The sequence below is a fragment of the Phallusia mammillata genome, chromosome 6 (assembly GCF_965637545.1).
Source record: "Phallusia mammillata chromosome 6, kaPhaMamm4.hap1.1, whole genome shotgun sequence".
Lineage (NCBI taxonomy): Eukaryota > Metazoa > Chordata > Ascidiacea > Phlebobranchia > Ascidiidae > Phallusia > Phallusia mammillata.
The window spans coordinates 23,245,664-23,306,611 of NC_137257.1; the positions used below are offsets into that span (position 1 = coordinate 23,245,664).

At 40.6% G+C, this 60,948-nt stretch overlaps 5 protein-coding genes, 1 long non-coding RNA gene and 1 pseudogene across 6 annotated transcripts; 4 read left to right on the forward strand and 3 right to left on the reverse strand.

Annotated features, from left to right (window-relative positions):
* The first annotated feature begins 8,674 nt into the window (after positions 1-8,674).
* Positions 8,675-10,498, forward strand: LOC145234515 (general transcription factor II-I repeat domain-containing protein 2A-like). The gene has a single exon (XM_080099234.1). The coding sequence runs from the start codon at positions 8,675-8,677 to the stop codon at positions 10,496-10,498; it is 1,824 nt and encodes a 607-aa protein (XP_079955360.1).
* A 1,737-nt stretch (positions 10,499-12,235) lies between these two features.
* Positions 12,236-19,218, forward strand: LOC145234516 (uncharacterized). Its single transcript, XM_080099236.1, has 2 exons — positions 12,236-12,681; positions 12,744-19,218. Exon 2 carries the CDS (start codon positions 13,354-13,356, stop codon positions 19,216-19,218), a length of 5,865 nt encoding a protein of 1,954 aa, XP_079955362.1. The 5' UTR covers positions 12,236-12,681; positions 12,744-13,353.
* A 6,938-nt stretch (positions 19,219-26,156) lies between these two features.
* Positions 26,157-26,803, forward strand: LOC145233201 (uncharacterized). The gene is made up of 2 exons (XM_080097879.1): positions 26,157-26,634; positions 26,726-26,803. The coding sequence occupies exons 1-2, from the start codon at positions 26,301-26,303 to the stop codon at positions 26,788-26,790; spliced, it is 399 nt and encodes a 132-aa protein (XP_079954005.1). The 5' UTR covers positions 26,157-26,300; the 3' UTR covers positions 26,791-26,803.
* An 8,388-nt stretch (positions 26,804-35,191) lies between these two features.
* Positions 35,192-37,282, reverse strand: LOC145234517 (uncharacterized; annotated as a pseudogene).
* Positions 37,283-39,444: 2,162 nt separating this feature from the next.
* Positions 39,445-40,869, reverse strand: LOC145234671 (uncharacterized). The gene is made up of 4 exons (XR_013861315.1): positions 40,484-40,869; positions 39,981-40,132; positions 39,773-39,864; positions 39,445-39,685 (listed from the first exon to the last, which is right to left on the reverse strand). It is a non-coding gene; the product is annotated as an uncharacterized LOC145234671 (long non-coding RNA).
* Positions 40,870-42,636: 1,767 nt separating this feature from the next.
* LOC145232899 (uncharacterized) lies at positions 42,637-43,923 on the reverse strand. The gene is made up of 4 exons (XM_080097576.1): positions 43,605-43,923; positions 43,470-43,525; positions 43,309-43,400; positions 42,637-43,252 (listed from the first exon to the last, which is right to left on the reverse strand). The coding sequence occupies exons 1-4, from the start codon at positions 43,639-43,641 to the stop codon at positions 43,126-43,128; spliced, it is 312 nt and encodes a 103-aa protein (XP_079953702.1). The 5' UTR covers positions 43,642-43,923; the 3' UTR covers positions 42,637-43,125.
* A 13,594-nt stretch (positions 43,924-57,517) lies between these two features.
* Positions 57,518-58,584, forward strand: LOC145233396 (uncharacterized). The gene has a single exon (XM_080098121.1). The coding sequence runs from the start codon at positions 57,705-57,707 to the stop codon at positions 58,335-58,337; it is 633 nt and encodes a 210-aa protein (XP_079954247.1). The 5' UTR covers positions 57,518-57,704; the 3' UTR covers positions 58,338-58,584.
* Positions 58,585-60,948: the final 2,364 nt, after the last annotated feature.

Below are 60,948 nucleotides of genomic sequence, written 5' to 3' on the forward strand. Positions count from 1 at the left end.
CTGCTGAATGCAACAAATCTCTCTCGTACATGTCTATAATATCGCTAAAGTGACTCTTCGCGTCTCCTGGGCAAGTGATGTTAGATTTGTTAATATCAACAGGAATAAGATCTGATATTTTCGCCACTTTTTGAAAATGTAAACTGAATCTCCTAGATCAGTGGTTCTTAACCTTTTTATAACTGCCGAACCCCTACGATATTCTTCTGGCTTTGGTCGAACCCCGACAGTTACTGAAGCATTGTATTACCATCTAATAGCGCCCAAAAAGCCAAGATTAATTTCTAGCTTGGTGCCCAGATTGAACTGCTCAGCGTGAAGATCAATCTTAAGTGTTTATGATGTCATAATGTATATTGTGATGCTTGTGGTACCTGTTTTGTTCGCACACAATAGACGTATAAAAAGTCTGACGCATATGGCTATTAGGCTGGTAATACTCTTTTTATAATCACAAAAACTTTTTAAAGCAGTTTAGAAATCAAAATATTTAGCAAAAGAGTTTTTCCACGTCACGGCCGCCAGTACATACGGTATATATTTCGACTATGTACCGGTGGCTCTCGACTCTGCGGCGGCCGTACCTAAGTGTAACCTTCCAGTGTTTTGATATTTGGCAAACACAAATTGCCATTTTTAGTGACTATAGATCCTAAATTTTGAAGAAAACGAGTATTTGTAATGTACTTCACAAAGACCTTCGTCGAACCCCTGATTCAGCGTTGCCGAACCCCTGGGGTTCGATCGAACCCCGGTTAAGAACCACTGTCCTAGATAATTCAGAAATGACAGATAAAAGGCTGGAATACATTATCATAAAAAAAAACTTTCGACTTCTTCATCAGTAGGATTTGAGCGGAGGTTTCTACACGATCGCAAAATAAAATTTTCGTTGGTTGTCTTTTGTAGTTTTTGTGAAAGCATTAGCATAGCTCTAGACACAAATTTAATAATTACTGCAGATACAATGAAGTCAAAAGATTTTACCCTGTAGCTTAATAGTGCGGCTTTATCAGAAGTGTTAGTGTCATGGTCGTCCTCCAACAAGTGCAAACACTGCAATATTGCAGGAAAAAAAAAAAAAAACGAACCGCAGCGTCATGTCTTTCGACCCACCTGACTGTGCAAAGAGCAACTAGAGTGGTCTTGTTGTAATTGGGAAAAATTGCTTGAATGACGTTGCGTAGTGCAGCTGTACGATACGTAGAAAAGTAATGCATTCCTGAATTGTTTTCATTGAACGTCTTATTGCAGAAATACTACTTGAAGACGACAAGGTCAGGTTTATACAATGAAATGCACAATGCACATAGATAGCCAACGGATACTGCCTTGATATTACAGCTTGAACACCATTGAATTTACCGGCCATTGATGCTGCACCATCATATCCTTGCCCTCTTAGGTTATCCAATTCCAATCCACATTGTGTGAGCAACTGAATTATATGTTCACTCAAACCTTTCCCTGTCACATCTTCTGCCTCCCTGAACCCTAAAAAGCTTTCTTTCGGCACTTCGGTACCATCTGGAAGACTTTGAACGTAGCGCACTACGATAGACAACTGTTCGGTATTGCTGACATCGCTTGTTTCATCTGCTAGTACCGAAAAAAAATTAGCCTCTTGACCTCTTCTACGAATTTTTCTCGAATTACTTTCGAAATGATTTCAATAAACTCGTTCTGTGTTTTCCAGCTAAGATAGGTCGCATTTCTGGGAGCCTTGTTCATCTTTGAATCTCCACTGGCTATCAATAAATTCAGAACTGCTTTCAAATTGCCCTCATTTTGTGTTTGAAACGTCTCTGCGGAAAGTGGTCCACTGTCACAATGACCGCGAAAAGCAATGTTTTGCTTCCCTAGAAAGTGCACCACCGAGGCAAATTCTCTCAAATAATCTTTTTTCGCCTTTGCAAGTCGCTGACTGCTTGTGCTCATATTATCGACCACTGAGCCAGTACTTAAAGTCGCAAGAAAGCTGTCGGACTTAACTGCAGCAGTTACGTGATAGGCTTTACTAGCATGTTCTCGCAAATAATGCCTTCCAGCAGCATAGTGTTGTGCTCCAGAAAATGCGACTTCCACATGCAGACCGAGAAAATCTATCCTTTCCCTTCACTTTTCTTGAGTAGCGGGGAAAATCATACTGAACCGAAGGTGTCCACGGTTTCCGAAGCAGTTCCAATTTTAAACCAGCTGGTATGCTAAACCTCGTGGCAATGTAGTTCCCAATATCCATTCTGTTATTAGCTGTTGTAATATCTGGCGTTGATCCATGTGGTGATATTCGTTGATGAGCCTTATCACCCGAAGAGATAGAATTATCTAAAACCTAATGTTGAGATGTGCTTGCAGAACTATCCAATGCATTGGTTTCGCACATGTCAGTTCCTGGTCCGCTATCCGAAAAAGACTTTTGAAAAAACGACGTTATTTTCCTCATTTTCTTAGATGGACAAGACATTATTAACAAATTTACTTGGTTTTCACTCCAACTTGATGCCTCTGACGTAAATATGCACAAGGAATGATCACGAGAAACTTACACATAATATGGTGCAGCACTAGTAGACAGATTGAAAGATTAACGTGTAAACACCCAGTCAAACGAGTTTATTTGTTACGAAACAATGCCTTAGTTTGAAACGTCAATATACTATCACAATGGACTTTGTGACTTACAAGTGTTACTTTTTCACGGCATTCGAAGCCGTACAATCCAAGGACGAATCCCAGTTTTTTTTAGATTATTAGTGGAAAAGCGCGTCGGACCATTCGACCAATCTATGGTACGATCGTTTTTGGGAAAGTCGTATTGGTAGTTCGTTGCCTGCCCCCTTAATTTTCAGCTAGTTGCGCCACTGATTTGGTTAAAACAGCATTGTTTACAAACCCTACATTCTTTGTTAGCCATTTGTATTCTATATTCACCTTATTCATTGGTGGACCACAAGGTATCACTTCTTTCAATAAGTCTGCCAACAAGAGGTGCATTCTGTGTGCGGTGCCACTCTTCACATGTCCCGGCCGTGGGTGTTGGAGAGGAGACTGTACTTTTCGTGTGAAACTTCCCTCCAAAGAAATAAAAATGAGACCCGTAACTCGTTTTGTACATTTGACACATATGTACTTCGATTGGAATTCGATCTCTTGATGGGTTAAAGACTTTTACCAAACAGTTGCCCTTTTGAGGTGCTACAGTGTTTTTCTTGCAAGCCAAACTGAAAAGACCTAGGTTAAGCAATAACAAGTGCAAAAGCAATCAGGAATACAAAGAGTAAATTCATGATTTAGTCTCTAAATCGTGCAGGTTTTCTGATGATCTTCCTCTTCTTGTTCTGAATTCTTGTGGATCTTCTTCTGATATTGGTGCTTGAAATTCTTTTGTGAAAACATCGGTTACTGGTGAAGCACGAACTTCTAGCGTAGGTTGTTCAGGATTTGGCAAATAACTTTTAATGCGATCTACAGTAGCTAGCACAAAGTATTTATCGTGTCGTTCTAGGTCCCTTATTTGCGCTCACTTTAACGAACACGTGTGTGCAACTTTTTAGATGCGGATCAAGGTGCCACTTGATTGGCGGTTGGTTTATTGGTGGTGAGAATCGAATAGTCGATATAAAAGAAGATAGTTGCTGAGCGAAATCTGTTTTGGGAATGTTAGGCGCCATTTCTTCAAAGAATTCCCAGGGTAACCTCAATGTTTTCCAGGACTACGATATATATATCGGATTTGATTGTTGATCTAAGACTTAAAAGTCGGTTTGAGTACCAATTGTTTAGATCAGGGGTGTGCAACCTGCGGCCCGCGGGCCAAATGCGGCCCGTTGATAAAGTTCGTGCGGCCCGCGGAGACGCTGGAATTTTCTGATTTACTGGCAAAAGAGTCCAATTATCATATATTTTTGAGCTCATTAGTGCGCCCGGTGGTATTTCTATGCGACCTGGCAATAATGTGACTATAAATAAATGCGACTTTTACTTTAACTCAATATAAGCATATTTGGTATGAAACAAATTAAAATCAGCTTGGGGTGCGGCCCGCGATCTGATCATGGTAATTGTATTTGGCCCCACGGTGAAAAAGGTTGCACACCCCTGGTTTAGATATTCATGTGCTCGAAGTGCAGAATTTAATGTTCTATGTTGTCTTTCAATATATCCGTTACTAGCTGGGTGTTACGCTGTAGTTTGACAAAGTTTTGCACCTGAAAACTCACAAAGATATGACCATAATGCAGAAGTAAACTAGGCGCCTCTGTCGGTAGTAATACGCAGAGGACAACCAAAGCGAGATACCCAGTGTAACAAGAAAGCGTTAGCACAATTTGCAGCAGTAATTTCTTTCAACGGTATAGCTTCAAACCATTGAGTCCAACGACAAACGTACGTTAATAAATAAAAGAGTAGCCTTCACATATCGGCAAAGGGCCACAACTATATCAACACTGATATCAGTAAATCGACCGTGAGGTGCCAAATAGCGTCCGAGAGGTGCTCTGTAACCTTTGATTTCTGACAGGCAATACATGACCTACACCATTGCAAAATATCGGTTCTCATACGATGCCACAGAAAACGATCTCCTATAAGTTTTTTAGTGGCTTTTATACCTGGATAAGATAGTCCATGCAAAGCTTCAAAGACTTTCTTGCGATAAGATTGAGGAAAAAGTGGTCTAAATATTCCGGTCGAAACATCACCAAAAAGTGATTTGTCTGAATCTGGCAGCATTCACCTAACAAGTTTCAAAGACACATACCTATCTGATGGTTCAGCAAGATATGTCTCGTCTTCTTGTTCATTTGACAATTGATCCAGAGTAAATACTTCTGATGGTAAGGAAATATAATTAACCTCAATTCTTGACAACGAATCTGCTACAACATTCTGAAATCCGGTTAAATATTCTATTTTGTCAGTGAGTTTTGGGCTATATAGTCAAAGTGACGGGTTTGACGGGGTGAATGGTGATCCAGTCACCACATTAAACGTTCTTCCCTGTAGAATGAATGTACTTGGAGTATCGAATAGCTCTATAAATCGCAAGCAATTCGCGATCGAATGTTAAGTACCGTTTTTCGGCCGATGAAAGTGGTTTGGAATAGAATGCCAAAGGCTTCCACTGTCCTTCTTCAAATTGACTCAAACATGCACCAAGAGCAAATCAGCTGCTATCGCGCACAAGAGAAAGTTTTCCATCAATTTTGGGGTATGTTAACATCGTTTTGTCACTTAACTTAGTTTTTAGGTCTTCAAAAGCTGTTATCGAATCAGACGACCACCATAGACGTTGATTTTTCTTTATTATTCCTGTCAGCATGACATTTAAATGGCACAAGCTATCTGCAGAATGAGGAACAACTTTCCAAAAAAAGTTGTACATACCAGACGAAGTTCATTTGCGGTAGTTGGTTGAGGAAATTCTCTTATAATTCGTAATCGATCCTTGATGGGGGTTACTCCAGACGTTGATAAACGATGTCCTAAGAAAGTGACTCCTTGTTGTCCAAAAACACTCGTTGATCAGCAAATCCATTAGCAAAGCCGAAAAAAAGTAAGCCAATATTTTACTGCCTTATAACCAGCCACGGAAAGTAAATTGATGTAGTTTTAGCTTGCAGATGAGCCAAATAAAATAAGCCAAAATATTTTTGGGTTTTGTTAAGTCAAATAAGAAACTAGTAAGCTGGCTCAATATGAGCTAAATCACACAACCTAATTCTGGTTTGTATGTGACACAAATGGAATAAACCAGTACACTTAGAGCTAAAGCAAGCTGCGGAGAATATGAAAACCAGTTATTTGTTACTAACATAATGCTTTTTATTGCAAACGTAGCTAAAAGTTTGTTCTTGTAGATAATACCAGGAAAAGATCTATTACACCAGTATAGACAGATTGTGACTCGTAACACAAGATATTAAAACAATCAATAATAAGACATATGCATTTAGGGAATACTGCAAGCCACAAGTTTCAAAACATTCAACATGAAATAGTACTCATACATCACCTACCTGTGTTAGATTGTATTTTTTAGCCACAAAAGAAATAATGCGGTAGTGCTTTTCACTAAATAGTTGGGGCGCTGGTTATACAACGGGCGATCGTTGCTGGTTGCGAATTTCGAATTCGTTCATAGCGTCATGCCGTTCTGTAGGTTCAATAATTTCACTTTCATTTTGCAGATTTTCGTTTTGAATTCATACAAACAAGAATCAACTGCACACGAAAATGTAATGGTATAATCGGCACAACCGTAGATGCGTAACATATAAGTTTAAAAGTAATAACCGTCCTTTCCACACTTAGAACAAATCCACAGAGTGTCCATCTTTGTCGCAATAACTTTCACTTGTCGACAAATAAGATCTGACTGGTTGAACAAAAGCAAATACGTCACAATTGACCAGTGACGCAATACACGTAACAAAGCGCAAAATTGGGTGCAACTAAATTTGTTGCTTCTGTTCTCATTTGCAAGCAACAGTCCAGGCAGGGTGGAGGTTTTGGAGGCGGCTGTTGGAATGGAATTTCCTGACCAAGTTGTTCAAACATACGTGACTTGTACATATTCTAAACATTTTGTCGATTATAGGCCGTAACATGAACCTTTGCGTAAATTAACAGACATGGAGTTAACGCCATAGGACCTAAATAACTTGCAACGCGAGGATATAAACAGCGAGTTCAGCAATTTCGCCACACAAAAAAAGTTTGGCAGTTGATTAAATCGCGAAGGGAGATTATTACATCAAACGAGACACAGCGCAACAGTTCCATTGAGGACAACAGAGAAATTTATTTAGAGAAAGGCTAAGTATCGCTTTGCTGCGTAATTAGGTTCCAAAATTGCAAGTTAAACCTGCAAATCAGGGCATAAAATATAAAGAACTGATTTTAAGAATTTGTTGTAAAACATCTTTGGTTTGTTGTTACCTTGTTCTTTTTTTGCATAGTTATATGCTTTTTCAAATAATGTAAGAGAGGTAATCCTGACCGTTATTACAGATGGATATGTTTGCAAGTTAACCATCTTTGTCAGAAACTTTTTGTACCACAGAAGCAGGTAGCAGCAGTTGCAGGTCAAAAATCTTTGGCAGATTTGCTGCAGCCCCAGAAATTTATTTCAATGGGAACATAAAATATCCAGGGGCTATCCCATTTTCATTCCCACTGGAAGACAAGTACATTTCCGTTGTAAAGAAACCAAGAATTGAGTTTTCCAATCCAAACAATTACTGAGCATTAAGTCATTAACTGATTAGAAAACCTACCAAACAAGAAAGAAAACAAATAGCTAAAACCTTTATATTGAGTAGCAAATTTTACATTGTGGTGCTCGTCAAAGTCAAGCACTGGAAGAGGTGCTACGAAAGAGGGCTAATAATGTCAATTTTGGATCTAACAAGACGCTAGGTGCAAGCATAAAAATATGTTTAGAAAAAAATGGATGTGAAAGTCAAGAAATGAAAAAAAAACGTAGACTAGAAGACATCTTAATGATGAGGGGCAAAAAAATAACCATGAATGTCCTCAAACTTTATCCGATATACAAAGTAGCATCAATGGTGAACATAAGCCTCATATGCTTTTTGTTAGAAAATTAAATTCTTTTTGTTGTTTCGCAGTGTATTGAGGATTTAGCCTTCCTAAAGAAAGTAAATTCTGCAATTCTTGAACAAAATGCAAATTACCACTGGAACACTTCCTTCAAATAGCAAAAGAGAAGATCCATACATAACATCCCCATGTTATGGTTGAAATTTGTGTAATTTTAGGTGACATATTTGGTATTATTTACTACACTTTCTCCGTATTATTTACTACTCTTTTGCGTACCCCTATCTGCCATCGCGGCGTGGGGTAGCGGATACGCTGCATCAATTAAAACCCTTAACATCAAACATAACAAAATTTTGCGAGCTATCACTCGCAGCCCTTACCGATGTCGCGCTACTCCACTACATGACTTGCGTCTTCTTAAATTTAAAGACATTTACAAACTTGAGGTAGCCAAACTGCTGCATGCGTTTCGTACTGGTACACTACCTTCCACATACAACTCCCTGTTCACACCTATTACGTCAGTGCACCATCACAACACTAGAAGGGCTGAAAACCAGAATTACTTTCATCCACGCGTAAACACCGCGTTCGACAAAAGATCAATTTGTCATCGAGGTCCAAAAGTATGGGAAGACTTACCACACGATATCAAGTCTCTGCCACGCTTGTCCTTTTTTATCAAACAGCTCCGCTTTAATTTACTTTCCTGTCCTCGCTTATACAAGAATACATCTAATACAGCTTGTTCTCCTATGTCAGGTGTGGCCAACACGTCGATCGCGATCGACCGGTCGATCGCCTGCTTTTGACTGGTCGATCGCCAATAAATCCTCCATTAACTAATCAACGGTTTAATATTTATCAATAACCAATTAAACAATATTTAACAGCAATTGCGACAATTTGACACACCACAGAAGTGTGCCTTAGCACAATAAGTAAATGAATATTACTTCTTTGTTGTGTGACAATTATGATTTTGGCATCGAAGTATGTCGTAACAACTGGATTGTTTGCGTTAACAAAGCAGTTGCAATTGATTGGGGGAAATTTACAATTAAAGCATTTACAGTTGAGCGGTAGCATTAGTTCAGTTCAAATAATGAGCGAATTAAAGCGAAAGAAAACGTATCACTTTAATGATCAATGGGAGATCGACTATTTTTTTGTCATGGTAAAAGAGAGTTGCACATGTCTGATCTGTAATGCTTCTCTTGCATTGCCCAAGAAAGGAAATTTGGAAAGACACTTTATGACACGCCATGGCCAATACAACGGTAACTATCCTCTTGGAAGTGAAGCAAGAAGAATAAAAGTTAAAGAGCTCACAACAAATTTGCGAGGACAGCAAATAGGCCTAAAAAGATTTTGTACTTCGTCAAAAGCAACTACTTTAGCCTCATTTAAAGCAAGTTGTTTCTTAGCTAAAAAAGGAAAACCATTCTTAGATGGAGAAATACTAAAAGAATGCTTTCTTGAAATTTCAGACAGCCTTTTCGGGGATTTTCGTAATAAAAACGAGATTAAAACAGCGATTAAAGAGCTGCAGTTGTCCAGAAACACAGTGATGAGAAGAATAGAAAAAATGAGTGAGAATGTTTCTCACCAACTTCAAAATGATTTTGCTAGCTGTGTGTGCTATTCACTGCAACTGGATGAGTCAACAGACATCAGGGATGCTGCACAGGTCGTTTTGTTTGTTCGTATGGTTTTTCATGACTGGAGCATTAGAGAGGAGGTGATTGGCATTATAACTTTAAAAGAAAGGACAAGAGGCATAGATGTTTATAATGCATTTAAAAACTACTGCAATGAAATAAAATTGCCTCTGTGGAAGTTGGTTTCAGTCACAACAGATGGGGCCAAATCAATGGTGGGTCGTGTAAACGGCTTTGTTGCCTTGTGCCAAAACGATGACGATTTTCCACATTTCTTAAAGTACCATTGTATTATTCACCAGCAAGTTTTGTGCAGCAAACGACTAAACACCAAAGAAGTAATGGATGTGGCATTTAAGATTGCGAATTCAATCAGGGCTAAGGCCCTTCAGCGACGACTTTTTAAACAGGAAGTTGGGGGACAAGAACTTCTATTACACACAAACGTAAGATGGCTGAGCAGCAGCAAATTTCTTCAACGGTTTCGGGATCTCTTGCGAGATATTAAGGTTTTTCTTCATGACCGAGGTGACGACTGCGTCAAGTTGGATGATTTAGCTTGGTTGTGTGACTTAGCTTTTTTAGCGGACTTTACAGGAAGGTTAAGTGCCCTAAACTTGCAATTACAAGGGAAAGGGAAAGAAATAAGCGAAATGATTAGTACCAATGGTGCTTTCAAGTTGCAAGTATCTGCATTGATTGCCGATCTTGAAGAAAAGCGGTTTGATTTTTTTCCGAACATCAAAGACCATCTGCAAAATCATCCACAAAGTACATGGGACTCTGAGAAATATACCGAAGAAATAAAGATAGTTTTTGATGATTTTGAAGATCGATTTCGTGACTTTCAAAAGATCGAAGAAATTGTTCAATATTTATCATATCCATTCAAGTCGGGTTTGAACGTGTCTTTAATCTCCAAACAAATCAGTGAAGTGTTTGAATTGGATAGAGCGGCAATTGAAATGGAAATGTTGGCGATAAAAGCTGACGTATTCCTCAGGGCTCGGTCGGGCGAAAATGATTTCTGGCAGGTTGTAGACGTAAAATACACCAATGTTAAAAAATGTGCGGAGTATATTCATTCCTGTTTTGGTTCAACTTATTTATGTGAATCTGCATTTTCATTCATGAATGTAATCAAAACAAAACACCGTGCTATGCTCACTGACAACCACTTGCGCGATTGCCTAAAGCTGTCTTTGACGGGATACACGCCTGACTATGAAAAGTTAGTGAACGAGATGATGACGCAAACATCCCACTGACTCTTTTGATGACGAATATGTACATATGAGAATTTTCGTTGACAATAAAACTCATGACTATAAATACGTGGTAATTTTCTATCAAAATTGCATGCAGAAAATTTGCGTTAGTGCTTTGTGTCAGTGGCAGCATAAATTACTACTGATCAGTCGATCGCGTGCGATTAGGAAATTTTTTGTCGATCTCAACGACTAACAAGTTGGCCACCCCTGTCCTATGTCATAACTACCCCAGTTTTCACTTTTTTTGTGTGTGTTTCAGTTTTATCTTAGTGTGATTTTACTTTTTAAATTTCTTATTCCATACTATTAGCACATTAAACTGGATAACTTGGTCACACAAAAAGAACAAAATACTGCCGTAGGATTCGTTTTTTTTTTTTCAGATCAGCCATCCGGGCCGAAGACGGTGCAGCACCTTCCCCAGCGAACAACACCAGAGATCTCGAGATCGATCTTATAAAAGCAGAGGAGGAGATGCTCGACGGCAACAATTTCATCGTCGCTACGATCTGTCCTCGGGACACCCGGGTCTGCCTGCGGGATCACAGGAAACGTTCCGAGGAACCAAGCTGGTGTTTCCGTTTAGGCGGGTTTCATTTGGCCAGCAGAACCTGCGGGTTCAACTACCGTCTTATGCAAACGGACGTACCCGCCAGGTTCGTGCGGTCGGTGGCGATCCTACGGCAGAACATACCCAAAACGGAATTCAACCACAATTCAAATAACAGGACACTTGACTCGACAACCTACGGTTTTTTTCGGTGTCCTTACTGTTTATGTATCGGTTCAACAATGATGATGAAGTGACTATGCAAATAAAAACTTGACTTGACTTGACTTGGTACTGCAATATGTTTGGAAGGCAAAAAAGCTAAACGCAGCTGTTTTTAAACTGGGGTCCGCGGTCCTTTGGGGGTTCGTGAGGCAATTTTGCAGGGACCGCGAAAAGGTGGCGTAGTTCTATATTCATATTTGGGTCAGTTTGTGCAACTGAATTAAGTTGAGAATCGACCGTCTCCATTGCCAACAAAAATGCAATTGTTCGCGCGCAATTGTAATGTTTTTTTCTTGTCTGTGATCAGATTTGGATCATTGTTATGCGCAAATTTGCATAACTACCTAAAATCCTCCAATCAACTTTTAGAAACTAATGAGCCGGTTTAGAGAAAATAACGAAAAAGTTTGAGAACCACTGGGTTAACTGAGAAATTTTTTGTCAGGTATTGTGTGTCCATAAAATATGGCAACCCTAGTCTAACGCCTTGAAAAGGAAAAAAAGTCACGATTAACCTTTAGAATGAAAACCTGAATACTAAGTTGGGATAAAATATCTGCTATTCCAAATATGTCATAAGTTTGTCAGTTATGATACAAATAAAAACCTTTATGGCTAGTTTTTCTGTGTGGCAATAATCTGTGAAGTGTCACAGAATATGTTGAAAATTCTGACTGTGACTATAAGTTACTTAAATGAAACATGACCAATAACTGAAAAGAGCCCCGGCACCGGAAAATTATTTTTTAACATGTTGTTTGTCGTATTTTTATAAACACGATTTCAGGTTTAAAACCACAAAAATCAAAGTTACTAGTCAAATATTTACGTTTTAAATCTAAAAACACTGACACCTAGCGGATATTTTGTCACTTAGCTCAAACGTCATGTGACGTCACCTCGTACCAACTTGGTTTGGAGCTTGTTTGTAGTCGGTGGTTGTACGTTAGTCAGTGTTACATCTTATTTGCCAGTAATTGCAGATTTCTATTGATTCCCGCATTTCCTCAGTACAACTTGTGTTGTAATCTATGGCGTTGTGTGACGTAATAATCGGCTGCCAGTTTTGTGTGATAACACAACGTGGTTCAGTTCTTTTTGTTGCTGACTTCCGTGGAGCACGGTGCTGCGTCGGTTGAATTAGAAAAGGCTATTTATTGTCGTGTTGACGATTATTGGTGAGTCACTTTGTACATATGTGTTTAATGACTCCAAAATGTGAATTATTGTAATGAATGCGAACTTAACCGCAATGACCTAATATGTCATTCGCTTTGTAATAGTTGTACTGTACGTGTAATTGGGTTTAGACAAGGTGCTTAAGTTGCATTTTGTTTACGCAGTATTTCTGTTTTATCTTCACGTGAAGCGTGACTTATCCTGAACTGTCACCCAACATAGCTTGGTAAGAACTGTGTGTGACGTCATAAAGGCGCAGTGTGGTGATATATGTAATTGAATGTTTAGGTGTGCCAGTAATTGATGCGAGTTGAATACCCGTGCTATTTACTCTCTCCGGTTACCACAACAGTTGGTAAGATTTGTGCTATATTTCTGCATTTAAAGCGCAGTGTGTTAATGTCATGCTTTGTGCAGAAACCGATTCCGATACGTTTCCTAACGATTCCGATACGTTTCCTAACGATTCCGATACGTTTCCTAACGTTTCCTATACGTTTCCTATTCGTTTTCATCGTCCTACATTCAAAGAATTCGCCTAATAAGATCAGCAAAACATCTATCTGTGTGGACTGGTTGTTGGAGGCTATTAGGAATCGCGTTTCAATTCTCTCCTCGTGTGACGTTCCGCGCTATAACCGGGGCGCGTTCACGGGACGTTACATGAAAGTTTCAACTGTGTGTTGAAGACAATTGCAGTTGAAATCAAGTTTCAACTGCTTCCTGAAAGAAAGTTTCAACTGTTAGTTGAACAGAACAATACAGTTGAAATCAAGTTTCAACTGGGTGTTGAACACAATCTGCAGTTGAAATCAAGTTTCAACTGCTTTTTGAAATAAGCTTCAACTGTGTGTTGAAGACAAGTTTAACCGTTTGTTGAATATTTAAGCCGTCCAAGATGAGCCAATCAAACGTTACAACTCCTGAAGCGGTCGCTGATTGTCGTCGACGCCTAAGTGAACAATACCTAGTCGCCGAGTGTCTGATGAAGGACCACCGCAACAAGCAGGTGCTCGAGACGGTTTTGGTTGCGCTCGAACATCTTTTTATCGATGCTGTTGCTGCCTACGAGGCGCATCCCGATCTTGCCGACGAACTAGCAAGCATAAGGAAAAACAAGGCCGAATTCGATGACCGAGTCTCTCACTGGGTTCGTGAGGTAAATTCTCCATCTACCAGTGTTTTACCTGTTAACATAGCTAGTCCGAGTGGAAGCGGTGATAAGAGTCCAAAGGACAACGACTCGTTCTGCGGACGAAGTAGGCGCTCTAGTTCTTCGACTAATAGTAGAACTAGAGTTAAAGTAACGACACAGCTCGCGCGTCTTGCCATTCAGCAGACTGCGCAGAAGCAGGAGCTGGCCAGACAGCAGCAAGAAATGAAAAGGCGACGTGCCGAGGAAGAAATCCGTCGTGCTGAAGAAGAACAGCGCCAAAAGGACAGCATGGAAATGCTAGAACTGCAGCACCAGCTACAAGCCGCAGAGGTCGAGGAGAAAGTTTGGGATGAGATGTCAGGAAACACGGAGTACGTGACGGTGAAGGAAGGTTCTGGTGAATCGACCACGCCTCCCCTGGAGGAGCCGCTCGGGGATCAACGCCGCGTATTGTTCACGTCACCGCCTGTCACGTCGCAGCGAAGCCCTCCTGATCAGCGGTATGTGGTTGACTATGTTGCTCCGTCAGAGCCCCTGTCCCAATATGTGCCCAAAATTAAATCTTCGTTTGACGAAAGAGGTTCGTTCACAGCAACAAACCCAATTGTAAATAGTATTTGTACATATGATTCGGTCAAGCCAACTGGCGTGCATGACAATGAGATTGCATCACTTGTAAAGCACATAAACAGACCGAAGCCTAAAGTTCTCGTTTTTGATGGCAATCCAATGGACTATTGGAAGTTTGTCCGCAATTTTGATTCTCGTATCGACGACAAGGTCGACGACGATGGTGCCAAATTGTCGTATTTGGCGCAGCATTGTGATGGCAAGGCCCGTAAATTGATTGAACACTGCTTTAGACTAAAGGAAAACGGGTACCAACAAGCGAGGCAGTTACTGTACGACCACTTTGGCAAGTCACATATAATCGCTCATGCATGTGTAAGGTGTGTTGTCAACGGTCCAGAATTGCGACCGAACGATGCTGCTGGTTTAAGCGAGCTTGCGCAGTCGCTGCGCGATTGTTTACTTACGCTTTCAGACATTGACGAGCATTCCGAGATGAATAATTACCCTACGTTGATTGCTGTTGTGAATCGTCTACCGTTCAAGATGCAAGAGGCTTGGAAACGGCGTGTTGAGAAAATTCTCAGAGATACTGGCCGTGAACCTTTGTTTGAGCATCTTGTCGACTTTGTGGAAACTGAGGATCGGATTGCAAATTCGTTGTTCAGCCGCATGCTCGATGAGCATCGCAACGAAGCTAAGAAGGCGAAAGGTAAAAGTGGTCATGTAAAGGCTTCCAGTCATGTTGTTGTAAGCGAACAAGAATCTAGACCTAAGGCTCGTGCCGGACCTTCTCATTTTCCCACTGCCCCGCTCTGTCAGTGCTGTTCGGGAAATCACGTGCTTGCTAAATGCGAGGAATTTAAATCCCGGTGTTACCGTGATCGTCTGCGCGTCACCCGGCGCCGCAGACTCTGTGATAATTGTTTCAGATTTGGGCACTTTGCTACTAAGTGCAACAGCCCCAAAGCGTGTACCGTCAGGGACTGCAATGAAGCCCATCACACCTTATTGCATCCGCCAGAGAAGAGAGAGGACGAGTCTCCTGTCAAAGGACCTGCGCCGGAACGGACAGTTTGTTCGGTTGTGTCGGCGATTGGAAAGGACTGTCATGCTTCCTCTGGTAGACAGAGCGTCAACTTGATGATGGTTGCGGTCAAAGTCCGTGCTAACGGTAGGACTGTAGATACTTACGCTCTTTTAGATACTGGCTCGGGCATTACTTTGTGCGACAAAAAACTGACAGACAAGCTTGGTCTACGAGGTGAAGCGAGCAACGTGACGCTTAAAACGGTCAACGGGGACAGTCGCAGGCGCAAGGGCAAAAGAGTAAATTTATCTGTTGCTTCGCTTGATGGCTCCACAACTGTTGAACTCCCCGAGGTGTTCGCTGTTGATTGTCTGCCTATTACCGCCAACAAGTTTCCGAGAAACGCGGAATTAGATGCGCTTCCACATATCAGAGACCTGTCATTCCCACAGGTAGATTGCAGTGAAGCTTTGCTGCTCATCGGGCTGGACGTTCCAGAGGCCTTTCTCGTGCAAGAGGTACGAAAGGGAAAACCGAAGCAACCTGTTGCATTTAAAGTTCCACTGGGATGGGCATTGGCAGGACCTGTCTCTAACAAGTCAACTGGTTTGTTTTCCGTCAACTTTACTCAAGTTGCCAATGATTCGCTGCACGAGAAGTTAGAGCGAATGTGGAAGACCGACTTTCAAGATACTAACGCCGACGCGATGCCTATGTCGCGTGAAGACCGGTACGTCTTAGATAAAATGAAAACCAGTGTGCAATTCAAGCAAGGTCATTACGAGTTGCCGTTGCCATGGCGCCCGAACGCACAACCGCTTCGGTGCAACCGGGACATGGCGCTAAATCGTTTGGGTTCTTTGGAACGTCGCATGAGACGCGACGCCGTGCTACGCGATGCGTATACAAAGACGGTACAGGGTTACATAGCTAAGGGCTATGCCGAAGAAGTTCCAGATGAGAAACAGTCTGCAGAGGTAGTATGGTACCTGCCGCATCACCCTGTTACAAATCCACACAAGCCCGGGAAAGTACGGGTAGTTTTTGACTGTGCTGCCAAATACCGCGACCAGTCGTTGAATGATGCTTTACTCCAGGGTCCGGATCTGACCAATTCCTTAGTAGGAGTTCTTTCAAGATTTCGGATGGAAAAGGTAGCTCTTGTCGCCGACGTCGAGGCCATGTTTCATCAGATACGTGTGAAGCCGACAGACTGCGATGCGCTTCGGTTCTTGTGGTGGCCTGATGGCGATGTGTCGAAGAAGCCCACCGCGCACAGGATGCTCGTTCATTTGTTTGGAGCAACTTCTTCCCCTTCCTGCGCGAGTTTTTGTCTTAAACAAGCCGCTAATGATTTGCGAAGCGAATTTCCAAAGGAAGTCGTCGAGACGGTAGAAAGGAATTTCTACGTTGACGACTGTTTAAAATCCGTGTCGACTGAAGCAGAAGCAGTTCAGTTGGTCAAAGGTATTTGTGCACTTCTCAAGAAGAAGGGATTTCGGCTAACCAAGTGGCTTAGCAACAGCGAGCGAGTTCTCGCGTCTATTGATGAAGAGGAACGGGCTAAATCGGTGAAGGAGCTGGACGTGGATGGTTCCTCCTGCGAGAGGGTACTTGGTGTTCGATGGAACGTTTCGTCGGACGAGTTCGGTTTCAATGTCGATGTAAAGCAGCCTACAGCCTACACCAGAAGGACAATCCTGTCGGTGGTAAGTTCCTTATACGATCCTCTTGGCTTTGCAGCGCCTGTGATCGTGGTGGCCAAGACTATGCAAAGAGATCTCTGCAGAAAGCAGCTGGGATGGGATGACGTTCTTTCCGATGAAGACTCCGAATCGTGGGCAAAATGGTTGCAGCAACTACCGCGGTTAGGAGACGTCGTTCTACCAAGATGCGTGAAGCCCCACGATTTTGGTAAGGTGCGAAAAACGGAATTGCACCATTTTGCAGATGCGTCATCTACAGCTTACGGTGCGGTGACCTATCTGAGGCTGGTAGACGAGCGAGGACGCATTCACTGCTCGTTTGTAATAGGCAAGGCACGCGTTGCCCCCCTGAAGACATGTTCGATTCCCCGCTTGGAGTTGACGGCGGCCGTTGTTGCAGCGAAGTTGGATCAACTTGTAAGAAAGGAGCTGCAACTAGACGAATGCCAATCCGTGTTCTGGACGGATTCGACTGCGGTTCTTCAAAGTATTCGCAACTGCAATAAGCGCTTTCCAGTGTTTGTTGCAAATCGCTTGGCCAAAATCGAGGATGTTTCCCGGCCTAGTCAATGGAGACACGTCAGCACCAAGGTAAATCCAGCGGACGAGGCGTCTCGTGGACTCAGTGTGAATAAATTCCTTAGGTCCAGCCGATGGCTTACTGGACCCCAGTTTCTCTGGGAGCAAGAAGATGGATGGCCTACCTGTCCGGACTTGTCGTCATTGCCAATCGAATTTCTTTTGTTAAAGAAAGAAACTCAAACCGTTTGTCTGGTCGCCAGCGAATCCGCTACGGATCGACTCATTGCCAGATATTCATCACTCAATCGGCTGAAAAGGGCTGTAAGCTGGTTGCTCAGATTCAAATCGATGTTGATGTCAAGGAGGTTTCCTGCCAAGTATCAAGCACCTACTGGGCAACTGACCGTTGTTGAACTCAAGGCTGCCGAGCTTGAGATTGTAAAGTATGTGCAGAGACGAAGTTTCCCAGACGTTATGGCTGCGATGTCAAAGGCCAAAGGCGAACCTGTTCGTTTACCAAAGAAAAAGAGGGTTCTTGGAAAGCTTAACCCAATTCTTGTCAATGGAGTTATGAGAGTTGGTGGAAGGCTCGAGCGTGCATGTGTCGAGTTTGATGTGAAGCATCCGATGATTCTTCCATACGACCATCGATTTACAGACCTGGTGATTATGCAGCAGCATGACGAGGTTGGCCATTCTGGAATGGGACACACATGGTCGTCTCTCAGGCAACGCTACTGGATCATCAAAGGAGGGGTAGCGGTTCGTCGTGTTCTCGGCAAGTGTGTTTCCTGTCGACGAAGAAATGGCTCTCTGGGCAAACAGATGATGGCAGACCTTCCTGCTGCGAGACTGCAGGCCAATAAGCCGCCGTTCTCAGTGGTCGGTGTCGACTACTTTGGACCTTTCCTTGTGAAGCAAGGACGAAGTGAGGTAAAGAGGTACGGGTGCATCTTTAGCTGTTTCTCCACCAGGGCCGCGCACATCGAGATAGCGCATTCACTGTCTACGGACTCCTTTATCGGAGCTCTCCGACGTTTCATCGGTCGTCGAGGACGACCAGACCAGATCTACAGCGACAACGGCACAAACTTCGTTGGAGCTGAGCGCATCCTGCGCGAAGAGCTGAACAGGTGGAATCAAAGGCAGATCTACAAATATCTGCAACAACGTGATATTGCGTGGAGCTTCAATCTTCCCACTGCCAGCCACATGGGTGGGGTTTGGGAGCGAATGATACGCTCTGTGCGCAAAATTCTCAACGCTCTGCTTTCGGAGCAGACATTGTCCGATGAGAAATTGATGACGCTGATGGTGGAGGTCGAGGCCATCCTGAACTCTCGTCCCTTGGTTCCGGTGACGTTCGATTCGAAGGATGAGGAGCCCCTTACACCAAATCACCTACTGCTGCAACGTGCAGCGCCGAATATGTCCCCTGGACTGTTTACGGGGAAGGACTGTTTCCATCGTAACCGTTGGCGCCAAGTACAATACTTGGCCGACCAATTTTGGCGGCGATGGTCGCGCGAGTACCTGCCGACGCTAATGCCCAGATCAAAGTGGGCAAATGGACATTCTAATTTCACGGTCGGCGACATTGTGCTTGTAGCGGATGATAATCAGCCTAGGAGCAAATGGCTTCTGGGTCGCGTGACCGATGTGCTTCCTGATCGGAAGGGAGTAGTGCGTCAGGTGATCGTCAAGACTCACACTGGAGCACTCAGACGCCCAATTGCAAAATTGTGCTTGCTATGCCGCGACGACGCGATGCGTGATTAGTTGTGTGTTTATTGTGTTCGCAATTACTGCCGATGTTTGTGTGTTGTGTTGTAAATGTACTCCTTGGATTCGTACATTGTGGGGGGGTATGTTACATCTTATTTGCCAGTAATTGCAGATTTCTATTGATTCCCGCATTTCCTCAGTACAACTTGTGTTGTAATCTATGGCGTTGTGTGACGTAATAATCGGCTGCCAGTTTTGTGTGATAACACAACGTGGTTCAGTTCTTTTTGTTGCTGACTTCCGTGGAGCACGGTGCTGCGTCGGTTGAATTAGAAAAGGCTATTTATTGTCGTGTTGACGATTATTGGTGAGTCACTTTGTACATATGTGTTTAATGACTCCAAAATGTGAATTATTGTAATGAATGCGAACTTAACCGCAATGACCTAATATGTCATTCGCTTTGTAATAGTTGTACTGTACGTGTAATTGGGTTTAGACAAGGTGCTTAAGTTGCATTTTGTTTACGCAGTATTTCTGGTTTATCTTCACGTGAAGCGTGACTTATCCTGAACTGTCACCCAACATAGCTTGGTAAGAACTGTGTGTGACGTCATAAAGGCGCAGTGTGGTGATATATGTAATTGAATGTTTAGGTGTGCCAGTAATTGATGCGAGTTGAATACCCGTGCTATTTACTCTCTCCGGTTACCACAACAGTTGGTAAGATTTGTGCTATATTTCTGCATTTAAAGCGCAGTGTGTTAATGTCATGCTTTGTGCAGAAACCGATTCCGATACGTTTCCTAACGATTCCGATACGTTTCCTAACGATTCCGATACGTTTCCTAACGTTTCCTATACGTTTCCTATTCGTTTTCATCGTCCTACATTCAAAGAATTCGCCTAATAAGATCAGCAAAACATCTATCTGTGTGGACTGGTTGTTGGAGGCTATTAGGAATCGCGTTTCAATTCTCTCCTCGTGTGACGTTCCGCGCTATAACCGGGGCGCGTTCACGGGACGTTACAGTCAGTTTAGGTATTTTGGTGTTTAAATGTTTTCATTTTTATACTCAAGTCTGCAAAAATGCCTGCAGTGTGTTCTTTGTATGGTTGCAATTCGAGAGGGAATCAGAAGTCCAGCAAAATGACACGTTTTCGCTTTCCAAATATAAAGCAATTGCGGTCAGCTTGGATTAAATTTGTTAACGTGAAAAAAATGGAAGGGACCAACGGAATACAGTGTTCTTTGTACATTTCACAAATAAAATGCAGTATGACAGGGGTATGGCAAAAGTTCTGGTGTTAAAGCCAAATGCTATTCCATGTATTTACAAGAACAGTCTTCTTCAGCAAGAAATGCCATTGAGAGCAGCTGCAAGAAAAGTAGCCGCACAGCGTATGGTATGCTTTAGTTAATTTTTTTGTGACATAATCTCATTTAACATTATAGTCTTTAATATTACCATTATGTTTTTCTAATTTAGTTTATTGTCATGCCATTTACTTGGTTTGGGTGAAATCTTTTCATGGAATTTTATCATCGCCGAGGTCACGCAGCCGATTCTTGGCGCCGATTTCTTTCGACATTTTGGTTTACTTATTGATCTCAGTCGAAATAGATTGATAAATGCCAAAACATTTGACAGCGTCAAAACTGGCATTTCTAACACTGCCGCGCTTGGCTTGTTTGCCGCAACCAACAACAGAAATGAATTTGAAGCTATTTTTATGGAATTCCCAGCTTTGCAAAGTGCGGTATACAATGATGCTTCCTTGAAACACAACGTCAAGCACTACATTGTTACCAATGGTCCTCCCGCTTATGCCAAAGCTCGTCGGCTATCTCCAGACAAGCTAAAATGTGCTAAAGCAGAGTTTCAAAACTTGTTGGATTTAGGGATTGTTCGCCGTTCATCAAGTACATGGGCCTCTCCACTGCACATGGTGCTCAAAAAGTCTGGCCAATGGAGGCCATGTGGCGATTACCGCAAGCTTAACAAAAGCACTATTCCTGATCGCTACCCAATTCCTTTAATACAAGATTCTTCAGCTAATCTACATGGTGCGACAATTTTTAGCAAGATTGACCTTGTCAGAGCATATCACCACATTCCGGTTGCTAAAGAGGATATTTCCAAAACCGCAATTATCTCTCCTTTTGGATTATTCGAATACACACGAATGCCCTTTGGCCTCTGCAATGCTGCTCAGACGTTTCAGCGATTTATGGATGAGGTGTGCAGAGGTTTAGATTTTGTTTTTGTCTATCTCGATGACATTTTGGTTTTCAGCCCTTCGGCGTCTGCTCACCGTAGACATATGCGTTTGCTTTTCAAACGGGTTCAAACCTATGGGATTGTTGTAAATCCTGACAAGTGTGAATTCGGATGCACAACAATAGCCTTTTTGGGACATCAAATCACCACCCAAGGCATTTCTCCACTCTTAAACAGAGTGGAAGCCATCCAAAAATTTCCTCAACCAACGTCCAAGAAAAGTCTAAGAGAATACTTGGGACTAGTAAATTTCTACCATCGATTTGTTCCTGGTGCCGCACAAATTTTGCATTCCCTGCACCAGGCACTTACAGACACAGAGAAAACTTTTAAATGGACAGAGGATTGCACAACTGCATTCAAGGCATCAAAACAAGCCCTGGCAAAATCAGTGATGCTTGTTCACCCTAAGGCTGACGCGCCTACACGAATCACAACAGATGCTTCAGGCACTGCGGTTGGCGCTTCACTGGAACAACGCCACAACGGGGAATGGAAACCAATAGGTTTCTTTTCAAGAAAACTTAAACCCGCAGAAACACGGTACAGTACCTTTGATCGCGAGCTTCTTGCTATTTATTTATCTATTCGCCACTTTCGTTATTTTGTTGAAGGCAGGGTGTTTGCTATTTTTACTGATCACAAGCCCTTAATTCATGTGTTCCAACGAAACTCTACTGCATTGTCACCTCGACAAGTTCGCCATTTGTGCTTTATTTCAGAGTTTACTACCGATATACAGCACATAAAGGGTAAAAGTAATTTTGCTGCTGACGCATTGTCGAGAGCCAGCATTAATGCTACAACATCATCTGCAATTGATTTCGCTCAAATGGCACTTGCACAACAAAATAATGAAGAAATTATTGCATATCGCACCTCGGTCACGTCACTTATTTTGTGTGATGTACCTTTGTTTGGAACAGAGTTAACGATTCTTTGTGATATTTCTAAAGGCTACCCCCGTCCTATTGTACCCTATGCGCATCGTCGCCAAACCTACGAGGCGATTCATAATTTGTCACATCCAGGCATACGTGCAAGCCGTAAACTGGTCTCAGACCGTTTTGTATGGCATGGTTTAAACAAAGATGTTGGTAACTGGGCACGAACCTGTCTACAATGTCAAAAAGCTAAAATCCAACAACATACAGCTGCTGCTTACAGCTCCTTTTCACTGCCAACCAGAAGGTTTGCTGCTATACATGTGGACATTGTCGGACCTCTTCCCGTTTCTCGGGGATGCACTTACTTATTCACGTGCATCGACCGATTCACTAGATGGCCAGAAGCTTTCCCCATGACTGACGCAACAGCGCAGTCTTGCGCAAGAGCTCTACTCTCTTGGGTCTCACGTTTCGGAACGCCTCAGACCATTACTTCAGATAGAGGTCGTCAGTTCGAGTCAACACTTTGGGCCAACCTTAGTATGTTATTGGGTGCCCATCGACAACCAGCAACCTCCTACCATGCCCAATGTAACGGCATTGTGGAACGAATGCATCGTCAGCTAAAAGCCGCTTTAAAAGCACGCTTAACAACCACCGATTGGATGGACCATCTTCCACTCGTACTGCTCGGAATGAGATCTGCTGTTAAGGAAGATATTGGATGTTCAACCGCCGAATTGGTGTATGGTGGAACACTACAGTTGCCCGGGGAGTTTTTCACGTCGTCAACTGAACCACAAGATCCAACGTCGTTTCTCTCAAAACTACGAGAAGCAATGAGGGATTTGCGACCGACCCCGACAACCTGGCATCGACATTCTCATAACAGAGTGCCCAGCTTATTACGCAATTGCAGTTTTGTTTTTGTTCGAAACGATGCGCACCGTACACCCTTACAATGTCCCTATGACGGTCCATTTAAAGTTATCCAAAAGCACGCTAAGTACTTTTGTCTTGAAATTAATGGGCGACAAGACACTGTGTCAATTGACCGTTTAAAACCCGCCCATATTGAACAAAGTTTTACGTCGCAAGAATTTACCAATCGTGTTGTACCTGTTTCTCCTCCTATCGTATCTCCCCATCCAACAGTGACGCGCTCTGGTCGTGTTATTAATTTACCTTTGCGTTATCGTGTATGACTTGAACACTGGTGGGGGGTATTGTAGCGTATCTTTAAATTACACGCGACTCGCGACAGTACTTGCGATGTTGGATTGTGTGCACGCTTCATTCTATTCAGTGTCTCGCAATAAACGGACGTAAAACAAGCGTGCCTACAACCACAACAACCATGCCACCTTAAAGTTTTTAAAAATGTTTGTCAAGTTTTGGAAAACTGTTAATGTAAGACGACCAGGTACAGACATCAGATTTAGGGATCCGTTGAGAGTTATTATCAGCTCATGTGATGACAGTCGATTAACTGATTTAGAAAAGCTGGCCGAAGATGTAAAAGGCATGACAAGTCTTACCAAACTCAGGGAGAAGCAGTTATCAATAGACACAGGGAGTGCTTTTTACCAAACATGCCACGGACTAATATCCCTTACTAAACTTCTTCTTCAGACTACTCATGAATTTGTTATGCTTGGAAATTTCTCAACAGACCCATTGGAAAAAGCATTTGGTAAACTCAGACAAGGATGTGGTGGAACATATTTTATTAATACCCAACAAGTTCTTGAAAAGCATGTAATCATGAAAGTCAAACTTACACTGCAACGTAATATTGACATTGGAACTTTTGAAATGAGTGGCCATAATTGCTCTATGTGTACATACCAATTTTCTGAATCCGACCTGGAACTTTTAGATACTCTGCCAGCAAAAGAGCCCAGCATAACTTTTGATGAGATGCAAGCTGTAGCGTACATAACTGGTTACATAATTCGAAAAGGGGATGACTTCAATTTGAATGACACATACATTTACTATGAAAAATATGGTTCATTTACACAATATTTAAACAGAGGAGGTCTACAAATACCCAATGATATGTCATGCCAATGGTCTTTATTTTGTTATTTGATGTTTTCTAAAGTTAAAAGCAAAGTTTGCAGAAAATCACTTAGCAGGATTTTTAAAATTGTCAATGAATATTATGATTTCGGGATGAAAAAGGAACACTGTGACATTCTTAGCAACATACTTTTAAACAACTGGTGTAAAACAGTTACACCTCACTTGGGACAAGAGCCTGCACAAAAAATATTGAAGTTGTCACAAAGAATGAAGAAATAGCTTTCAACTTAAAATTGGTATTGTCTGTTTATCGCTTCCTGACATGTTGGATTGCATTGTTGTTCTTTTTGTCTTTGTTGTTGGTTGTATGTCCACCTTATCACTTTATATCCCTTTGGTCCTTAAATTTCTTCCATACTGCACATCACTTTCATACATTATAGTTGAACAAATGTGGAAAAAAATACTGCCATAAATGTTTGCTTACTGTTCCTTGAATGTCTACGATCAGTCAATACTAATCCTTAGAGTCTTACATTAATGTCCAAACTAAAAGTGAAAACATATACTAATATAATACAAATATATATCGCGGTGGCAATAAACGCCAGTTTAATTAACTAAACATTGCATAAAAAGACCTACGTTGTGTTAAATATTATTTATTGCGTCCTAACAAGAAAAATTTAAACGCAATCCAAATAGTTTCTTTGCTAAAAAAAGGCTTTTAAAAACTTCAGAGTTCAGACTACAGAGACTATCGCTAAAAACTGATTCAAAACCATCCGCCTCCAGTTTCGAGTCAAGCGTGACCGATGTCCAGGCATGTAATAGAGGGCGCCATGATCATCACTAATTTCAGCAATTCGTCTGCAGCACGGGCGCAAATCCCGGGGGGGGGACATGTCCCCCCCAAAAATTTGGTTGGGGGGGACTTCCATTCATCTGTCCCCCCCAATATTTTTAATACCCTTGAGATAAAAATAAGATATAAGTCTATTGTTCAATATCACACAAATCTAACGACATAATACTACTTCATAACCCACATTGTTGTCAACAATGGAACTCAATCGAATTGTTTGATGTCTGTGCAAAAAGCTTGACAGTGCATTTGGTTGATGGAATATTTGCGGCACTACAAGAATAATGTCTCAAAACGTTAAACAACTTAAAGTTAGCAAGATAGAACAGTATTTCGTTTCCAACGCAGCGAGTGGAAAAACAAACTTGAGGAAAGTAGATAAGGTCAATTCTACAGTGCCTGAAAGTGTTTTACTAGAGAAGGAAATGAAAATACTCAAAGGTAAAACCAGTTCCACAACAACAGATGGGGGAAGCAACTCCTGTTTAACAGAAATAAATTCTGCGGATCTTTTGTCACAATCCTGCCCGAACCAACCAGACGATGTAAGCCATTTGCCAGCAAAGAACTGCGGCGTTAGATTTTTAAAATTTCAGACCTACTGGTATGTTTTATTCCCGTGGATCCATTGCGTACCAGGTGGTAATGGGGTGCTCTGTTTTATTTGTTCAAAAGCAGACAAACTGGGTTTGTTGCACGCAGTTCAAAAAAAAGAGCCTGCGTTTATATCAGACGGTTTTCGAAACTGGAAAAAGGGAAAGAGTTCATTTGATTTGCACCAACTAACAGAAACACATACCTTTGCCACCATGCAACTAGATGCCATAAAGCGGAAGTCTGTTGCACTTCAAATAAACACAGGCTTTAACGAACAACAAGCTGCCGCCAGGCGATCGCTGATAAAATTGTTCGTCTTTGCGATATTTGTTGCGACAAGGTCTTGCTATCCGAGGCCATGACGAGGGAGAAGGAAATTACCACCAACTCCTAAAACTTCGTGCTGAAGATAGTGCCGAGTTAAAAGAGTTCCTCCAGCGAAAAACCAACTTCACCTCATTTCGTGGTCAGCAAGAAATGACACAAATGTTCAGTCACTTTATTTTACGAATTTTAGCGTCTAAAATTAAAGCCAATGGTATGTTCGCAGTGATGGTCGACGGCACACAAGATATTTGTGGAAGTGAGCAGGAGTCTGTTTGCATCCGCCATGTCGATTCGGAGCTATGTGTACATGAAGATTTTCTGGGTCTGCACAAAATGCAGCAGACAACTGGAGATGCAATTGCAAGGATGATTTTAGACGTTCTGACTCGATTTTCCCTATCTGCTGGTCAAATACGTGCACAAACGTACGACGGAGCCTCAAATATGAGTGGGAAGTACAATGGGTGTCAAGCCGTTATTAGCAGTCAGTACCCACTCGCTACATATTTCCATTGCCAGTCACACTTGGCAAACTTGGTTATGCAGGAATCAATTGCAAGTTGTCCGTTTTTCAGGGACGCCGTCCAATGGGTCCATGAACTCGGCGTGTTATTTAAGAGATCTGGAAAGTTTAAGGTAATGCGACGTAACTATTTTATGTTTTTTTTGTTTGTGATTATTGTCGGCAATTTTATCGGTATTGGAAAATAATTCTGCTGTAACTGTAAGTCTTCGCAGCATGTCGGAGGGGAGTACAGATTCTGCCACCAAAGCCAATGCTCTTTTGAATCGTTTCGAGAAAACCGAAACATTCTTAGCTTTATACCTTGTTAAAAAACCAATAGCTCTGCTGGAACAACTAAACAGCTCGATGCAGGCATCTTCTTCACATTTATCAGGTAGTAAATTGTACCAATTTTTAGACACAGAATGCTTAGGTTTGTATGTTATGCAGGTTCAATAGAGGCTGTAGCGACAACAGCGAAGCAGATATAAGTATTTCGTGACCCTATAATGTACACGAACCTTTTTGGTGAAACAACAAAGATATCAGCGAATTTGGGGCTTGATGAAATTTCTGTGCCACGCCGTCGGCAGCCGACACCGCGTTTCGCTGGATCCTCACCGCACTTCCATGCCAAATGTGCCAAAGACCATTACAGATTGTTGTACGTTGAGTTTATTGACTGTTTACTTGGGTGTTTGCAGAAACGGTATGATGTCCGCAACTCAAGCTTCCAAACATATTTGGAAATCGAAAATATGATAATGAAGGGCACAGCAACAAATTTAGATTTAATTTCAAAATATCCCGAATTGAATGTAACTCAACTATCTGTACAGTTGCCGATGTTTAAGCAGCACACGGGGGCAAGTTCTGTAAATGAAGCGAAGTTAGCTTATCGCGCTATGAGTTCCGAGCTACGCCAGTTATTCACGCAGGTATTTATTTTGCTCAAACTGCTTTTGGTGTGCCCTGTCAGCTCTTGTGAATGCGAGCGAAGTTTTTCAACACTTCGGCGTCTAAAAACTTGGCTGAGAAGCACGACTACCCAGGTTCGCTTAAATCAGGGGTGGGCAAACTTTTCAGTGCAAGGGCCGCATTCAAAAATTAATAATCTTATCGGGCCGCATGGTTTTTCACCAACGGCCGCCAATTGCTTGCTTGTTGTTTTGTTTTAAAACAACTGATGTAAAGAATAAGGTTTGTATCATATATATACCATTTAAAGTCGCCTAAATTGCTCTGATTAACAATTTCTAACTTGTGCATAAGTTTAGCTGAACGGAGCTAACTGTTTATGACGTCATAAACTGTATTGTGACGATTTGCAGTGCCCGTTTTTTTCGCATTGTTTGTACATAATAAGCGGATAAAAAGCCTGGCGCATGGTTACTAGACTGGTAATCTTTTTTCCTGTCCCACGAAATCTGTTTTAGCAGTTTGAAAATCAAAATATTTAGCAAAATAGATTGCGGCCGCAGGTTGTGCACCCCTGCGCAAAATTATTACATAGTATATTTTCAGCAATATGCAAATACGTTTGTTCATGATTGTACAAACATTGGTTGAAACGCTACAATTGTAATTGTTTCAAAAAAACAAGCGTTTGTTGCAACAAAGGCGAAACCACGTTTTTTGTTGATAAAGTCCTTGTTCCAAAGTTTGGGCGTCAACAGTGCAAAGTGGGCTGTATTTGAAAACGTGAATCGCTTTTACTTTTATCGAACGAAGAAATTGTGTCAAGTGACGATTTGCATAATAACGTGGCAGGCTAAAGCACGTGAAAAGTATCTGTGTTTAGTTCCAAAGTATCGTGCGGGTACAGATACTGCACATGATATTGGTTTTGGCAAGTCGCACCCCCGGTATTTTTAAAACTCTGCGCCTGTGCTCATAGTACTATTCAGCGTTACTCGGAAACATTTGGCGGGCCGCATGAACTCCTTTGCCGGGCCGCATGCGGCCCGCGGGCCGTAGTTTGCCCACCCCTGGCTTAAATCATCTAGCTGTTTGTCACGTGCATTCAGATTTACTCGATCAAGTACCGGTTGAAGAAATCACTAAAGAGTTTGTTACTGTTTCGGAAATTCGTCGAAACGTGTTGGACATGTTTGACAACAAAACTGATTATGTGTCATAGATTTTTTCGTTTGTTATTTTGTTGTTTGTTTACAATACACAAAAATGTTAAAACTTAAAATCTGTTTTCTTTTTTCCTCCTTGCGTTTGCTGCAAAGGTTTCCAGGCAACGTATTATCTGTTGTCAAATAAAATCTTTTTGGTGACGTCATCTACTCACAGCAGTCATAGGTCCCCCCCAATAATTTTGATGGATTTTCGCCCCTGGTCTGCAGACAGTGTCATTTGACAAGGGAATTTTGCGAATTTCGTCACCATACTTTTTTCCATGTACCCAGGGTTCCCGCGGGTATGGAAAACCTGGAAAAGTTATGGAATTTAATTTTGTGTTTTTAATGCCTGGAAAAGTTTTGAAAAAAAACAAATTTTGCAAAAGTCCTTGAAAAGGTATGGAATTTGGATGTCTCGAAGTACAGTTTACGGTTTCGGCATACGAAGGTGTACTAAGCGTCAGCATTTTATACATTTCATTAGCAGATTGAATATTTCAGAGTAGCCGAGTCAGAGAGGTTTTATATTGAGAAATAGAGCCTCAACAACAAAACGGCTGGATGATAGCAGCAACGTTGTTTAAGGCTTTGTGTAAGACTGTTAGGTTGTTAAGGAATAAATATCATGTTACATGTTTTGGAAAAAAACGCTGTTTGTTCATTTCTCAAAAGCTTTTCATCTTCTGAACATATTTAAAGCAGAGGCGTGCAGCATACGGCCCGCGACACCTATTTTTGTGGCCCGAGCAGACTTCAAAGTACTCTATTAATTATGAATATTTTTTACTGTTAGAGCATGGATTAATGCTATTTGTACACCATCACTGGTATTTTTGACTTTGTACACGTCACACGGTGGTATAAGGTTTTATCCACTGTGACGACATATTCCCGTTGTTGCACCATAGTGTGCGTTATGAAAGAACTGCTTTTCTAGCAAAGATACAGTAACATGATTTATAGGTGCAGCAAATATATTGAGATTTATTCTACGAAAAGGTTAGCATATATCCCATTGATCACAGAGTACTCAAAGAGTAACTTGATTGTGTGCGCTTTGCCATTAAATAAACTGTTTAAAAAATGTATGTGTTGCTTTATTGTCTGGCCCTCAGCATTTTTTAACTGTAAGTTGTGGCCCACTGCGATAAACAGTTCCACGCCCCTGGTTTAAAGGGTGACGAGTAACGGGCTCAATCAGTGGAGGAGATGCCATACGCACTGCAGCTAAACCGCTAGTCAAACTTTTCGTGTTGCGTGGTCAATTAATTAGTTGCCGGCTATACTTGCTAGCTTATTGTAACAGAAGGGTAACAAAGGAGCAAAAGTAGTTTGTTACAATATGTGTGACGTAATAAATGCCTTTGTGGAACAGTATTGTTGGAATTAGAACACGGGCACAGTTCATACATTAGTGATCTGAAGTAGAGTCTTGGGTGGCGAAGGTTGCAGGCAGAGTTAACGTCTTTAAAAGTTTCATTAGTTTGTGTTTTATCAGTTTTCCTTCCGTTTTGTGATTAACTTTGGTTTGTCGTATTAGGCTTATTTTCTTGATTGCAATGCCTGGAAAGTGCATGTTTAAAAATTCGTGGCTTGTAAATAAGGATTATGTAGCATGGCTAGAAAAGGTTGAAAGCTGCAAACATAAAGCCCGCTGTAAAGTTTGCCTGACGACTTTTGACATTTCCAACATGGGTGAATCTGCCCTAAAAAGTCATAAGTCAGGAAAGAAACACGTATCAAACCTCGCGCACAAAGCAGCATCCAGTGTAAGAAAGGTCACAGATTGTTTTTCGACTCCAAAATCTGCTGATGCACGCTTGCCACTCGCCAAATATGTTCGGTCAGATGTACTGAAGACAGAAATACTGTGGACTTTAAAAGTAGTTACATCACACTTCTCGTTTCGTTCTAGTGAAGGTGCCAATGAGCTTTTCGCTTCAATGTTTCCAGACAGTGAACTGGCCCAAACGTTTAAATGTGGAGAAAACAAAACATACTACCTCGCTGTTTTTGGCATTGCACCATACGTATCAAATCTTTTCACAGACAGAATTAAAAAAGCCAAACAGTATGTCCTTCTTTTCGATGAAAGTCTCAAAAAATCAATGCAGGAAAATCAGTTGGACATCCATGTGCGTTACTGGGACTTTGACGCTGTTAAAACCAGATACATTAGGTCAAAATTTTTGGGACATTCTTGTGCTGTTGATATACATCAGCATCTTATTGATGCAGTTCAAACCTTAGGTCTGCCTAACGTAAATTGGTTGGTATTCAATAAGCTTAGTGCGGAAATCGAAAAAGAAAATATCGCTAAAAAGCTTTTAAACACTGGAAGTTGTGGTATCCATATTGTCCACAATGCTTTTCGCAAAGGATGCACTACATGTGGGTGGTTTATTGAGGAACAACTTTCAAGCATATACTGGCTGTTCAAAGATGCCCCTGCTAGATGCGAAGACTTCAAATCTCTTACGGGATGTTCTCTTGTGCCAAAAAATTTTTGCAAACATCGCTGACTGGAAAATGTGTCAGTGATGGAACGCGCCTTGGAAATTCTGACTTTCCTAAAGCAGTATGTAGCGGGTGCACTGTCTGCAAAATTACCTGTTCCAAAAAACAAGTCATTTTTATCTGTAAAAGAAACTGTGAAGGACTTGTTGTTTGAAGCAAAGGCGCAAGCGTTTCTTTCTATAGCTAAGGAGGTCGAACCTTTTCTAAAAGATTATCAAACCGATGCTCCAGTTTTGCCTTTGCTTGCTCTTGACTTTTTTAAGATGGTAAAAAGTTTACTGTCACGGATAATTAAAGATAGTGTTCTGAAAGATGTGAAAAAACCTTTGGATTTAGACCATGTTGATTTGAAAGATGAGCTAATTTACAAAGACATTTCCAATGTCGATGTAGGCTTTATAGCAAAAAAATGCATACGGGACCTAAGGTTACGAGGGAAAGTCACTGACTTACAGACTGCTACTTTTAAAAAAGAATGCAGAAATTTTGTCAAGAGCATTTTACTAAAATTGTTGGAAAAGTCACCATTGAAGCATTCACTTGTTCGTCACCTAAATTGGTTGGTTCCGGAAATTATTGTGTCACAGCCAACAAAGTGCAAAAGTTGCTTGGCAAGGTGCCTTAATGTTCTTGTAGTGTAGACCCAACTTCCTGCGACAACACATTGAAGCAATTTGTAATGCTTATTGACGAGGCTCTTTCCGGACCCATTTCAAACATTCTAAGCGAATTTGACCCGCAAAAAAATCGTTTGGATACCTTGTATCATTCTATCCTGTCTGACAAAAGCAAATACAAAGATTTGTGGGATGTTGCTCAGCTTGTCCTTTGTCTATCGCACGGCCAAGCCTCAGCAGAGAGAGAGGCTTTTCCCTAAACAAGGAACTGGTGTGTGAAAATCAACAAGAAAAAAGTTTGGTTGCTCGTAGGCAGATTATCGACTACGTAACAGACGTCGGAGGATTAACCAAGGTTCAGGTAACACAGGACAGGTAAAATATGCTTCCAGTGCCAGAATGAGGTACAGAGAGTATCTTGATAAAGCGAGGAAAACGGATGTAAGTTTAGAGAGGGGTAAAAAACGTCAGTTGATTGAGAAGTAGATAACATATCTACAGAACAAAAAGCAGCGATTGATCGCTGATATAAAAACATTAATAACAGCTGCAGATGAGTACGCCCTAAAAGCGGAAAAAGAAAGCGACCTCGCAGATGTGGCAAAGTCCAACTCACTTAGACGAAGTGCAAACGAAAAGGAAAAGATTGTCGATCAAACGGTTGAAGATATTGAGTCAAAAAAATCGGAACTGCAGTTAGTTGTTTAACTGCTGCTGTTTGACTTGTGTTCTTTTTTTTAATAAAACTTTTACAAAGCGTGAACTGTGTGCATAATGTTTAACATGCAATCTAGTTGCCCCACCACAGGTGAGGCGAGAGAGGGAGTGATCGGACGTTTTTTAAACGATTCAGCTCTGTGTGATACGGAACAGCGGCTCCACACACGAGGCTTAAATAATAAAGCAGTTGCCTATCTTGTCGCATTTACGCAATTAAATAGCGCTATTTGTCAAAGTGTCAGGTGTTTTTAAGACTATTAACTTTATATTTGTTCTGATAAGAAGTTACAAACGGATTGGTTGTTTTTAGCGCCCGTTTTATAAGGTCATGGAAATTTGCGTTTATTTTCTTGAAAAGTTTTGGAAAAGTCATGGGATTTATGGACGAATATTTCGCGGGAACCCTGTGTACCATTTCTGACATTTTAACAGCTGCAGGTAAAACGAGATCTTCCCCAACCATAAAAGATTTGCCGGATTTGGCTATCAAGTAACTTGCTTCAAAAGACGCGTGCAAGTACTTTTCATTCACAGTGAAATATTTTTCTGTAAGGTGCTTGTTACGGACAAAGTCACAATATTAAAATATGATTTCTATATTTCCTTTCCCAAGTGCAACCATGCGTTACGTCTATTCCCAAGTGCATTGTCTTTGTTAGTTTTGGGCCAATCCTAACTTCTAAATGTGTCATGTGACTAAAATGTGCTTGGACTTAGCCACACCTTGTTCTAAAAGTGCAGTTTCTATGTATTAGTGCAGTAATCTGTTAGAATCGGGCTTAGTTTAAATGTTTATGTGTTAACCAAATGTCAGCAAGTTTACAACTATGTTAATGTCTAGCTATGTGAAGTGTTTCTAGTAACTTTTCGTTTGTTATTGTTGTTTGAATGTTTAGACGATAAAACCAACACCATAATGTCAAGCACCTAGGTACTGTGACTTTCAGAAATCTCAACTGTCTCAACTTGCTTGATTTGCTCCATTCGGTATAGTCTTGTCATCTACTGTGGCGCAATTGAACTGTTTTGGATACGAACTGTATTTGTTGTCATTCGTGCACTGTTCTTGCACCTTCATCGCCATAATAGAACACTGAAACCCACAGTTTGTGCAGTCTAGAGGGCAGTTGTGAATTTCTGACTCATTGTACCTGATGATGGTACCAACGAAGACATTAGCCTAGGTTTGCCTAAAGTGAGCTTAGGCCGTGACTAGTCCTCAAATTTTGGACGTCACAGTGCTTATGTTTTTTGGAAGACCTTAGAAGTCTTTCAAAATATTCCTTTGATTTATCAGAATCTTTTGGATGCTTGGTTTTAAAATGCCGTTTTAATTTGGAGGGTTTCATGCTTTCCACAGCCAACGTTTCATTGCAAATTAAGCAAAGAGGTTTCTCCACTCCATCAATGTCACAACAAGTAAACCCGTACTGCAAAAATGTTTCATCATATTTTCTTTTTGTCTTTTCAGCTGTTTTCTGCGTACCTTTGATGTCTTCACACGAGTTTAAACCTAGCCATTGATCCATCATAAAATGAACACTTTTTGCGTTAAACTTTAGTTCAAATTTTAAAGCAGTTGGCTACAAAAAAACTTAGCTTTCTAGAAACCAAATGAGAGCTTTCTAGAAAACCAAATGGCGGGTGAACGGCACTGTGACATCAAAGCGAATTACGTAGTACTTGCTATTACTAGTATATACAATATAGCAAGAACCTACTGGAACGTAAAATGTTAGGTAAAAATAGTTCGTTGTGATGTCATAACTACTTTAACAATATCAATGGCAAAGTGCAGAGTAACAGCCAAGCTATTAATGACAAAGGCATAACAACAACTTAACGATGACAAAAACCGGCCGAGAAAACAATTTAGTACGCACGTATACCATTTATTGTGACAACGACATAATAACATCTTTCGCGACCCCAAAATTATATTCCGCGACACCAGTTGGGGTCGCGACCCACAGTTTGAGAAGCCCTGGTATAGTCAACCATTCCTTTGTGATTTCCAAAGTGTCCACACAAAGCACAGTGTCCACAAGGTGCAGATGAGCCCCCAATAGGCATGGAACTGTTTTCCCCGACTTGCGCTAGCCGCCTGTAGCAGGTAAGAAGGTTTCCGAGTGTTGGTGGTCGTTTGTATGTTGTTGTGATATTTTTACCAAACTTCGGTCTTTTGCGGAAGGTTGGAGTAGTGATGGGAACCTCGTTGCCCAAACATTCAGAGCCTTTTGCGAGCTGTTGCCATTCGAGGGTGGGAATCTCTATTGACATAGGGAAGCAGGATAGTTTGGTTTGATACGCAATTTGCAAAGGCTGGCTCTGAAATCATCGTCCCGTTCGTTTAAGCGCCGTAGTCGTTTTGACTCTCCATGTATAATGGACTTAAAAACGGAAGGAGGGTGGTGGGACCATCCGTTTAAAAATCGCCGGCCGGTTGCGGTGTCTTTGACGTAGTCTGTTGTTTTGAGTTTAAATTTATTCTGTCGGCTAATGACGTAGTTCACATCTACAAAATCACCTACAAAAAAACGTTTAGAAAATATAGTACCATTTTTAAACATTGAATTTGTTACCGTGCAAACAATAAGACAAATTCTGAGGTTCCCTTGGCACCATCAATTAATTGAAGACATTTTCCCGCCTTCAACTAAACACGTCACTGGCTAAGCTTTACTTTCATCTATAGTAATCAACATATATAATGATCAAACCATATGAGTAAACATTCAACTTACTTTGGAGTAGGGGTTAAGTTTAATGTGGGATTCTGTAAGCCTACACCTGCTGAGCAAAAAAGTTTTTTTTTTCTTGAATATGACCCCCACAATATGTTTTTCAACACATAAACTCCACCAGGCTTTTTGAAGACAACAAAGAATTTTTCGTGGTCCTAATTTTAAAAAATAACACCTTAGCAAAGATGTTTAACTGCAATGAACAAAATACTGACCTTTAACAAATGTGATGGGTCTGAACACAAAAATATTGGTCTCTCTGGGGCATATGGGTTGGGTGCTACACACGGGTTGTTTGGTGAGTAGTTTGACTGACTTACAAGTTAAAAAAAAAACGATTTGCTGAACAACCATCACATATCACGGCATGAATCTGAACATTACGTGATTCACACTCCCACAAAAGGGTCCAAAACAATAATGACAATGTAACTGGAGCAGGGCTGCCAATGAGAATTTCAACAAAACCCAAGACTCACAGCAAAATAACCCAAGAATTTAAATGAAAACCCAAGAATGCAAAATGTGGTTAGAAATGCAATTAATTAGGAAATTTACTCGTTTCATTGAAAAATATTTGACAATTTACAGTCCGGAAATGCAACTTTACAAACTTTTGGTAGGAAATGGTCAATGCAAGCAAAGGGAATATTATGTTCAATAAAATATGCAGCAATAGCCAGTTCACTCTTGGCTGTTTGATGATCATCATCTGTTTTCTTTTTCATAAAATTAGTAATGTCTACAGTATATTTAAAAGCTTTAAAACTTCTTTGATGGTTCGCAGTTTTTATGTTTAACGAACATTGATCTATTTGCATTTTTGAGTGTAACGATTGCTTTCACTGTACACTTATCTAGAAAGAATTAAGGTCTAGAATAGAGAGAAAATAAAAGAGATGATAAAATGGCCCAAACAGTGCAGCTACCCGAAAAACTTTTCCCGTTAAAATAGTTCTTACATATATCTATTTCATCAATAAGACTCAAAACCCAAGAATTGCTATATTTTTCAAAATAAAACCCAAGACGCCAAGTAAAAACCCAAGCTTTGGCAGCCCTGAACTGGAGGAGTGGACTTGGTTGGGTACCATCCATGCCACTGGAATTGATATCTCATGGTGAAGGGAGCGTAGATAAAACACTGAAAGTACTGTATTTGTAATTGTTGTTGCTCATTAAGCATTAATGCAGAACACAGTTACCGAGAACATGACTAGCTATGACAGGATCAGATTAATTTCCAACATCCCCATAATCCACAAATCCAATTAGTTTACCATGACGAATGAAAAGATTTTAACGTACTGTCAACGGTCAAGCTGTTACATTAAAAAAAATCTTAAGCAATAACTACTTACTTTTGATTTCATCCATAGTAATAAATGCAGGTAAAATACTATGTTCTTGCATTATCCTATCCTCGTCATTTATTGCATTAACATTTAAACCAGGTTCTTTTGAAAAGCTGTTTCCGTACAAAATAAATGTATTTTCATAAAATATTGTAATATAGGTTACCTACCCAGCTAACAATTTGACGTCGGCTCGACGTAGATTTTTGGTCAAGTTTGGTCGATAGGACGTTGCGACAAAACGTCAATTTTACGTAAAAGTGTCGACTCCAGAATACGTAGATAGGACGTTGGAAACTACGTTGTGCATAACGTAAACCTTACGTTCAGTAAACGTAACTACGAACGTTGTAAATTACGTTCTTAAAACGTAAATTTGCAACGTTATTTTTACGTAAAAGTGTCGACTCCAGAAGACGTAGATAGGACGTTGCAGATAACGTACATTCGTGACGTCTTTAAAACGTAAATCGTGACGTTCGTTTTACGTAAAAGTGTCGACTCCAGAAAACGTAGATAGGACGTTGTAAACAACGTTTTGCCATGACGTTTGTTGCACGTCTAGTTAGACGTCAATACGACCTCATAAAAACGCGTCTCCATGACGTTGTTGAATTACGTCAAATATGCGTTGAACCAAACGTAATAACGAACGTTCAAAACTACATTTGTATGACGTAACTCATGACGTCATTTTTACGTAAGAGTGTCTACTCCATACGATGTATATATGACGTGGTAATTTATGTCAATAATACGCACAAATAAACATGAGTACGACACCTAACAACGCCGATCCTAATTACGTGTTGACATGTTTGCACTTTTAATTACAATGTTTAAAACGTTTGCAGCTTTCTAACTAACGCTAACAATTAAACATGCCAAGGAATCAAAGTAGGAATATAATATTGATGGTGAAAAATCACAGTAGTACAGAATCAAAAAGGGTTAGCAGTAAATAGCAAAAAACGGCGAAAAAGTATGGCATTCACTGAACAATAGACAAATATGTATGACTCCTAAAGAGTTTGTAAATACTATTAAGGTTTTCGTTGCATTGTGCTAAAACATTGCCTTATAATATCTGTTTGACATGGCTTGTTCATAATACAACACAATTATAGCAGAAACAAATAAACATTTCAAATAGTGCCAGTAAAATATAGAAAAATTCTAAATCAAAGTCCATGGCAATCTCTGCCTTTAAAAACCAATCTTTACTTCTCACATCTGAAGTCAAGGATGTTGACAAAGATTTCCGCGCTTCCACTCTGCAAATCAAATTTGTCGATGAGATTAGTCCTTCAGGTATAATTTATTGCAGCATATGTCAATTTTGTGAGTAAAGAACAACATGAGGTTGCAGATACAACTTTCACATTTATAACAATTTCCATGCAAAGGTATTAATATTTGACTTGTAAATGTGGTATTCAGGCAGCTAGACAATCATTTGACCCATTTTGGGGATGGTGTGTCAATTGTTGTAAGGTAAACAAACAAAAACAAAATCTTATCTATTAAAGGTTTGGGTAGCAGGTGTTCATGGGCGGATCTAGACGGGGGTGTTTGGTGTTTTGACACCCCCCTCAGAAATTTGCCGGGCTCCCATTTTGAAAAAGATGTGCGTTTCAAATACGCTAAACGTTCCGTTGACCGCTGCGTGATTACAAGGAGTCGTTATCTTAAAGCAGTGCGCCTTCATCATTTTGTATTGGCTCAACTGTACTAAATGTAATGTATTAAACTGTTTTCGCATTTAAACAATGTTAAATCCGACTAAAATGTTTCATGCTAAATTGTTTATGACCTACCAAACACGTAATTGTTTGTCACAAATATTCGATCGATAAAAATCGAACCATGTTGTTAAGGTACATGTAATTGGTAACTTGCCAATGCTTGGCATTTTTTATGCCTTGTGTAGTAACCGACTTTATTGCATTCGCAACGTTGCGCAACTTAAAAGGTTACCCTTCGTTTCAAAAAGGCGTTCAGTCCTTTTAAAGTTCTTTTAAGTAACTAATGTATTTTGATTACCTGGCAGTCACGTTTATGCAGTTTTGTTGAGTAAGCTAGATAGCAGAGCCAAGAGCGATAATTGGAAATTTTAATGATTCCGCTAAAATCTATAGTTCTTTTGTGTATAAGATAACTGGTAATAAAAGATTCCGCTCGCCTTTGCGTGCCAAAGTTGCGAGTTAGGTTGAAGTCTTGTGCTTTCTGGTTCGGACCTGCTTGCAATTCTGGATAAAGCACTCTGTCTGCCACTTAACGCGTCGTTTTAAACTAGTAGACGATTTGCAACGAAACAAGTAACCTTAAATTAAGTATTTAGCTTTGGCGTGAGGCGTATTGTGGTATAAACGCGTTGATTTTTTTAGCACGCATTTCAAATGTGCATCGGGGTAATAGTACTCAGGTCTCAAACCGTGGAGACGATTAAACAGCAAATGGTGCGTCCATGATAATAAACCAGCTTTTCCCCAACCCCAAATCTCTGTTGCGCATTAAGCACTGGGTAATTACAAAAGTGATTGCGACCGCAGCTTGTTTGGTGCGTGAGTGACGTCAAGGTTATGACGTTTTTGGAAAGGGGAATACCCAAATCGTCAGTACCGCATTAGGGAATTTCCCAAATAATTGTTGGACACCCCCCTTAAATTTTTTCTAGATCCGCCCCTGCAGGTGTTATTTGATTGTTTCAAACATTTTCTGCCAAAAGACCTTTTAAGGACAAACAACCAACATTCCACACTGTACACTGCTTCATATTTCAACACTCCAGCATACTAAATCAAGCAAATAGGGCCAGAGCTTGGTCAGTCTTTGGGCCAGAATAAAATTAAATTTGTACTGTTAATAAACTTACTTTGTATTCAGACTAGTTTAAGTTTTTCTCTTCTGGTGCTTCAGGAATCCAGTGTTTTGCTTTGAACACCAGACTATAATACAAAAAAAAGTCAAATGTAAATACTGTGTACAAACTCAATAGGGTTTTGTTACACAAACTTCTGCAAGTAGAACTATACCTTTTGCTGTCCTTTGTTTGTTCCGATAATTTTTGTCATTTTCCAGAGAATATCGCAAGGAAACGGACCTTCCAGGTTTGCCAAAAGTATACCTAAAAATCACAAGCACTGTTGTAATTGTAATGTTCATGCAGCAATGTAACACAGATTTTGGCTTTAGAGTGAGATTTGCACAAAAGAACTACACATAAATTAGTTTAAAACTTACTAGGATTTATTAAAAGATTTCGTCTTCAGTTTGCTTGCAGTCATAAGCCTCTAGTTCTTAGTTGCCACTAGATTGGGGACTTTAGACAGATTTTGCATTGTCACAAGTTTCCTTTTTTCTTCATCATCACTCCAAAATGTGTAACTTGTTGGCTAAAAAACAAAAACACCAGTAACTGGTAAATATAAAAAAATATTTCTATTTTTGGAAAGCAAAAGTGCCTCAATTCCAACAACTAAAATAGCAAGTTAAAAAAACTATCTGCAACTACTCATTCATTGCGCTACACTTTTTTTTACTATATGACAGAATGAATTTGCAAACAGCAGCAAAATCCTTGATATACATGACCAGCATTAGATAATGATCATTTCTAACATATTTATTCTCATGCATAAAGAGAAGAACAGCATGTAGGGTATTTTTTGCATATTAGAACATACATTGCATTCTGTATCATTTAGGCTAAACACATATACAACTATTGGCTACTTAAAACTTACATAAAACTGAACTGATCCATCTGTAGGTGTTGCAGGGCAGTAAAGATACTTTTCACACATGGGTTGTTTATGTACTAATGTTAAACAACCCTTTTGTGGTCTTCAATTATTTTGAATTTTTCTTTCCGACGACCAAAATGACAAGTATGTGTGTCTTCAGCACAAAGTAGTTTTATGACAAATTCACACAGGTTTAGTGTGTATTATGTAATGAATATTAAAACTGCAATTGTAGATAAAAAATGATTTATTGATTATGATGGTACAGGACCTAATTAAGTATAAGTGTATGTCAAATACAATCTATAATTTTAGTATTAAACTAACTAATTTCAGTTGGCAATTTTTAACATAATGTATACATTATATAGCCTGCTTTCTAGATCAGCTTTAGCTTACTTTTTCACAGATAGCACAAAGGTGACTTTCTAAGTAAACATATCCAAACCATTGAAATAGCAGGTAAAATAGTTAATTTCTTTACTGGAAAAATGAATAACACTGCAACATATTACTGTAAACTAAAGTTCAACATTCAACTGGTGCCCAGCAAACACAATACTCACATTCTTATTCAAAACATACCTATCTGAAATAATACAACAACAGACAGACATCTCCAAAATAGTTCAACTTCAGGCAATTCAGGCCTACAGTCCTGTCAAACTAGGCGCAAAAACTGACACCTCTGGAATAATTTATACTCACACTCGAACTGCATTAATCGTAAGGAAAATAAATATAAATAAGGAAAATAAATCCAAGTTTTACTGACTAACACGCATTATGGATTTCTGAAGTCCACAACACGGACAACGCCTCTACACCTTTTGAACGAAGTACATCCATAACAGCGGGTTTTGAAATTTCAAAGTCCGCCCTACGCGCCAAAATTCAAAATATGCGCGAATATTTCAAATTTGAATGTTGCGATGTATGTCTTAACGATTTGCACATGTGTTTAAAAGAAAATTCAATCAGTCCAGTAATTATCGCACTAAAAATTAATTAAAGACTATACAAGCTTTCTCATCAGAGCTCATATAAGAGCGGTTTGAAAACACTTTAAACTGATCACCGCGCCCAAAATCAAACCTGTATGACGGATTTTGAAATGTTGTGTTACGACCTATGGCGCAATAATTTATTCATTTTCGAAAAAGAAAAGCGGTAAAAAAGTTAAAAAGGACACGGAAAATCAATTGTAGAAACCTGCAATTTGGAAGTGACGTTTCATAACATTGCAACATTAATTTACTTGTCATATAACGGCAATAAAACGTTACAACTGACGTCGAAAACGGTTGTACACAGGTTAAATTTGACGTCAGTGACAAACGTGAATTCTACGTCACGTATGACGTTTTAACATAGTTGTATTGCAGTTTGTTGCAATGTTACTCAACAACGTTAATAAAACGTTTGAAATGACGTCGAAAACGGTTGTACACAAGTTAAATTTGACGTCAGTGACAAACGTGAATTCTACGTCACGCATGACGTTTTAAAATTGTTGTATTGCAGTTTGTTGCAACGTTACTACGCAACGTTATTGAAACGTTTGAAATGACGTCGAAAACGGTTGTACACAAGTTAAATTTGACGTCAGTGACAAACGTGAATTTTACGTCACGTATGACGTTTTAACATAGTTGTATTGCAGTTTGTTGCAACGTTACTAAACAACGTTAATAAGACGTTTGAAATGACGTCGAAAACAGTTGTACACAAGTTAAATGTGACGTCAGTGACAAACGTGAATTCTACGTCACGCATGACGTTTTAACATAGTCGTATTGCAGTTTGTTGCAACGTTACTAAACAACGTTACTAAAACGTTTAAAATGACGTCGAAAACGGTTGTAAACTGGTTAAATTTGACGTCAGTGACAAACGTGAATTCTACGTCACGCATGACGTTTTAACATAGTCGTATTGCAGTTTGTTGCAACGTTACTAAAACGTTTGAAATGACGTCGAAAACGGTTGTAAACTGGTTAAATTTGACGTCAGTAACAAACGTGAGTTCTACGTCACGCATGACGTTTTAAAATTGTTGTATTGCAGTTTGTTGCAACGTTAATAAAACGTTTAAAATGACGTCGAAAACGGTTGTAAACTGGTTAAATTTGACGTCATTGACAAACGTGAATTCTACGTCACGTATAACGTTTTAACATAGTTGTATTGCAGTTTGTTGCAACGTTACTAAACAACGTTAATAAAACGTTTGAAATGACGTCGAAAACGGTTGTACACAGGTTAAATTTGACGTCAGAGACAAACGTGAATTATACGTTACGTATGACGTTTTAACATAGTTGTATTGCAGTTTGATACAACGTTAAGAATAAACGTTAATAAAACGTTCAAAATTACGTCAAATAAAGTTGCAGACAGGTTTTCTTGTAACGTCAACAAAAAACGTTTTTTTTTACGTTTCAAACCACGTCTGGAAAGGTTGTATAAATGTTTTTGTCTGACGTTAGGTTTTACCAATCTTCAACGTCATGTATTACGTAACAAAAACTGTAGCAAGACGTGATTTGTTGACGTTCGTTGGCAAACATTCCCACAACATTTAAAAAAATTGGTCCCGAACGTCGAAACTACGTTGTGTGTTAGCTGGGTATACATACAATTTACATATACATTTCTATGGTGCTTTTTGATGGCAATGTTAAGACGTCTAAACTTTCAACATGTCCAAAGGCACTGGGGGAGCTGGAATACAATTCAATAGCCCATCTTACTGTATCAGGATGATATCTACAAACATATATAAAGCCGTGTTGTCAAAAGTTAAACAATAAAGTTGTGATTACCTTAGGCCACATTGGAAAGAATTTGCATATTTTAATTGGTCTTCCAGAAACATTTTTTGCCATTCATTTAGACCGGATTGGGCAAAAATTGTCTGTATGAAACAAAATATTTTGTTACAATGGAGCCACCATTAAAATGTAAAGATTTACTTTTCCCTTACCGATTGATCAACAACACTTATTTTTGCACATGAGTCACATTGATGCAGTTCACATACTAAAAAAAAAACACTGATTGAATTTCATACTCCAAGTCAGTAGTAGATAGTGGTACCAAAGCTCTAACTTAAACCTACCAATACTGCAGGATTTAGATCGCAAGGTGTTGGTCATAGAGATTTTATTGTCCACTAGGCCTGCAAAACTTGATGGGACAAAGTTGACATTTTATCACTGCCAGTGCAGCCCAAACAAATTGACATGTTTTCAATTTTGCCTAAAACATTATGTGTGCAAATGTCATGTGTAAAAAATGTACAAAATACATCAGTTGCAAACACTTACTTAAAACACTGTGGATTGTTTCATAACGAACATCACCAACAGAAAGTAAACCGGTATTGACAGGCCACCCATAGAAGGCTACTGTTTTTATTTCAAGATTTTCACCAAACACTATTCTGTAGGGAAGATATAACCAGTGTTTTTTTAAGGAGTTTTGGGGGACGTTTCCCAAAATTTGGATATGGCTATTTTTTTGGTATTTAAATGAAACACTTGCGGTCTCAAAAAACTACTTAGCGGTCACCCAAACCAAACCTAAAAAAACCCTGGATATAACCAATGTATGTGTACATACTTTGTGCAAATGTTATCCATACTATATTCTATCTGCCTTGCAACTAACACACTCTCTTCCTACAACACTGATTCAATAAAACCGTTCATTGCATCACTTAGTTGTTTGGATGCTTTCTTAAGGTCAGAAAGACTGTGGTGTTTGATAGAAGGTACAACAACCCTTTGCATTGGCTGTTTTCAGGGAGGTGTAAAAAAACTACTGTCCAATTTGGGCAAATCCAAACATGGCTTAGCTCCTTGTCTTAGCCTGGCAATTTTGCCTGTTTTCATGACATATAAAGTCTATGGTGTATGTATTAAATTTTGCTGTGGTGGATTATTTCATGTCATAATTTGGACTGTTTGGTTGTTGTGACGTTCTTAGTATTGTTTGGTTTAGGTAGTCAAAAATCCGTTTTGAATCACAGATCAATTTCGACTATCTTATTCTGCCAGTTAAGAGACTGTAAGGTAGAATTAGCAAGAAGGCTTGAATTCTACATCATTTAAAACGGTTTTGCTCTGCTGTGGTAGTTGTCTTTACAGAAATGTCTAAGGAAAGAGAAAATGTTACTTGAGCATCGCAGGATCTGATTGGTGTGATCGTTACCAGACAAGAGCCAACTAACGAAGATGTGCCGTCTGTCAAAGAGCACTGCCAGTGCGCGTGACCTTTTAAACGTTGTTGGATCTTTTGAAATTGTTGACAGATGCTCACGCTCTCGCCAATGATGAGGTTTATTTCTGATGAGACACGTAAGTTGTAGGGCCAAGTACCCCAATAAAGGCAAGTTCTCCGGTCGAGTCGCAGCTACATACTCGGCAGTGTTGGACCATAGAGCACTAAAAAAATACTAGAGAGGTAACTGATTGTTCACTCAAGCGTGAAATCAATCACAACTTTTCTTGTTTAGCGAATACATAAAATTTTTGAAGCAAGAAGGTATTTAACAACTTTTTTCTTTGGAATAGATTTTTAGTTTTGCAAAAAAACACACAATCAAATAAAGAATTGCGCAGTGGCGGCTCGTGGCCAAAAATTTCTTGGGGTGCTGCTCCAATTTTTGGCCTTTATTGGACAAATATAAGTTGGCAATATATAGAAAAGTCACATTTCTAGTTTTCTAGTCATTGTTTTGTGTAGAAAAACAAATCTTAATTAGCAACTCCATTGTGACCTAATGGTTGTTACACAATAATGTACACGGGTGTAAACAGCAGACGGTATCATTGGGGAATTTTTTGAAGTACAAAACTCTGCAAGCTTTGAAAATTAAAACACTCTCACTTAAATTTAAAACATATTATTAAATCTTGTGCTTCTATTTTACAACCAAAATGAATCATAAAGCTATAGTTTAAGCAAAATAATTGATAGCTTCTTCCTTGATTTCCAAATGACAACTATAACGATTATGATTTCTCTGTTTAAGTTTTGGTATCGAGATTACGTGAGGTTGTCGCCCGTTTGTCTCGGTAGAGCTACTAACACCATACGTTTCTCCTGATCCAAAAGTGCTTAATTTTCGATAGGTGGCGTAAAGAGCTGAATTATTTATTTAGCGGCTATAAATGGGTTGGGCTGGGAAATATTTACATAAATTTTTTACATTAGTAACTAATTTTTTGGGTTAGTTTTATTGAATTTTAAGTGCTAACACCTTACCCCAACCCTAATAGCCCTAACCGTTAGCATTTTTTGAGATATACCGTTTTAAATGAAAAAAGTGCTCTTTGCGCCACCTGTCGAAAATTAAGCACTTTTGGATCAGGAGAAACGTATGGTGTTAGTAGCTCTACCGTTTGTCTCGTGGTGTGACTAGATTGCTGGGTAGAGCTACTATCACGATACGTTTCTCCTGATCCAAAAGTGCTTAATTTTCGATAGGTGGCGCAAAGGAGCATTCGCGCCAAAACGACGCAAGGTAAAAAAGCTTCAAGGTAAAAAATTATATGCGTTGTTGTTGTTGTTGTTTGGTTTAGATAGTATATTACATTAAATTGGATTGTAAATTTAATATAACTGGTATATATGCGTTGTTGTTGTTGTTTTGGTTTAGCTAGTATATTACAATAAATTGGATTGTAAATTTGATATAAGTTGTAAATTAGAAAAATGGTTGACGTAAAACCAGAAGTTAAAAATATATGCAACGAAACCACGTACGTTTCAGTGGAAGTGGAGGATGTAATCCATCCAGTTATGACTCCATGCAACGAAACTGCGTATGTTTTTGTTATTTTTGGGTATTCTAAGATCTAATTTAAAATAACTTACTACATTGGTTGCAGAGAAGAGCATGAATTTGACTTTGCAACAGCAAATCAAATTCAAAAGGTTTGTGATTTTTTACTTTAAAAATGATTGCGGTTTGACTTCGGCTTCTTGAAATAGATTTTGTTGTTCACAGTGGTTTCAGTGTAAAGAAGATGCAGAGAAATCAATTCTGCAATTCCAAACTATGTTTGCTTTAAAGTGGGTTTTGTCACAAACAATGACATACGGTAGGCCAGTAATTAAGACATAATGTTTTATATAATACATACATGTATAAAAATGCATTTATATATATTGCAGATAAAACAAAAGCAAAAGTGTGCTGGAACAATGACACTCCGTACATTGTTATTCACAGTGAATGCTGGAATAATTTCCGGCAGATGAAAGAGGTGGCCTCTCAGCATTCGTACATGATAATCATGTTTGAAGTAATTATGTTTCCAGCCTACAAGGTATTAAACTTGAAATATAAATCTTCATAAAGTCAACAGAGTGCTCCTTTTTTAAACTGTCCAAACTATATGATGTTTATAGCCCAATAAATTCTTGGATTACAAAAGTGTTAGTTTTTTTTGTAAATGAAGTTGCTTTATTGACTTACATTCAACAATTTGACCAAGAGCAATTCTTTCTTGATGTAGAGCAATTCACAATTCAGACGTAAGATAGCAAGCAAACATATTAAAGAAGCAAGTCCCAACAGATTGCTTTTTTTATAAATTTCAAAAAAATGCAAAATGAAATGGTTTGACATGTGTCCTTTGTATACTGTAAATATTTTCTGATTACCCTTAAATTTTTTTAAATATGTGCCAGGTTAATCAGAAACTGCCTGCAGAACAAGTATCCAAGCATACAAATGTGGAGGTTTATGTTTCATTAATTTTTAGAAAGTTTCATAAATTAATCATTACATTACTTACAGTGGGTTTCTACGTATGAAGAAGCTGAAAAGGCAGTTAAAGAGTTTGAAATTTCAACAGTAACCAAATTTATTGTGTACCAAAAAAAGTTCCATGGTATGTTTTTAAGTATGAAATGCAGTAGTAAACATTTATATGTATAAAAGTGGTAATGTTTCAATTTTATACACAGATATCTCAAAAGGTTATGTACACTGGGGAAAAGATTTAGTCCCATATGTTATTGTACGAAGTGTGTGGCTGGAGTGCCAACATGCAAAAGACTACAACAAAGAACGAAATGAAAAACGCAAGCCATGCATTCCCAATCAGGTATAAAGGTGTCTCATGGCTCAATCTACAAGCAAGGTTTTTAAAACAGCATTGTTGTCATTTGTAGTTACTTGACCATCCTAATCCTGCCAAAAAAAAGATGTGTATTCAAGGTACAAAAAAGTGCAATTGCAAAGCAAAAATATTTATACGGGAAGTGTTGAGGTTGAGGTTTCCCCAATTTGCTGTAAGCATATCAATGCTTTATCAGTATGACAAATTTTTTGGCTTTGTTTAATATCAGGAAGTCACCAGATCAAAACACCAAATGACAAAATCAGCTAAATTTATTCACGAGGCTTTAAAAGATAGTGATGCAAGAGAGTCTGTTGAAGGAACGTGCATGTAGTATTGCCTTTCCCAGCAATGACGATCATACTGGCCATGTTATTGGAGAAGTATGTTTTCCAAACATAAAAATTAAAATTATTAAACTAACTTTCAATTTGTTGGATATTGTATTGTTTGTGTTAACAACTAAATGCATATTTCTATTTGCTTTAGTCAGCAGGATTTCTTCAAATGGTTGACAAACGCATCATTACCAAAATTGATGAATTGGTAAATGAAGGTGTGTGTAATATTGGGGAGATTATGAGAGGCTTAAAATCATCCGAAGACAAACCCATTTACATCAAGAGTGGGAGCTTCTGCAAATACTTTGCAGCCGTTGCACCAAGTAACTACTTTGCCTTACAAAGTAACTTCTGAAACTCTTAATTTGGCAACTGGGTCAAAATGTTTTACACCAAGTTTGGACAGCCTTAACAGGTCCAAAGTCAATCAACAGATTTTAAAAAATGGACCTCATTTTCTTTCAATTTTGGAGTTAAAGTCACTGGAGCCAACGTTACCAAAATGCGAAGAAAAACTGTTGAAAAGATTAGACGAACACTTTGTAGTTGGATGGCTGTTTGACGAAGTAATTAACAGCTATTTGTGGCAGATAGTGTCTGCTAACAACCATACATTGTATGTTTGTTCTATGGTGACACAAACGCTGGAACAAATGGGTCCAATTAAAAACCTTTGGCGTGGTATGTCTCTAGTGGATAAAAAGCTTATTTTTATTCCATGGAACCCTACACAGTGCCACTGGATTCTTTTGACTGTTGACATTGAAAGGAAAACATTAATTTACTTGGATCCCATAGCGATGCCTTGCATTGAAACAAGTGGACAGGTTCACACTGCAAAAAAGTTGGTTAATTATCTGCTGTCTAAAAAATTCAATTTCCAGCTTGAAGCAGTGGAGGCCCCAATCCGTACAGCACAGAATGATTCTTCTAGTTGTGGTGTTCTTATTTGCATGTATGCTAAATGGCTTGCTGCAGGCACAAGCCTTATGCAGACTACTTCAACATTTTCATGTCGACTAGAAATGTTTAACCTTGTATCTGGTAATTGCCTCCAAGGCAAACTAAAGAGAGAACAGTGTAAAATATGCGGGACTGCCAACCACTTACAAACCACTAGTCAGGTTAATGATGACTGGATTGTGTGTAATAGATGTAAACAAGGTTTTCATGCCACATGTCTGAAATCATTTTCGCAGTGTCCGACTTTTGGCCAAGGATTTATTTGCCCTTAAATGTATTATATTTTATTTCAAATGTGGTTGTCTCAATGGCAATAACATGCAGATGTTAATTTTTTTATATAAAAAGTCAATTTGTAGATTTATATTCTGTTGAAATTTTGACTTGAACGCCTGAGTGTGGTTAACCAATATGCATTTTGCTTGAACGCCCGAGTGTGGTTGACCAATAAGCATTTTTGCTAAAATGCCTGTGGTTAACCTATATGTCTTCTGCAGACTTGAACGCTCAATTGGTGTGGTTAACCTAAAGCCTAGGATGGTTGCTAAACCTTTAGGCTCGAACGCTCAACAGGTGTGGTTCTAAGAACTCCCAGTTTCATATGGCTACTGGCGAGGCGTCTGGGTTAACAAAAATGCCAACGACCACAAATGAGAACCTCATGGGTGTGGTTGGAATTCTCACAATAGTTTAAGAGAAATTGTTTGTCATCTTTGCCCGATACTGTAAATGTACTAAAGTTTTGTACAAATTACATCGCATGAAAACCTTAAACAAGAATACCATAAACCATATCCAAACTTGTATTTCTTTTTTCTGTGAAGCGCAAAAGACAGTTCAGTAATAAAAAAGAAAGGAGTTTGTAAGCATACTTACATTGTTCTACCCAAGCTGTCCTGTTGATTAGTGATTAGGTGTACTGCCTCGACATTCCCAAGTAAAAAAGGCTAAATCACAAACTTACATTTTCAGTAGATTGAGACTGTTCTGAATTCTAAACAAACAGAGTGGTGTGATTAGGTGTACTGCCTCGACATTCACAAGTAAAAAAGGCTAAATCACAAACTTACATTTTCAGTAGATTGAGACTGTTCTGAATTCTAAACAAACAGAGTGGTGTGATTAGGTGTACTGCCTCGACATTCCCAAGTAAAAAAGGCTAAATCACAAACTTACATTTTCAGTAGATTGAGACTGTTCTGAATTCTAAACAAACAGAGTGGTGTGATTAGTTGTACTGCCTCGACATTCCCAAGTAAAAAAGGCTAAATCACAAACTTACATTTCGAGTAGATTGAGACTGTTCTAAATTCTAAACAAACAGAGTGGTGTGATTAGTACTGTTACAACATTATATTCTTTAATAATTACAAAAATGTACAAATAGGCCTTACTTTTTTAAAAAACTCATTTTTGGATAGCCATCTGCAAACAATATAGTGCATTATATGGTCAGAAAGATAACAAGTGTCCATCTTGCATCTTACCTGGCACTTTTTGGTATCACATTCTGCCTAAAAACATATAACTTATGTGTAAACATACTTTCTCATGAATCTTGTTTTTAAAAAATCACTCACTTTTGCAGTTCAAGAAATTTTTTGAAGGGAAGAAACCTGCAAATTAACCTCTGTATTAATCAACCAATTAATTTGTGTAAAACAATCAAACACACAGAAAACAAGTTTTTTAACTGTAGAATCTTACCGTCTTCTTCTCACATTGTTTCTTTTTACAAACTGCAACAAACACAATGCTAAAATTAGATACTGAACCTTTTTTAAACTATCTCTTACTTACATTTCTCCCACTCTTCCCTTTCTTCCCCCCACCCCCCATGAACAAGTTTGCAACAGAACAATTATTAAAGTTTACTTCCATTTGAACAATATCTGAACATAAAATAATCCAATTTAATGTAATTATCGGCTCCTTTGCGCTTAATGTAATTATCGGCGCGAAAGCTCCTTTGCGCCACCTATCGAAAATTAAGCACTTTTGGATCAGGAGAAACGTATCGTGTTAGTAGCTCTACCAGATTGCTGTGTGTGTTTTGTATCTGTAATTATCGTGTTTAATCGTTGGATTCTATTTGAATAAGATCATAAGGCAAACTAAGGTAATAATAAAACTGATTTGGTGACCTACAAAAAGTGTGGAACGTTACAGTGGTGGCAGCGGTGGTCATTTCAGAAGATTACCTTGATTCATCAAAGAAACGAAAACAAAATGGATTTAGCTCGAGGAAAACCATTTGCATCTACTTCAATTTCGGATAAAACTCCCCTTGATACCCCAGAACGTCGTGCTGAGAAGGTAAAAGAGGCAAAAGCTTGGTTTAAGAAGTATGTGAATAGTGGAGAACCTGAACCAGCTGAACCATGTGCAGCAAAAATTTCTTCGAAATGGATAAATACACCGGTTCAATTTGATGGAAAACATGATTTGGCAGCGTGGTTAGTGAGTTTTGAAAATTTTGCTGACCTACTTAAAATCCCCATGCAACAGCGTTCGCTGTCTTTAACAACTTTTTGTGCGCCCGAAATTGGTTTGGCCATAAAGAAAATGAACCTCACTGCAGAACAAAAACAAGATTTTAAGTATTTTTGCAATCGCCTGAGAACAAGGTTTGCACCTGAAATTGATAGCAGCACTGCCATATGTAGGCTTATGGAGAGAAAGCAAAAAGTGGGTGAATCGATTGAAACTTACATGGGTGAATTGGGAGAGATAGCTCGTTTAGCCTACGGTGATAGTACTGTGGAAAGTGTTATGCAAATACGTGACCGTGCTATATGCAGCGCTTTCTTTCGTGGTCTACAGGACAGGAATCTTGCTTTTCACATTTTCAATGTTGGCCAAAATCTGACGCCGGAAGAACTGGTAGAGGCTGCCAACAAATATCGCCGTGGTTCTGAACTGCTGGGAATTGCTTCAAAGTGGAGTGGGGAGAGGGTCCATGCAGTACATGGAGTAAATCAGGAAAACAAACCTTCCATAGGCGATCGGTTGGAAAAACTTGAAGCGGTGCACACCCAGACGCAGGAGACAATGAAGGAGATTGTGGAAAAGCTACAACGTCTCTCCGAAGTTCCGCCTCCTAGAAGAGTTCCGTACAACCGCCCAAGCAATATCACGTGCTATGGATGTGGCAAATCTGGCCACATACGGCGCAATTGTCCTTTAAACGGAAATGGGTTGGAAGATCGCGAGAGGAGTCTGGCCCAACCCCAATCAATGTAGTTCCGTTAGCCTCTCTGAGTCAATGTGTTCGGAAGCGTAAAAGAACAAGGGATCGCCTTCACAGTGGACACAGGGTCACCTGTATGTTTGATGAGTTATGACGTTCTAGAAAGAGTAAGAGGGTCCCGAGTGATCACCTTGGCCGCACCGACCTCTGTTTTGTACCAAGCGGATGGATCGACCTTGCTTCCTGCTGATGGTGTGGCGGAACTACGTGTTAAGATCGGTGGTTTAGATGTGTTGCGTAACTTCTTCGTTACCAGGAGTCTGACTGGTAACACTTGCTTGCTTGGTCATGACTTTCTGTTGGCTCACCAGTGTGACGTTCTGTACTCCCAGAGAGTGTTGCATGCTGGTGGAGCATTTGTGCCGTTCACGTCTCGCCAAGGTGTGTCCTCCTGCTACCGTGTTTATGCAAGTTGTGATCAAGTAATAGCTGCTGGATGTGAAAGTTTTGTCGCTGCAGATATTGGAAACCGCAAGTTAAACGGATTCCCTCTCATCGGGATGTTCGAGTCGAATCCAGACTCGAAGGTGCGAGGTGCGAGGTCCCTTTTACAGTCAGACGATGGTCAATTACTTGTGCGTGCGTTAAATACGTCTGAGGAACCGGTTTGTCTACACAAAGGTACAAACGTTGGAGTGATTCATCCTGTGGCTGGGTTCGGCCAACTGGCTGCTATGCCTGAGGAATCCGTGGCTGTGCGTGATGTGTCGAGGAAAGAAGATTCAAGGGAACAGGGCACGCCCATCGACTGGAATGACGATGAATTTCGGGGGTTATTAGCTGCGCTGAAGTTCGAAGAGATTCGTGCAAGGCTGGCTGAGCCGGAAACCCTCGCCCAGTTGCTGTGGGACCACCGGGAAGTGTTTTCTAAGCATTCAGACGACCTGGGGTTTACCGAGTTGACTGAACACCGAATCGAAACTACTGGTCTACCAATCATACAGCATCCCCGGAGGGCACCGATCGTGCACCGGAAGAGGATTGACGAAATGGTGGAGAAGATGCTCCGATACGGCGTGATTTCGCCGAGTTCTTCTGATTGGAGCTCCCCAATTGTTTTAGTCCAGAAGCCAGATGGTTCATATCGGTTTTGCGTTGACTATCGGCGTCTCAATAGTGCGACGGTAAAAGATTCCTTTCCCCTCCCTCGTATCGACGATACATTAGATGTCCTTGGAGGAGAGAAATTTTTCTCAACATTTGATTTGACGTCGGGATATCACCAGGTTGCTATGAACAAAAATGACAAACACAAAACGGCATTTGCGACACACAGCGGTTTGTATGAGTTTAATCGCTTGCCATTTGGTTTAACTAATGCTTGTGCCACGTTTCAGCGTTTGATGGCTGTTGTGCTAAGGGGTTTGGGTGATATTTGTTTGTGCTACATTGACGATATTTTGTGTTATGCATCTAATGAGTCTGACCATATTAAGAATTTGGGAAAAGTTTTAAATCGCCTTAAGCGTGCTGGGTTGAAATTAAAACCAAGTGTCAACTGTATCGTGACGAAGTTCCTTTTTTGGGGTACATTGTGAGTAATAAAGGGGTGGGCCCTGACCCGGGGAAGGTACGGGCTGTGACACAATGGGCCGTTCCGAGTTCTGTCACTGAGCTGCGAAGCTTTTTGGGTTTGGCGTCCTACTATCGACGTTTCTTTAAGGATTTCGCCCGAATTGCAAGCCCACTGCACAAACTGGTAGCAGCAGGCGGTGAAAACAGCTTTAAATGGAGCTCGGCCCACCAGGAAAGCTTCGATATACTAAAATGCCGTTTGACTTCTGCTCCCATTTTGGCGTTTCCGAGGGATGAAGGAAAGTTTGTATTGGATTGTGACGCCAGCGACAAGGCTATCGGTGCTGTCCTCTCCCAGGTGCATGATGGGGTCGAATACGTCTTATCGTACGGACGCAGGACATTAAGCAAGGCAGAAGGTCGTTACTCAACTACACACAAAGAGTTACTTGCGGTGGTGTTTTTCTTGAAGTATTACCGCACCTACCTACTTGGAAGACCGTGTTGTGTTCGTTCCGACCACGCAGCTCTGCAATGGATCAAAAACTTAAAGGAACCCACTGGACGTGTAGTGCGATGGCTTGAGGTCCTTGGTGCTTATGATTTGGAGATTATTCACCGAGCCGGCAGAAAACATCAGAATGCCGATGCTCTTTCCCGCATTCCAGCGTCAGAACCAGTATGTCGGCTAACCCAGGAAATTGGCACTCGAGCAGAGCTAGGTGCTTCACACTTTCTGGATTGCCAAAAGAAAGATGATGTAATTAGTCACGTCATCCAGTGGTTGGAATGCGGTCCTTCGTCAAACGAATTGGACGGGCTGCCGAGGGAGCTCCGTACATATTGGAACATGTGGGACATGTTAGTCTTGAGGGAGGATGGTGTTGCGTGTCGACGTGCGGAAAACGCAGCAGGAAAGCCTCACAGGGGTTTGCAAACTATTGTCCCATGTGCATTAAGAAAAATTATTCTGGAAGAGTTTCACAACAAGCCATTGGCAGGACACATGGGCGTCAACAGGACATCGGCTCGAATTAGACAAGGATATTATTGGCCGGGGCTAAATGATGCGGTGGTCGCCTTTTGTCGGTCGTGTACGGTTTGTCAATCCAGAAAATCGCCCCAGAAAGCACGTTGTACACCCATGGTTCCTAGCAGAGTAGGATATCCAAATGCTCGGATCGGGATTGATATTGTTGGACCGCTGCCTGAATCTGAATTGGGCAACAAATATATTCTGGTTATGGTGGACTACTTCACTAAGTATGGAAAGGCCTGTGCAATTAAAGATCAATGTGCCGAAACCGTGGCAAATGAGCTTGTTTCCAAGTGGATCTGTGAACAGGGCGTCCCAGAAAGGATTCACAGTGATCGCGGAACGAATTTCCTTTCCGCGTTGTTTGAAGGCGTGTGCCAGATATTAGGTTCTCACCGTACTAGAACATGTAGCTACCACCCTCAATCAAATGGGCTTTGTGAAAGACTGAACAAAACTATCGGACAAATGCTTTGTGCGGGAGTTGCTGCTCATGGAAGAGATTGGGATACGCGATTACCGATGGTGATGGCGGCGTACAACAGTAGCGTTAGCGAGACGACCGGTTACACTCCATTCTTCATGCAGCATGGTCGTGAAATGGAAATTTCTCTTGACCTTCAACAAAATGATCCGCCAGAAGATGTGACACCTGGAACTTACGCTGAGAAAATTCAAGCAGAACTCCGCACAGCATTTAAAATCGCGCGTGAGCATGGTTGGACACAGCAAAAACGCCAAAAAGCATTGTACGATAAGCGAATTCATGGTTCTCCTTTTCGTGTGGGCGACCTCGTCTATTTTCACGAACCGGTGATGCCGAAGGGAACTTGTAAGAAGTTTTGGAAGCCCTGGGTTGGGCCTTTCAAAGTCATTAAGGTGTTGAGTGACTCAACGTATCGGATTCAGTCACATGGTTGGGGTCGCAGTCGGCTGCTTGTCAGCTTTGATAAGCTAAAACCATTCCATGTGCGGAACCATCAGGAAACAGGAACTGAAAGTAACGAGTTGCCACAGGAAGATATGGCGCTGGCAGAGGATGAACCCGAAATGGATGATATAGTGGGTGCTCCACAGTCTATTGAGCAGCCTGAGCAGTATACACGGCGTGGTCGTTGTGTCCGCCCTCCCCGGCAATTGGGCGATTGGGATTATGGTTAATGGGAGTGCACATGTCTTGCTATTGTGTCTTTTTCATTATTGTCGTTCGTTTGTGTGTGTTGTTGCCGAGTCTGTTTTGTAGTTTGCGGGTCGCAAACCAATTTAGGGGGGAGCTCTGTAACGATTATGATTTCTCTGTTTAAGTTTTGGTATCGAGATTACGTGAGGTTGTTGCCCGTTTGTCTCGTGGTGTGACTAGATTGGTGTGTGTGTTTTGTATCTGTAATTATCGTGTTTAATCGTTGGATTCTATTTGAATAAGATCATACAGGCAAACTAAGGTAATAATAAAACTGATTTGGTGACCTACAAAAAGTGTGGAACGTTACAACAACCAAGAAAGTTTTTTTTTCTATTTAGTGCTATCACTGCAAGTGCAAGTCTTTTTGGAAATAATGGTGTTCCTTAGAAAAGTTTGCATCCTTTTCAGTGTTGACATCCTTTTCAAGATCCGTTTTGCCTTTGAGAGACTCATGGAAATTGCTGGCTAACTGGCTTTTCCTTTAAAAGTTTCAGTAACTTTTCTAACAACAGGATATGTTTGGTGGTCACTACTATCTCCCCTGTAGAATGTTCATTCTTAAGAAACATTTCCTGTGAAGCAATTTGGCAGCTACTGTTTAAAGCAGGGGTTCTTAAACTGGGGGGCGTGAAGGGTTCGCAAGGGGGGCGCAGCACAATCTGGCAGCAAAGTTTTAACTTGCAAACAATTGTAAATTAATGCATTGGAATTATGTCGGCGCTGATTTCGAACTTATTGTTTACAGTATAAACGCTTCATTACTCTGAAATGGATGTCCAATTGTATTAACCAAACTTTTCCCACTGCGGGCCGCCGCATAGTTTACATGCCCTAGTGCCGTCTTCTGAAACTTAGCCCATGAGGCGATTTTTATATGGGCGCCAAGATATGGTCTTTTTAAAACCCCATTTAAAATCTGTTAAATTGTATAGTTAGTCTCATCTTACAAGGAATGCTTGTATATTACGTCATAAGTGACACAATAAGGCAATTGTTTGCGCACAATTAACACTTTTTGTTTTGTCTGTGACGTAATAAACTGGGTTTGGATCAATCCTGGGCGTTGCAATCCTTTGAGAGTCGGTAATATTAATTTTACATGTCGTAACAGTAAACTTTCGTAAGGAGTAGATTAAGTTTTGACAATAACAAAGTTATCAATACGATTTGGCAATCCAAAAATTGTGTCGCGAGCCGGATGAAATGACCTTGCGGGCCGTAGTTTGGTGACCCCTGTACTATATAGTCGGCTGTACATTCTTTATTTGTTCGCAATTTCGCATTAGAGATTGCCCTGACTTTGAGTGAATCAACAATTTCTGGGCAAGATATGCGTAGTTTAAAAGAATACTGGCAACGTGTCTCTGTGTTCGCAAAAGCCTACTTTTTCGCAACTTATCAGTGTTGAAGTGGCTTTTTCCAACGTTCGGAACTAACTTGACAGTAGCTTAAAGCGGACCTACCATGTATGTTGTTTCCAAAAAAACAAGACAAGCATCATTAGTGCTAACGTTTTTTAGGGGGGGGGCGTGAGAATGAATAATTAGTGTAAAGTGGGGCGCGACCGAAAAAGTTTAAGAACCCCTGGTTTAAAGAAACATAACATTGTGGCGACCTCTCTTGCATGTGTACAATCGTGTTTATCGAAGCGTGCGTTTTGCCTTTTTCTCGCATTGTCGTTGTTGCCTTATAAGCGCGTTTTTGTTGTTGCGCGTTCTTCTATCATCGAACTGCATTGAAATAAAGCATCCGCTTTACTGGTGACCCTCCGCGGCTTCCAAACGAATTTTGAAGGTCATGGAATCAGAACACGCTGTGTCTCTTAAGCTTCCAACGTTCTGGCCGACGCAACCACGTGTTTGGCTACAGCAAGTGGAAGCTCAATTTGCTTTAAAAAAGATTGTTGCTGATGAGACTAAGTTTTACTATGTTGTGTCAGCATTAGACCAAGCTACAGCAGCTCGCTTAACTGACCTGCTTGAACGCCCACCGGCAGAAGGTAAATATACGGCAAATAAAGAAAGACTGCTTCAATCGTTTGCCCTTTCCAGACAGGAACGTGCTGCGCGTCTTTTGAACATGCCTCCTTTGGGCGACAAAAAACCATCGGCCTTAATGGATGAGATGCTTTCTCTTCTTGGAAATCACAATTCGTGTTTACTTTTTGAACACTTGTTTCTCCAGCACATGCCCGAGGATATCCGATTGGTATTGGCGCATGAAGACACACAAGATCTGCGCCAATTAGCCCAGAAGGCTGACGTATTATGGCTTTCTCGTGATCGCAACGCGGAGTTTGCTCTAAGCAAAGCACGTCAAGGTATGAAGCCTTCCGGCATGTGCTACTTCCACTGGCGTTTTGGATCTGATGCAAACCAATGCCGTCCACCTTGTTCTTTCCAGGGAAACAGCAAGGCCGGTTGCCTTTAATGGCTGGGGCAACCGGCAATTCTTTCAGCCTTTTCTTTCTCTGGGACAAAGTCTCTGGGCGCAATTTCTTGGTTGACACGGGTGCTGAGGTTAGTGTAATTCCACCCACTGGTGCTGAACGACGTGCCAACCATAAGGGTTTCTATCTTAAGGCCGCTAATGGAAGTTCCATAGCTACTTACGGCTACAAATCTGTTACACTTCATTTTTCAGCTGGAGTTTTCAAATGGAGGTTTGTGTTGGCTGATGTATCGCATCCACTGCTTGGTGCAGATTTTCTCCGTGCTAATCGTTTGTTGGTCGACATTGACAAAAAACGTCTTGTGCACTCCGAAGCGTTCACAAGTTTTCCCATGAAAAGGTCTCTTTGTCAACCGCCACAGCTTAGCACTCTTCATTCTGTGCTTTCTCCATACGACAAGCTATTGCAGATGTTTCCCCAGGTAAAAATCCCCCGGTTTTCTGATACCTTGCCCAAACACGGTGTGCAACACCACATTGTGACCACAGGGCAACCTGTGCATTGCCGCGTCAGGCGCCTCTCGCCTGAGAAGTTGTTGTTGGCAAAGGCAGAATTTCAGAAGATGCTCGATTTGGGTATAGTTCGTCGGTCATCAAGCCCATGGTCTTCCCCTCTTCACATGGTAGAAAAATCTGCCGGTGGTTGGCGCCCATGTGGCGATTACCGTCGTCTCAATGAGGCCACGCAGGCTGATCGTTATTCTATACCGCATATCCACGACTTTACCGCCCGCCTTGCTGGCTGCACTGTCTTTTCAAAGATAGATTTAATACGCGGCTATCACCAGATTCCTGTAGCAGAGGCAGACATTGCAAAGACTGCTGTCATCACGCCGTTTGGTCTCTTTGAATTTCTTCGAACCCCGTTTGGGTTGAAGAATGCCGCACAAACATTTCAAAGACTAATGGATTCCATTTTTCAAGGTTTGCAGTTTCTATATGTATATCTTGATGACATTCTGGTTGCAAGTCCAGACGAGACAGCTCACATGGAACACTTAAAGCAAGTTTTTCGATGCCTTTCTAATGGACTTGTTGTTAATCCCCAGAAGTGTGAGTTTGGCAAAATCAGCATACAGTTTCTCGGCCACTTGGTCGACCAACATGGCATTAAACCTCTTCCTGCCAAAGTTGATGCCATCCGAAATTTTTCTGTGCCACGAACGGTCAAAGGCTTACAGGAGTTTTCGGGTATGCTTAACTTCTATCATAGATTCCTGCCCAACATTGCAACCATAATGAAGCCACTGTGTAGTTCCTTATCTGGTAAACCAAAGGAACTCACATGGACTCTTGAGATGAAAGAAGCCTTCTGCCAAGCAAAAAATGCTCTTTCTCGTGCAACCCTGTTGCATCACCCACAGTGGCAAGCCAGCATAGCGCTTACAGTTGATGCTTCTCAAACAGCTGTTGGCGCAGTACTCGAACAGTTTACAGAAGGTCATTGGGCCCCTCTTGCGTTTTTCAGCCGTCAGCTGCGAAAACCTGAAACCAAGTACAGCGCCTTTGATCGCGAACTTTTAGCACTTCACCTGGCCATTAGGCACTTTCGTTATTTTCTTGAAGGGCGTAAGTTTGCAGCATTCACCGATCATAAACCCCTCACTTTCGCATTCAAGAAGGTTTCTGAACCATGGTCTGCTCGACAGCAACGTCATCTGTCGTGTATTTCGGAGTATACAACAGATGTCAGACACATCAGCGGCAAGTCAAACACTGTCGCAGATGCCCTTTCTAGATCGTTTGTTAATGCTCTACACAGTTCTTTGACCGATTTCGATTATAAGGCTCTGGCTGAAGCACAACAGACCGATGAAGTTCAGTCTTACCGCACTGCAGTGACTGGGTTGCTTCTTAGGGATGTTCCAATCGAAGGTTCGCCGACTACTATTCTCTGTGATGTTTCTCTTGGACGACCACGTCCTGTTGTTCCCTGCTCTTTGCAAAGGAAAGTTTTTGACGCCATCCACGGCTTGTCACATCCTTCCATCCGCACCACGAGGAAGCTTATATCATCCAAGTTTGTTTGGCATGGGCTGAAAAAGAATGTTGCGTTGTGGGCTAAACGATGCTTTGCTTGCCAACGGGCAAAAATTCAACAGCATGTTCATTCCCCACTTCACGAGTACAGCCCTCCCACTTCTCGTTTTCAGCACGTGAACATAGACATTGTAGGTCCACTTCCACCTTGCCGCGGGTATAGGTATTTATTAACCGTCGTCGACCGTTTTACCCGCTGGCCCGAAGCCATACCCATGGAAGATGCTACAACCGCCACTTGCGCACGTGCTCTTACTTTCCATTGGCTTTCGAGATTTGGCATTCCCTGCCATGTATCCTCTGACCGTGGCCCTCAATTCACGTCAGATCTATGGACTTCTCTTGGGCAGCGTTTAGGTATGCATTTTCACCGCACGACGGCTTTCCACCCTCAAGCGAATGGTCTTGTGGAACGCTTCCACCGCCACCTAAAGAGTGCATTAATGGCTCGATTAACGGGATCCAATTGGCTAGACGAGTTGCCGTGGGTGTTGCTTGGGATACGCACCGCCCCCAAAGAAGATTTGAATGTTTCGTCTGCCGAATTGGT

What these genes read in the sequence shown, in the direction of transcription:
- LOC145232899 (XM_080097576.1), bottom strand. Translation starts at nt 43,641, where the DNA reads ATGACCAACACCTTGCGATCTAAATCCTGCAGTATTG. An exon ending in ATCTAAATCCTGCAGTATTG is followed by an intron (nt 43,526 to 43,604) that starts GTAGGTTTAAGT and finishes TTTTTTTTTTAG; the next exon opens with TATGTGAACTGCATCAATGT. An exon ending in TCTTTCCAATGTGGCCTAAG is followed by an intron (nt 43,253 to 43,308) that starts GTAATCACAACT and finishes ATATGTTTGTAG; the next exon opens with ATATCATCCTGATACAGTAA.
- LOC145234515 (XM_080099234.1), top strand. Translation starts at nt 8,675, where the DNA reads ATGAGCGAATTAAAGCGAAAGAAAACGTATCACTTTAATGATCAATGG.
- LOC145234516 (XM_080099236.1), top strand. Translation starts at nt 13,354, where the DNA reads ATGAGCCAATCAAACGTTACAACTCCTGAAGCGGTCGCTGATTGTCGT.
- LOC145233396 (XM_080098121.1), top strand. Translation starts at nt 57,705, where the DNA reads ATGGAATCAGAACACGCTGTGTCTCTTAAGCTTCCAACGTTCTGGCCG.
- LOC145233201 (XM_080097879.1), top strand. Translation starts at nt 26,301, where the DNA reads ATGACACAAATGTTCAGTCACTTTATTTTACGAATTTTAGCGTCTAAA. An exon ending in GTGTCAAGCCGTTATTAGCA is followed by an intron (nt 26,635 to 26,725) that starts GTCAGTACCCAC and finishes TCCGTTTTTCAG; the next exon opens with GGACGCCGTCCAATGGGTCC.